We start from the raw sequence: 72,089 nt of genomic DNA, 5'->3' as shown, positions 1-72,089 counted from the left end.
AGTACAGTCCCTTCCCTAGTTGGGGTGTCAGAAAATTGGTTTAAGAAATTCTCTTGGATAGATCTTAACAAATTCTGCCGCATCAAATCCTGAGCATGAAGGGAGTCCTAGTCAATATTAGGGAAGTGAAAAACCTACATTACATCAATCTTGCTGTTTTAACATCTTTCCACAACGTGCCTATGTATATGTGCCTCTATCTGCCATCAGCTATTGAAAGGTGTATTGTATAAACTCATCATAATGACTGCACCTTTCTTGAATTCTACCCATAAGAAGTGGGAGGACAATACTGCAATAATGTAATATTTAAGGCTACATCATTGATCAACAAGGTCTTTTCTACTGATTACATTCACTTGGTAAACTGATTCTGTGCAGTTATTATGTTAACAAAGAAAGAGTCCAAATATGATACAATATCATTATCAATTGCAGCTGAAGATATGCCATTGCCAGTTTTCGCCTGACTGCAGTTCAAGGTTTCCTTATCTGTTAGAAACACAGAGAATGCTGGAGAAAGTCAACAGGTCTGGTAGCATCTGTGGTGAGAGAAACAGAGTTAATGCTTTGAGTCTGGCATGACTCTTTTTGAGAAGGCAGGTTGGAGGACATCGGCGTCTGTACCATCAAACAAAAAAACCCAGAAAAACCAACTGAGATAAGACAGCAAAGCAGTCTTCATGTTTCCTCAAGCTCAGCTGCAGGCATTGGGGTTAAGTGTTTGGAAATAAGGATTAAAAAACCTTGAAAGTCCTTTGGGTGCACAGGTGTCAATGTTAGGTCGAACCAAGTGCTCGATATAAACATAGCATTTTGTATTCCATTAACGTAGTCTTGTTCTCTGTGTTAAGGCTTCTGATTGGCTGTAAGAGAAACAGAATTAGTCTTGAAGGTTGCTGATCATGGGAGGCATCACAGGTGGAGCTGTGCCCGCAGCACTTTGGCTTTCAGGCTCTGCCACCCTTTGGGACAAACATGACTTTGGTGAAGCATGACATAGCATGAGTTGCGAGAGTTGGGCGAAACAATCAGGGTGTTGTAGACTGTCCACATCCCAACAGTAAATCAATGCCTCTAGATCACTGATATTTGAGAAATTTTTATGTAGCCCTCATGCACTTCAGCACACTGCCTATCACAATCAAATGAGGAAGAGTGAATCAACTCCCTGTTTTTAATCTCAGTTGGCTGCAATAAAGATTTTTAGCCATCACATTCAATTAAAACATTGCATTAGTCAAAATTAAGGAGCCAATTACAATATTTTATTCAGTTAAAGAAAGTGGTAATTTATTATTGCTTATCCTAAAAAAAAAGGTGGTATCAAATGCGCACACAAATCCCAGAATCAAGTTTAAAAAGGAGAAAGTGCCTGGTACAGAAAGATTGACAATTGAGAGTTGAAAAAGCTCTTAGAGTTCTTGAGGTGCTAAGTTTTAACCTGATGCCACAATAAGTTGTATACTCAGCAGTGAAAAAAAAGTAGATATTTTTGTTTTCTTGGTGAACTTGCCCAGTTCAATAAATGACGTATCAGAGTCAGGCATTATTATGAACTTGATTTCTAGTGGTCAGGGGATGATAATCTGATGTTTGCCTCCCATAAAATGTCTGTACCTTGCATTCTGTAGCTTGCTCTCATTGCACTTTACACAGCCTATTTGAGGTTTGAAACTTGGTTGTTTTCCATTGATATCTTATAGTTACTCCCTGCTGATATTATTCAAATGATCTTGCTTGGGCCCATTTCAACCCTCAGTAGTTTAGTGTTAGAATGGAGCCACTAAACCTCTTTCAGTTCTCAACCTTCTTGTTCTTGCTAGACTTGTGCTAAAGTACATCAGAATTATTGAGCTTGAGCACTGACAAACAAGTGCTTGTGATTGTAATGTACCTCGGTTGTGACCAGATCCTCAGCACTACATAACCCATGTTTCATCCTTATGTTACAGGAGCTAACATAAGTATGAATGCATAACAGTGACAGATCATCAGCCTATCATGCCATTGCATATCATGGTCTCAAATCACACCTTGGTGAGTTATCAGATTGTTATGACAGCATGGTTGTAAGTAATAGTAACTACTTATAAAAGAATCCCCACTGAAGATTTGACAACCCAAGATTGTAAAGCAGTCAGACAACCAACCACAATATATTTATGTGACTACAGATCCTCAACTTTAATAGCCAGGAGGTAGACCTATCTTCTCTCTACTTTCAAGATAGAAGCCCTCTAAGTATTTTTTACAAAGGCTTTAAAAAAGAAGTTTCAACTAACTTCCCAACATAAAAGTTATAGTGAACCAGTAAAAAAATGTTGTATTAGTTTAACAGCAAAGGCTGTAGCTAAAGGCTTCTTACAACAAATTCATTTGATTGTCAATATTCATTTTAGGCTAATTAGTCAAACTTCTGTGGTCAGGAAATTTCTAGAAACAATTATTCAGGATAGAATTAGTAGTCACAGAGAAAATAAGTGGATAGATTTAGATGAGTCAGCATGGATTTACAGCAAAACTTGTGTTTACCTAACATTTTGGAGATGTTTGATTAGATAGCAGATTAGATTAGATGTTTGATGAAGGCGACACTGTCGATGTGGTATACATGGCTTTCCAGAAGGAGTTTGATACAGTGCCACATGGCAGACATGTAAGGAAAGTCATGGTATTAAAGAGAAAGTAGAGACATTTATACACAATTGGTTGAGTAATAGGAAACAGACAGTAATGTCAATGGATATTTTTTGAGCTTGGAAAAGGTTTGTAGTGGAGTAGGCCAGGAATCGTTATTGGGATCCTTATTTCTTCTGATATATATTCATGATCTGGATATTGGTGTGCAGGGCACAATTTCAAAGTTTGCAGATGGCACTAAACATGTAAGAATTGTACACTATGAGGAGGACGGTGTGGAACTCCAAAAGGGCATTGACAAGCTGGAGGAGTGGGTAGATAGGCGCGAGATGAAATTCAATGCAGAGAAGAAGTGTGAGTAGAATGTTGATCAGAAGAACATTGAAAGACAACATAAAATAGGGGTCACTATTTCTAAAGGAAATGCAGGATTAGAGGAAGGTACATGTGCACAGATTATTGAATGTGACAAGACCATTGGAGAGAGCAGATAATAAAGCAGAGATTATCCAAAGCTTTATTAATAGGTTACACAGAGTACAAGAACAAGGAGGTGATGTAAAACTTTTATAAGACACTTGTTAGATCTTAGAAGAACTACTGCATGCAGTTGTATGCACCGCATTATAGGAAAGATGGGAATGAATTAGAGAGAAAGCAGAAGTAATTCAAAAGAATATTTCCAGGAATAAGAAACTTCAGTTATGAGAATAAATTGAAAAAGTTGGGACTGATATCCGTGGAGAGAAGAATGAGAGGAGATTTGATAAAGGTTTTCAAATGGGCTGGATGGAGTAGATAGGAACAAATTCTTCCCACATTTAAAGGAGAAACAGAAAGAAAGGGCATACATTTGCAAGCAAAGGAAGGGTGATGTGAGAAAACACGTTTTCACACAGTGAACAGTTAGGATATGGAATACATTACCTGGAAATGTGGTACAGGCAGGTTCAGTTGAAGCATTCCAGAGGATATTGGATAGAAATGGTGTGCAAGAACCTAAGACAGGAGATTAACACTAGTAATAGAACTGGTGCACACACATTGGACCAAATGATCACTTTCTGGAGATGCATATTACTGGCCGGATGAGCAGTTTATTGCATTCCCTAGTTGCCCTTGAGAAGGCGGTGGTGAGCTGCCTTCTTGAATAGCTGCAGTCCATATACAGTCGTAGACTTACAATGCTGTTAGGGAAGGAATTCCAGGACTTTTTCCATTGGAATTTAAAAGAATGAAAGGAATCGCATTGATTCTTAGGATTCTTAAGGGGTCGGCAGCGTAAATACTGAAAGGATGTTTCCTCTTATGTGAGATTTTCAGACCAGAGGGCATATTCTCAGAACCGAGCAGTGCCAATTTAAGACTGAGATAAGAGAAATTTCTTCTTTCAAAGGGTTATGAGTCTTTGGAACTCCTTGCCACAGAGAGCTATGGGGGCAAAGTCCTTGTGCATATTTAATACTGATGCAGATTCATGATCAGTAGGGGAATCAAGAGTTGCAGGACAAGAGCATGAAAATGGACATGAGGATTTCAGATCAGCTATGATCCCATTGAATGGCAGAGCAGAATCGAGGGGTCAAATGGCCTACTCCTATTAATATTTCTTATGGTCTTATGGGTTTTGACTCAACCACATTGAAGTCAGGATGGTGAGTGGCTGGGGGGGAAATGTACAGGTGTTGTTGCACCCATAGTTCTGCTGCACTCATTGAAACATAAAAGCAGAGGAAATAGGAATAGGAGTAGACTGTTTTACCTCTCTAGCCTGCTCTGCCATTCAATAGGATAATTCATGAACTAACATTCCTCACATCATATTGTTCTGATGGTAGTTATTGTGGGTTTGGAAGATACTGTTTAAAGACTTTTGATGAATTTCTGTAGTACATCTTGTAAATAGTACATACTTTCTGCTACTATGTGTCAGTGATAGACAGAATGGATGTTTATGGATGTGATGCCCTCAAATGGACCATTTTCTCCTGAATGATGTCACGGTTCTTGAATATTGTTGGAGTTGCCCAATCCAGGAAAGTGGGGAGTATTCTATTACACTTCTGAATTCTACCTTTTAGATAATGGACAGGCTTTGGGAGTCAGGAGGTGAGATCCTCACTGCAGTATTACCAGCATCTGGCCTCCTCTTGTAGCCACTGTGTTTACATGACAAATCCAGTTCAGTTTCTGGTCAAAGTTGATAGTGAGAGTAATGGCATTGAATGTCAAAGGGTGATGGTTAGATATTTTGTTGTTGGAGATCATCATTGCTTGGCATTTGCGTGGCACAAATTTTATTTGCCACTTACAGGCTCAACCCTAGATGTTGTAATTCTGAGTTAACTATACGTTCCTTCTATTCAAGTAAACAGCATTTTAAGAATTTAAAAAGTGATTTTCTACCCTATGGACACTTACCTTGACGCAGTAATCTATTGATTCCACCATTTTGTCTCCTTCAAATTAGTGCAAGAGCTGCTGTGATGTCATCACTCCTTTTTAGTGTGATTTCCCTCTAGTGGCTGAAATCAACTATTACAGATTTTTAAGTGTCTTAAAGACACATTCAGCAAAGCTTCTTAAAAGAGACTACATGTACGAAAATAAAGTAAAATATAAGCAAAAAAAGGAAAAATAAAAGGACAGAAAAGAAAAAAAGACAAGTAACAAAAAGCAACAACTAAGCCTTCCATTTTACTTCAATAAAACATAAAGCAGCAGAATTTCAACACGGCAAGCAGTTGACTGTAGGTTGGACATTGAGTGACCTCCCTCCCAACTTAGAGCTATTTAAGCCAAATTTGCTGAATTACATCACAGATCAAGTCCTAGATGATCCCAAGAGGAGATATTTTAAAATATTACTTGTTATTGGCAATGAGGGGCTTCACCAAATAAACACATTCAGTCTTTCAAAGGATGATAAAAAAGATCCAGAGAAGATTTGTTGAGTACTTGAGACAAGCTCAAGGCCTGAATCATCTTCTACATTAATAGACTCCAATTCATATTGCACAGTCAGAAACTCCAAGTGTCTATCAATGACTTTGACATCACATGATGCAGCCAAGGGTATGAGTGTGATGTCTCAGAAGAAGAACTCACGGAGAAGCTAATCAAATGAGCTACTCTTATCAAAGTTTTCCATAAATGTTTTTTAGGCAAGGTAAAGGGTCATAGCATTGACACCTTGCTGGAGATGGATGCCAACATGAAGCTATTGTGGCATGCTAACATTAATTCAGTGTTATGGATGTGCACCACAAAATTGCTACCATCACGAAGTTGTCTGGTGCTTTTTCATATCTGCAAATGTTACTCACATACCACCAAAAGGCACACACTCAATGTAACTCCAGTTCAAAAGTCAAACCAGGCCTTGCGAAGAAAAGTCTTGGTAACCAACTCTGTCAGCATAGAAAATCCTCCAGATGCATGCAAACATATGAATGAAGTGAACAGCCAACAAATCAAAAAGTAATTTTTGGAAGATTTCTTATTATTAACTTCACTCACCACACTATAACATTGACATCATATGTCCTTCAAAGAGAAGTCGATACATCGTAGATGTGAAAAATGATGTGGGGGTTTATGCCAATGCGTTATCACCATATATTCTAAAAGTTATGTACCTACCTCAACAAGTCGCACTCCTTGGTAAAACCTAAAAAAAGGACCATCTCAAGGGATAAAATTAATTGTAATTCTGTACTGTGGCACAATGACATTGCAGTACCTATATGTAAATTCAAATGTTAAAGGTACAGCTATTGTACAAAGTTCCAGTAAGATCTACATGTTCCTAAAAATCTCATAATACCTTCAAGGGACACTCTCAAGATGTCATCAGCATATCACAGAATGTGACAAAATAATATAAGGTTCGCAGTCTCCAATTTACTGAGCTCTGTTCTCTGATAGCATGACATGCTGAGGGAAGAATGCAATGTACATCCAAACTGCTTATCTTGAGTTCAGAATTATAATTGCCTGTGATACCAGATGCTGTATTACAAGTTCATTTCATTCTTCATTCAATGTAACTCCTGTCTCATCAATATGGTATAGAAGCTAACATAAGTATCACAGCATGACAGTGGCAGACGGAGCATCAGTGTACAGTTCAAAATCATATCACTGTGTCATATAATGTCATTTTGAACTCTGCCTCCAAGTTTCCCACCCCAGGATTTCTCCTAGCACATTAAACAAATATGCCCTTTTTGTTTAGTACCTGACCAGACGATACTCCTCAAAATATATTAAGGAGATTGCCTAGACCTTAACCTATTTTCTATTTTAAAGATAAGTGCAAGGCATTGTGTCCAGATGCAATTCTATTAGTCAAACTAATATATTTGAAGCAAAACACACTTTATTATTATACTACAATTAAAATTCAACAAAAGAAAGAAGAATTTCGAGTAATGTAACTCTTCTCAAAAAATTAACAGAATAATAGGTTATTTTACTTCTAAAAAGTAACCATTCCAATATAGTGACATCCCATAAACACACCCTTGACAAAAGCTAAGTTCAGAAAAACAGTGTCTCACATGCAACTCCAGCAGCAGGAAGACAACAAGAGAAAACTCTAGAGTGTGTTGCAAGGAGAGATGTACTGCAGCTTTCAAACCCTGCTGAGACCCCAGCAACAACTGCTGAAAGCTAAAACTAAAATTCCTTGTCCTGTGGGAGTTTGACCACATCCATTCAGGCTGCTTCTACTGGCAACTTTTAATACAAAACAAGGGCTCACAAGCTGTTTACTTTATGAGTTTTCACTAGACAGCTTGGTTACTCTGCCTTACAATCTCTGCTTAAAAGAAAACAAGACAAATATACCTCTTAAAGCCATAATATATCCGTCTACCTTGATCTGTAACTTTTCTGTTAAACCCATTTTGTATTGTATCCCCTTTGTATTTAAGTTCTCAGGTATGCCTTGGTTAGCTTTGCTGGTGTCAGTCAGTGTGCCTTATGTGAGCAGACTTGGTCATCTGGATCTCCTACACCTGAACCAGAAGACAACAACAACAAAAACAAAAGCCTTGCAGGACCAGTAATGAAAGTGATCTTTCAAGAATTTTCATGATCTGGGCAGTCTGCATCTTTTATACTTTAAATGCTTTAAATGATTAAGTGAAACAATACCTTGGTTTGAAGGAACCAGCCTACTGATGAAATAAGAGCTGAAAATGTGTTGCTGGAAAAACGCAGCAGGTTCCAGCAACACATTTTCAGCTCTGATCTCCAGCATCTGCAGTCCTCACTTTCTCCTACTGATGAAATAAATTCTTGCAAGGAAGATATCCATCCCAGCAATTACATTCCTCATATATTCCACAATTTTCAACAACAAGGTTTTGACTATGAATTAAATTCCAATGGGCAGGGATGTTAGTAACTATTCATGACATGTTAATGAATGGAAAATAAATCCTTTCTGATGTCAGGAAAGCCAACCTACATGAAAGCTTCTGAAAACTTGATACCAAAACTATAACTCACTGTCAAGAATCTGAATTTAGACATCTAGCTTGATTAAAATTACCCTCAGGTCTTTTTAAAACTTCAGGATGGCATGAAAAGTTCCGCTCAATTTTCCCATTAAGGCCAAATCGGAGTTTATAAACATTTGTCACAATGACTTTGCTAGTACTCTATAGTTCTACTTTTTAAACAACTTTCTCAAAACTGCTTTATTACTTTTTAATGATTGATGCAAAAATATTTTCCCAGGTGTCTATGTTCCTGCACCGGATGTGGAACTATGTCCCTTTTGTTTGTATTTCTTTTCATCAATCTTCAGAGTTAAATTTCAATCCTCGGATGTCCTCCCATTCTATTATTCTGCCTGTGTCCTCTTGGAGTCTATCACTAACCTTCCCAGAGTTCTCAATACTTCTAAGTTTTATGTCCTCTGCAAATTTTGAAACTGTGCACTGCATAACCAAATCTAAGTCATTCATATGTATAGCCAGTGGTCCCAGTGTTAACCTCCGGGAAACTACATCAAAGGCCAAATATTTACTTCTACCTTGTTTTCTGTCACTCAGAAAACTCCATAACAATGCTGCAACTCTCACTTTTACCTTATTTGTGTCAAAATTGCTGGTAAGTCAATTAAATTCTACTTCACATGTATTAATTTTCAAAGTTCGTAATGTATTATACATACAGGACTCAAAGAGATCACAGACAATATAGAAAAAAATCAATCTCTAGGTCTACCATTTAGCATGGCATCAGACAAAATTAAGAACAGATGCCTGTGTTGGACTGAAGTGTACAAAGTTAAAAAGTTAAAAATCACATAACACCAGGTTATAGTACAACAGGTTTGTTTGGAAACACTAGCATTCTGAACCACCGGATGAAGAAGCAATACTCTGAAAGCTATATATATTGAGCTATCTCATATGAATATATTAGTTGCGTCGAGTGATGTCACTCACTATGATACGATGACAGAAAATATAAAACATCAGTTACATGTAGTAAAGATTGTTGAATCTGCAAACCTTCAATGCATAGGCTACAAAAAAAATTTGAAATTTTTTAATGTTCCTCAAAAAAAATTACCTCATTCGTTTTCAGACAGTGAGGCACAGTAACAAGTTTAAAATAAAACCTCAGACGTGAACAAAATAAATTCAATTTCCATAAGTTGTTTCCAGTTGTGCATTTACTCTAATTTCCACCTTTTGAGATTGCAGAAAATCAGCTCCCATTTGATTTTTGAAGATAAAGTTCATCATTTTTTCTCATACTGCAATACCTTGTTATGGTTATGCATCATGGCCCCCATAATCCCTTGGGTATATGAATATAGAGGTTATTTGCATGGCACAATGGTACTTTCTTTATGATTGTGGAGTCTGTTTATATCAGTGTCTATGCTTGGGCTGCACCTGATTTTTTTTCATTACAGACATGGTGATGATTAAAACTGTAGTGACAGCCCCGTCTCTCCCAATGAATATATTAATTAGGAAGTGTTCCAGGGATAATTACACGCCATGTGGAATTTGCATCTCAATTTTCATAAGCAAATTGCAGACAGCATTAAGATTTATTTCAACCTATCCATAATTAGGACCAAATATTAAAGCAGGATTGCAGTGCTACAAAGCTTTTTCCTCAGCAGAATTGAGCAAATGTGAAGGTGTCTGAGACAGGTCTTAATTGTATTGTGAATCTGTATTCTTGAGCTCTGTATTCAAAATGCCTCTTGCACAAGAATAAAGCATCAGTATTACATTTTAGGGATTTCTTAGCAAAAAACTTATACAACTGTATTGGAGTTCCACTTAATAGATCACTACAAAACCAACATTTATAATTTTGATGCTGTTTTGAATTGTATCAAAGTAATTTGTGTTACTAATGTATTGAAAAGATGATGTACCAAAGAGTTAGGGCAATGAAATGCAGTGATAATAAATATCTCTACTAATACTTTTACATAAATTTTCTTCACGTAAATTTTCAGAACAGAAGTGACTCAATGTTATTTAAGTGCAGCATTATTTTAAATATCATTCAATGAAATATGGAAAAGAGGTTCAGACACCATAATGAGTTTTCAGTGTTCAACCAATATTGCTTTAGCTCAGTCTTATACATGTGATACATGGTTGACTCATTCATCCACCTTTGTTCTTAATTCTTAAAGGAGAGATTTTGCTGGCACCAGGTCTGATTGAATTGCATAGAGCTGCTTATGCAACTGTGCCCAAAGTCACTAAACAACATCACAGTGTGCAATCATGGCAGAATGTTCAATATCCAATGAGGTCAGGAGAAGAGGCAGGCAGGTCAAGAGTTGAACACCACAGGCTGTCAGGCCAGTTTGCCAGCCCATTGTCGTACCCAAGTCATTTACAAGAAGACAATGTCAGTGGCAGATATTCAGTTGAGGTAATTAAGGGACCTGTGGAGGCTACCCTCTGTTTTCACCAGAAATCTACCCATTCACTGCAGGAGGTCTTGCATTTGATTCTGACATTGAGACCTGACCCCAGATGGAGAATCCCATCTTAGCTGTCAAGATGGTAGAACATGGGAACATGAGGAGATTGTGATTGAGAATTAGAGGATCTGGCAAAATATACCCTTGGCTGAGGAATTTTTGGTTCCTCAATTTGTAAAGCATTGAGCACACGTGAACAGCTCATTGTGTGAGTATTGTCAGGGAATCCACCATTTATAATTGTGAAACCTTTTAGAATGATGTCCAGTCACAATCTGCTGCCTTGGTAGAAAGAGCCATCAGAAATAGACATTGAGAAATGTCCTATTAGAAGGGGTGATATCCAGCAACCCATATCTTCTGTGGCTAACCGGAAATTATATTTTCTAATTTAGATCAATTTGAAAGTGTAACTAGGTAGTCCATTTTATGCTTCACAACAATATTCTGTGGTTCGATGAATGCAGTGAAACAGCAGGCACCAACTCCTTGGATGATACCAGTCAGAAACATACCCATGTGCTGCTGGCTATCAATAAAGAGATTTCCTGAAGTACCCAGAGTCCCATGGGGTACTGGTAGACATGGAGAGCAGTAGCTGGAATCTAGGTCTCCCTGATACCAAAGTCTAATGAGGAATTTGCCATTGAGAGTCCAGGACAGTTTACTGAGCAGGAACAGTCAGTTCACTCTTAATTCTGAAAATAGGATACTCAAGTCACGCAGATGAGTAGGAAATAGACCACTTAAAGAAAAAGTGGAAAGTAATGTGTTGGAAATTACAAATAGTGCAGCAAAGTTTTTATTGTTGCTTTGTCTATCTGCACTAATTAATGCTATACTCCATAAACTATACAAATTTTTGATTAAGTCAGATCACAGGCTGAATTTGTGGAGTATTGGGTCATGTAAATGAAAGTCACATACAGTCAGGCATGTGTTCTGTTTTAATTTGCTAGAAGAACTTTAGTGAGCTTTTCATAGACTTTATTATAGCAATCTTGGATTACATTATTTCAAGCCATCCTGTCATCTAGAAATTGTTCTTGATTATCATTCACATCATCTGTCACTGAACTCTCACCAGTGCCATCTCTTGTTGATGTTCTTAGTTGCTTATCGCATGAAGACTGAAAGAAAATCAAAAGATGGAACCAGTCTAATATAACTTAATATCTAGAGTTGTAGCTGTTAAATGTAATACAGTAAAAAAGTGGACAAATGAAATGGTGAAGCCCAGAAAGCAGAAATTATTGAAATGTGTTTTTTTGTGTTGCATTCACAGCACAAAAGCTACTCATTCAATCCAACCAATTTATGTCAGTGTGTGTGCTCCTCAGGAACTTCCTCCTAATCACTTACTTTATCTCACCTAATCAACACATGCTTCAATTCGTTTTTTTTTCCTGAAATGCACTTATCTTGTTTTTCCTTAAATGCATATGTTACATTCAACTTAATAATTCCAGTTGTTGCAAGTTCCTCATTTTTACCAATCTACAGTAAGAACAATTATTCTGAATTTGTCAGTATGCATTTTTACTGATTACACTGCTTCTCCAACATGTGGTGCTAAATGAGTGGAGATTCCTTCTTGTTAAATATTTGGAAAGTTGAAGCTATTGTCTTTGGTATCCACCATAAACTCCATTCATTAGCCTCGGAGCTATCCTTACTCCTGGTCATTTCTGTGGTTTAACCAGACTGCTTCACAACCTGGTTGATAGCTTCAAATCTAGGACTAGCTCCAATTACATTACTACTCCATGGTAACACGTTTTCACATTTTAAAAAATAATTTCCAGGTTATAGGTGTCACTGGCAAGGCCAGCATCTATTGTTTCTTTTATTATGTAGTTTGATGCCACACTGAGAGATGGATTCAAGGCAGATTGGTGGAGGGAAAGTAAAGTCAAGGATGGTCTTCAAGATTAGACTTCAATGGAACACTATATATTGTCCATTAATACTAAGTACTGCTATGTATCTTAATCATACTGCTATGGTTCATTGCTACATTATTCAGCATTAAACTATTTTCTTTGTGTGCTCACTTCCATGTGCTCTCAAGTCTCTCACTATCCCTTGAATGGTCTAACTCCACTTGCATTGGGGTATATGTGCTCAATTGTGTACACCTTATTGATATCATCTCAAGGTTGCTTCAGGATTCTGAAACTCTTTCATAACAAACCCATCCCTGAGCTTTGCTCGGAAAATCTCAGCAGGTCTGGCAGCATCTGTAAGGAGAGAAAAGAGCATTTTCTCTTTTGGTTTCAGATTCCAGCATCCTCAGTAATTTGTTTTTACCTGAGCTTTTCTCCCCTAGTCATAACTATTGATTTAGATTTATGTACATTCTCAAATTAGTTATCTAGATTACTTCATCCTATGAAGCTTATGGTACATTTGTCCTTATCTTTCCTGCCCCTCCCTTCGTTCATCTACCTCAATAAATAGAACAGGGAAATTTATGTTCAGGTATGGCACAATGGCATAGTGGTTAGTGCTGCTGCCTTAAAGCACCAGGGACCTGGGTTTGATTCCAGCCTGAGTAACTATACCAGTGGAGGTTGCATGTTCTCCCAGTGTCTATGTGGGCTTCCTCTGGGTGCTCTGGTTTCCTCACATAGTCCAAAGGTGCAGGTTAGGCGGATAAGTCATGCTAAATTGCTCGGTAATGTCCAGGGATGTGTAGGTTAGGTGGATTAGCCATGATATATGTGGGATGTTTTTTGGAGGGTCAACGCAGACTCGATATTTTCTGCACTGTAGGGATACCTATGATAATTATGGAAACACTTGTGGTCAAGTTCATGATTTCACTTGCTCACTGCTGTCTTTTCTAAAATCAGGGATTCAATTGATCTGGTGGCCTGACAAATACCTTGATTGAGTGCTACCAAACTCAGGATCCATCAGAAGTATTGGTGTTTTACAGTACACCATGGGTGGTGTCTGACTTTTCTCCAGTTGAGAATATGGCTCCTTTTGTAAGGATGATAACTGGAAAGGCTGGTGTAATGAGATGAGATGACAACATTTGGAACAGATGGGACCTTCAGTTATGTTTAAATAGTTTAGACAGTTGGCCCATTCAGTTGCTGTCTGACAGTGCCCTTCATCTGGAGGAATCTGAACCAGATCAGCATTCCATTTCACAATGTAGGCAATGGTTCAGTGTACCAATTCATTGTGACTCTGCATCTTCATACTCTGGGATAGGCATTCTTTTTGAGAAGCAATCTGAATCACCCTACTTTTATCTCTTTTAATCAAGTTTTTTTTCGCAAATGTAGAAAGCTGTGTTTTTAATCTGTAGCCCATCAGCAATTCTGACAGCGACAGCCCTGAGGAGAGTGGAGTGGACCAGTAAATTAACGAAGCAGCAGAAAAGATTGATTTTTCTTCCATAGAGTTTCCAGTATCTGAACTGCTCATCCTGCTTCTCCATTAGACTGAACTTTGAAATGTTGAAAGTCCAATATCATTGCAAGCGCATTAGCAAATGAGGGCCACTGCAGAAAACAACAACATATGAGATACTATGAGTAGTATAGGTCTCCCATAGAGCTCTTACAACTTGAATAGTAATCGACCATGATAAGGTAAGAATGATGTTCACAATTGAATAGGTTTGTGCGCAAACAGGTCCAAGGTCTGCCATGAAACTCAATAGGAAGGACAGTCTCCCACTGTTCATTACTGTGCATGGCAGATGTGTTACAACTAATGATAAGGCTGTCTAACTATATTCCGATCTCCAAACAGCCTTGGAAACTCTTACACTGCACTTAATTTGCTGAAGTGCCCTTGGTGAAACTACTGAAGACTGTCGTTTCACAACGGATGAGAAATTAACTGTCAATTGTCACAAAACAGTCAATCCTCTGCAACTGAGAAGCATTAGTGAGTTTTGAGAAGATTTGTAGCTCAGGTTGAGGTTCTGGATGTAGATTTGCCACCCCCTGAGAAAAAGAACAGGAAATGACATTACGATAGAAAATGACTTCACCAACCTAAGAAACATAAACACATAAAGAGAAAGCGGGCCATACCACCTTTACTTCATCTGGAGGCTCACTGAAAATGTTACCTAGTATGGTGACAAATCATCTGAGAAGTGTTGCTTGCATTTAAAATAAGTCCTCATGCATGGTGTGAGGTCCAGGCCAATCTCGGGTTTAATATGTGTGCACAATAATGCACTCAGGATCCTTCTTTAGTTCTTCCATGATGAGGTTAAGTTTGTTTCTTGAGAGTGGTCAGAATAATACCCTTGCCTAAGTCTGAGGAAGTATTTTTGCCCCAAATATATTGTCATCACATCTGATTGCATCATTCCTGATTCTGGGAAGAGCATCTTCCATTATCTGATGGACTTATTGACTCTTGTATGGGAGTTCCAGAAGTCTGAAGTGAAAACATTGTTCAGGAAGAGACAATTTTGCTCATTCTTTAACATCCATCAAAGAGACTAAAGACTTATGATCAGACTCAGTCATGACTCAGTAATTGAAGAAAAAGGACTTTAATAGTTACATGGCTTTGTGAAAATGTTTGTCCTTACATTCTGGATCTCAAAGTCCTTTTTCTTCAATTACATAATATCAGGTTTCCATATGCAATAATGATCTTAAACTATATATATGTCATAGAGTCATAAAGGCATATAGCATAGAAACAGAATCTTCCAACCAGCCCATGCCGACCATATTCCCAAACTCAACTAGTCCCAGCTGCATGTGATTGACCAATATCCCCCCAAACCTATCCTATTTATGAACTTATCCAAATGTCTTTGAAACCTTGTAACTGTACTTGCATCCACCGCTTTCTCCGGCAGTTCATTCCACACATGAACTACCTACTGTGAAAAAATGTTGTCCTTCATGTCCTTTTTAAATCTTTCGCCTCTCACCTTAAAAATATGCCCCCTTGTTTTGAACTCCCCCACCCTAGGGAAATGACCTTTATCATTCACCTTCTCCATGCCCCTCATAATTTTATGAACTTCAATGAGGTCATTCCTCAATCTCCTATGCTCCAGTGAAAAATCTCCCCACCGTTCCAATCTCATTTTGGAATAGACTCAAACCCTCTATTCCTGACAACATCTTGGTAAACCTTTTCTGAATTCTCTCCAGTTTTATAATATCCTTCCTTTCACAGGGAGACCAGAACTGGACATTATATTCCAGAAGTGACTTCACCAACATCTTGTACAAATTCAATATGACATTCCATCACCTATACTCAAAGATCTGAGCAATGAACACAAACGTGCTTAATCACAGTCTACCTGTGATGCAAATATCAAAGAATTACAGACCTGAACCCCTAGATCTCTCTGTTCTACAACACCACCTAGGGCCCTACCATTAATTGTATATGTCTTGTCCTTGTTTGTATTTCCAAATTGCAATATCTCACGTTTATCTAAATTATACTCCATCTGCCACTCCTCAGTCCATTGACCCAATTTTGATCAGGGTCTCTTTATAATCTTAAATAACTTTCTTTACTGTCCACTATATTTTGTGTCATCTGTAAACTTACTAAACATGCCTCCTATATTCTCAACTAAATCATTTATATAAACGACAAACAAAAGTAGATCCAGAATGGATTGCTGTAGAATATCCCTGATAACAGGCTTCCAGTTCATTAACAATCCTCCACCCATACCCTCTGTTTCCTATCATAAAACCAATTTTGTATCCAATTGGCAAGCTCACCAGAATTTCATGTGATCTAATTAGTCTTACCAAGCAGAACATTATCAAAGGCTTTACTGAAGTCCAAGTAAACAATGTATACTGCTCTGCCCTCATTAATCAGTTTGGTTACTTCATTAAAAAATTCAATCAAGTTTGTGAGATATGCTCTTCCATGTACAAAACCATACTGACTATCCCTACTCAGTCCTTGCTTCTCCAGACACATGTAAATTTTCAGAAATACTTCCAACAAAATACCCACCACCAAAGTGAGACTCACAGATCGATAGTTTGTAGGCTTTTCCTTACAGCTTGTCTTAAACAATGGCACTCCAATCATGTTTATAGATGATACAACTAGGGGCCCTTCAATTTCCTCCCTAACTTCCCATAAAGTCTGGAGAGACACTTGATCAGGTCGTGGTAATTTATCCATCTTTATGTTCTCTAAGACCTCCAGCACTTCAAACTGTTTTCAAAATATCAATATTTATTTCCCTGAGTTCTCTAAACTCCATTTCTTTCTCAACTAGAAACTAACACAAAATATTCATTTCATATTTTTTCCATCTCTTGAAGTTCAACACAACGATAGCCTCATTGTCTTTGAGGGATCCTACTCTCTACAGTTGCTCTCTTGCTCTTAATGTACTTGTAGAATCTTTCTGGATGACCTTTAACCTAATCTGCAAAGGATATCTCATATCGCCTCTTTTCCTTCCTGAGTTTACTTCTTAAGAATGCCCCCACATTCTTTATACTCTTCAAGAGATTCAGTTGATCCCAGTTTCTATATCTAATATATGAGGTTTTTTTTGTTATTGATGAGAACTATAATATCTTTACTTATCCTTATTCCCTAATCTTACCAGCCTTGCCTTTCACTCTAACAGAGTTTTTAATATGTTTTTGATATCCTTCCAGCTGTTCTTGAGAAAGAACTTCCCCTTTGCCTATGACTGAGACACTACTGATATAAAAAGTGGGATATGATAGATTGCAATGACCTAAGACAACAATGGGGGTCAGTCAGCATACTCTTAATTTTTTGAAAAGCCACCTATTGCTGTAGATCCCAAGACCAAGTTTACAATTTCCTTTGGAGATTTCTCAAGGGTTCTGTCACAGAGGTGAGGTGAGGTAGCCAATTCACTACAGTCAGAAGCTGTTGCAGATTGCACACTGATGTTGGAGTCAGGAAGTCTGTGATCATTTTGTTTTTCAGAGGATCAGCTCGGATCTTACTTTGCTGATAATGTGATTGAAAATGCAATGAAATACTTGAACAAAATCACATTTGTCATTCAGCATAATGTCTGTTGCTTGTAAACGTTTCAAGACATGATGTAATCTCATATCAAGGATCAGGGTAACTTCAGTGTGTTATCACATGTGTCAGACATGTGACACATGATGCCATCTAATCCTGTAAAATATTGGATATATTGCCATAAAACCATAAAACTATAAGATAGAGGAGCAGAATTAGGCCATTCTGCCTATCAAATCTGCTCCACCATTCGAGTGTAGCTGATGTTTCTCAACCTCATTCTGCTATCTTCTCCCAAAACCCTTGATTCCCTTACTAATCAAGAACCTATCTATCTCTGTCTTAAATATACTCAATGAGTTGGTCTTCATAACCTTTTGCGGTGATGAGTTCCACATATTCGCTACCCTCTGGTTGAAGACATTCCTTCTCATCTCAGTTCTAAAGGGTCATCCCTTCAGTCTGAGACGAGGCCCTCAGGTCATTGTCTCTGCTGCTGCTGCAAACACATCCTCCATGTACACTATCCAGGCCTGTCAGTATTCTGTGAGTTTGAATCAGATTCCTCATCTTTATAAATTCTATTGAATGTAGACCCAGAGTCCTCAACCACTCCTCATATGACAAGCCCTTCATCTCCAGGGATCATTGCTGTAAACCTCCTTTGGGTCTGCTCCAAGGTCAACACATCTTCCTTTAGATGTGGGGCCCAGCCTGCTCATGATATTCTGAATGCAGTCTGACCAAAGTTTGGTACAACCTCAGCAGTACATTTATGCTTTTGCATTCTAGACCTCTTGAAATGAATGTTGTCATTGTATTTGCCTTTCTAACTGCCAATTGAACCTGCACATTAATCTAAAGAGAATCCTGAACTAGTACTTCTCTGTTCCTTTGTGTTTCAGATTTCCAAAATCTTTCTCCATTTAGAAAATAATTTATGATCTATTCTTCCTACCAAAGTGCGTAACCCCACACTTTTCCACCTTGTATTTCCTCTGCCATTCCTTTGCCCACTGCCTTTGCCAGTCCATGTCCATCTGCAGCCTTCCGGCATCCTTAACACTTCTTATCCTTCCATCCACCTTTGTGTGATCTGCAAACTGAGCAAGAATGGCCTCAGAAACAAAACAGAGGTTGCTGGAAAAGCTCAGCAGGTCTGGCAGCATCTGTGAAGAGGAATCAGAGTTAACATTTCAGGTTCCACGACCATTCCTCAGAAGAATGGCTTCAGTTCCTTCATTCAGATCTTCATGTATAATGTGAATTGTTGTGGTCCCAACACTAACAGTCAAACTCCACTCATCATCCTGAAAAAGATACCTTTCTTCTTACTCTCTGCCTTTTGCCAGTCAGTCAATTCTCTATCCCATGCCAGTACCTTGTCCCTAACACAATGGATTCTTATCTTATTTTGCAGCCTCCTGTGCAGCACCTTGTCAAAGTTGTCTGGAAATCCAAATAGATCAGATCCACTAGCTCTCATAGGTCTAACTTGCTTTGACCTCCTCAAACAATTTTAACAGATTTGTCAGGTACAACTTCCCCTTGGTGAAGCTGTGCTGACTTAGCCCTATTTTAGTATGCACTTCCAAGTACTTTGCAAACTCATCCTTAAATGGACTTTAAAATCTTGACAATAACTGAGGTCAGGCTAACCAGCCTATAATTTTCCATCTTCTGCTTCTATCCTTTCTTAAACAGGGATGTTGTATTAGCCATCTTCCAATACTCTGAGACCCTCCCTGACCTCATTGTTTCCTGAAAGATCACCATCAATGTCTTTACAATCTCATTAGCTCCTGAACTCTGGGGTGTAATCCATCTGGTCTGGGTGATTTATCCAGCTTCAGACTTTTCAGTTTCCACAACAAATCTTCCTTAATGATAGCCACTATACTCACCCCTGTCTCCTGACTGTCTTGGAGTTCTGATATGTTTCTGGTGTCTTCCACTGTGAAGACTGATGAAAAACACCTATTCAGTCTCTCTGCTGTTTTGTTGTTCCTCATTACTATTTCTCCAATCTCATTTTCTAGTGGTACAGTGTCCACTTTTGCCCCTCTCACTTACCTTTTACATATTTAAAAAAACTCTTACAATCTTCTTTTATATTACTAACTAACTTGCTTTCAAATTTCAACTTCTTCACCTCTTTATCTTTTTTTTTAGTTATCCTCTGTTGTTTTTTTACAGGTTTCCTGGTCCTCTGGATTCTCACTAATCTTCACCGCATGGTATGCTCTTTCTTTTGCTTTTATGCTGTCCCTGACTTTCCTTGTCAACCGCAGTTGCCTTTCTGCTGTGCCTCCCAAATTATCTCCTCTATTGCTGCTCCACAGTCTTCCCTGTTAGGCTCCCTTTCCAATCAACTCTGGCCAGCTCCTCCATCATATCTTTGTAGTTACATTTACTCAATTTTAAAACTGTTACATCTGATTCAAGCTTCTGCTTTTCAAACTGCAGGGTGAATTCTATCATATTATGGTCTCTGCTCCTGGGGATTCTTTCACCTTCAGCTCCCCAATCAAATCTGCCTTATTACACATCACCATATCCAGAATTGCTTGTTCCCTAGTGGGGTCTGCCACAAGCTGCTCTGAAAATCCATCTCATAGGCATTCCACAAATTCCTTTCCTTAAGATCCACTAACAACTTGATTCACCAATCCATCTACATTTTGAAATCCGTTATGACATTATAATAGTGCTCTCCTTACATGCCTTTTCTATCTCCTGATTTATTTTCTGCTCCAAATCCTGACTACTACTAGGATGCCTCGACATAACTCCCATCAAAGTCTTTCATGTTTTGCAGTTCCTTGACTTTACCCATACAAATTCTTTGTCTTTGACTCTAGGTCACTTCTTGCTATCAATTTAATTTAATTTCTTATTAATAAGGCAATCTCGCCCCATCTCTTGTTCGTTCAATTGCCAAGTATCTGGTGTGCAATATTGTTGATTATTGATTCTTTCCCCTCATATGTCTGGTGTTTGAATGTCAGTATGACATGCCACGTCTTTTTAAGTGAAAAAGAAGCAGCATTGTCTGCAGACAGCTTTAAATCAGGTAGAAATTTGTTCTTCCCTACTAACCATGAGAAATAAGCTTAGATAATCATGATACCAGCTATGGTATCTTGTTTAACTGTGATTGGATAACCATTTATGTAGATAACTTCTGTCAAATCTAGTTTAGAAAAATAATATGTGTTTGTCTTTGGTACCTGTTCATCACATAAAGATGCCGTAATGGAATTTAAATTCATGACACCAGAGTACTACTTCATGCCTGGTCCAAGTATTCTGTTAACCTGGGTCCTTCTAACAGCTACACTGGAGACTTGGCATATTTTGATTAACTTTTGTGATGATTCCAGGATTAGCAAGGCTTGATTTCTGATGATAGCCAAGTGAGGTGTATCAAAAACAATAATCATTTGAAGGCAAAAGACAGTACCTCCCATCCCTTTGTTTATTCAATCTTTCCTGACTGTTATTACCTTTCATTTCTGGTAACTTCTTTATAAACCTTTCTCTAAGCATTTTTTTTGTAGTAGTTTTTTAAATATGTACTGCATTTTAAAAGTCACCAAATCGTAATAAAAACATAATTCTAAAACATTATCTTCAAAGCTGGGAAATCTTTGTTCCACACTAGCACCCAGTGGTCATAGCATGATTCTGCAGGCAAACTCACAGAAAGATTTTTAACAGGGAATAGCAAAGAGTGAAATTTGTTTTTAGCTGAAAAATATCATAAATGGTTGAATGTTCCACAGAGAAGTCCCATTGGTAAATAGTGAAACCTAAATTCAATTAAAACTTCCGTTTGGCAAAGGAAATCTTATTAGGGTGCCACCTACAGATATCACAGTGAATTACAAATGTTGCAGAGATGTGAACACAAAAACATTAAACCTATTAGACTATAACCTGGTGTTGAGTGATTTTTAACTTTGTACACCCAAGTCCAACACTGGCATCTCCAAATTATTGTTGAGAGGAGTTGTGCTAATATATTTAAGGTTGAAGAATCAGGGAAAGCTGATGAAGTAAAGTCACAAATAAGCCATGGCCAAAATGAATTGGTAGAACATACTCTAATCTCTGAATGACCTGTTCCTGTTCTTGCATTCTTAGGTCATTGTAATTTAAGTAGCAAACCATTAGGAGGCAACATCATTGAAAGATGTTCTTCCAGTAATGTGGTTTCCTGCAAATGTCCTCCATGTACTTGAAAGTCAAATAATATGTAGAAGTCGACAGTCTTATTTCATACTGTGATTATAAGGGCATTAGCAATTTTACACAATATGATGCTCTTATCAGTTCCACTCTTTATACATCTTTGTGCTGCTGGACTGGATGTAATACCACTTGCAGCTTGGAATGATTCCAATGTAAAAAAATTAAATATGTCCAACCTAAATGTTAACTGAAAAGATCAGTGGGCTTCATGAGAAACATGAAGCCCCATACCAAACATTCCATATTATTCTTGGTAAATCTGAGGTTTTTTGAGGGTGTACATCTATGAAATTATTAAAACATATATGAAATGGAAATAGGAGGAGGCTACTTCACTAGTTGAGTTTAATCTGTCTTTTAATAAGATTATGACTGTTCTGGATGCTCCACATTCCCAATCACCCCCGATAAGTTTTCATCCCTCAATCATCAAGAATATATCTACCTCCACCTTAAAAATAGTCAAAAATATGCTTCTGTCTTTTGAGGAAAATAATTCAAAAGACTCATGATATTCTGGGAAAAATTCTCATTTTCATCCTAATTCAGTGACCCCTTACTTTTAAACAGTGACTCCTGGTTCTCTATTCTCCCACAAGAGGAACCAGTCCTTGTCATGTACTCTGTCACGATCCCCTAGGATCTTACACTTTTCAATCAAGTTACTGATTACTCTTTTAAACTCCAATGGATCCAAACCTAGCCTAACCAACCTTTTCTCATAACACAACTCACCCATTCCTGATTATTAGCCTAACAAACCTTTTCTGAACTGCCTTCAATATATTTACACTCTTCCTTAAATAAAGAGACCAGTACTCTCTTCTCCCCTTCAAGTTGAGTGTACAATTTAATCATGTTATTGTTGATACTAACTTGTGGCATGTTCGCTATGACATTATTAATTAAATTTACCATCTCTAGTATAGACCATTCTTAAAACAAACTGCTCTAAGAAACTATCCCCAAAATATTCAATAAACTTCTGGGTTAGTCAAATTTGGTCTATTTGATTTTTCCACTCTATTTGTAGTTGAAAATCTCCAATGATTGTCATTATACATTTATGCTGAGCTCCTATTTTTCTTCCTTTATACCTCCATTTTATCTCTGGTTGCTGCTAAGGACCTGTTCACCACCGTCACAAGTGACTGCTTCCCTTTATAATTTCTCAACTTTACCCAAACACTGTAGTATTAACATCATTAATCAAAAAGCATGATCCCAGCCGCCACCCCCTCACAAGTTTTGAGATTACTGTCTTTCCCAAATGTCATGTGGCCTTCCCATGATTTCATCCAATTCTATGTCATCTTCTAGCCAGGTCTCTAAAGTCTGTCAGACTGGACTTAGTTACTCATTTAGTTTATTTGTTTTGTTTTGAATGTTATGTGCATTCAGATTCAGAGCCTTTACTTTGTTTTTTTCTCATATTTTTTCATAGCTTCGAGCCTTCTTTATTGATTTCATCTTTGATTTATGTTTTCTTCCTCTTCCTGTTAAGGTCTGTTGATTTTTTTCTCATATTACAATCTTGCTTCTTTCCTTGTCTCTGCTCTTTGTGTTACCAAACACTTACCAAATTTGACCATTTGCTTCCACTGTTTACTTTAAAAATTGCTCTACATCCCTAGCTATGTTGTGAGAACACTCTGCCTACCACAGCTTATCTACAGACTGTTCTAACAGTACAGCCCCGACTTTCCCCTGTACTGGGGTCAGTGCCTCACATACCCATCTTTCGATCCATACATCCAGTTCTCTAATCCTACTCATGCTGGAACTATTCTGGGTCAGTTTTTCAACTGAGAAATAAACCCAGTTGAAAATATTCTTGATTTTCTAACAGACATGTATTTTCAACAAACGTTGATTTGAGTTCTGCAATGTTGAATAATAATACCATCAAGTTTAAGAATTCTGATGAAGAGTCAGCTAGACTCGAAACATTAGCTTGCTCTCTCTCCCCAGATGTTGCCTGACCCATTGTGATTTCCAGCATTTTTTGTTTTCAACTAAGAACTCTGTTTAGTTCTGCAGTCTGCTTTCACCTGGAGACATCCCAGTTCAGATTGGACCTGATCACTTCCAACTGATTGTATTACTCAGTAAATGCTTTGCGGATGCAGTTGTGAGTGTTCCCAACTGAAACATTTGTTAAAAATTTCTTCATGGGATATGGGCAGCACTGACTAGGCCAGCATCCCAAATTACCACTAGAACTGACTAGCTTGCTAGATCCATTTCAGAGGGAAGTTAAGGGTCAACCACATTGTAATGGGTCTGGAATCCCATACAGGCCAGTCCACATAAAAGTGACATATTGCCTTCCCTCAAAGGCATTAATAAAAACCAAATGGCTTTTACATCAATGGCTGTCATTAAACTAGGATTTCTTTGTAATTCCAACTTCTGTTGGATTCAAATTTCATGATTTTCCATTCGTGGGATTTGAATCCTTGCCCCCAAAGCATTAAAAACTGAAAGAACTGTTGGAAATTAGAAACAAAAACAGGAATTGCTGGAAAAGCCCAGTAGGTCTGGCAGCATCTGTGAGAGAAATCACAGTTAATGTTTCTTTGAGTTAACTCTGAGTTCTGAGGAAACGTCACTGGACCCAAAACGCTAACTCTGATTTCTCTCCATACAGGCTGCCAGACCTGCTGAGCTTTTCCAGCAACTTTTGTTTTTGACCCCAAAGCATTTGTCTGGATCTTTGGCTTATTGGTTTACTGAGATTACCAACACTCCACCACCTACCTTAAACTTGTACTTAACACTTTAATTCCTGATTCTAACATGTAACGAAAGGGATACAATCTATAACAATAATATAAAACAGCCTTTCGTTGTCTTTTAGCAGTTTAATAAACTTAGTAATACATTATTGAATTATTGATTTGATTCAGAATAGAGTCCAAATAAATAATCACAGACCCTACCAGCCTTTTGTATGTATCTTTGTAATTGAAGTATGACTTACAATTTAATTTGTAATAGGACGGCACGGTGGCTCAGTGGTTGGCATTGCTGCCTCACAGCGCCAGGGACCCGAGTTTGAATCCAGCGTCAGGTGACTGTTTGTGTGAAGTTTGTACATTCTCCCTGTGTCTGCGCAGGTTTCCTGTGGGTGCTCCAGTTTCCTCCCACAATCCAAAGATGTGCAGGTTAGGTGAATTGGCCGTGCTATATTGCCCATTGTGTTCAGCAATATGTAGGCCAGGTGCATTAGTCAGGGTAGATATAGGGTAGCGGAATGAGTTTGGGTGGGTTACTCTTCGGTACGTCATTGTGGACTTGTTAGGCTATAAGGACTATTTTCACACTAAAGGGACTCTAATTCTAATTTTTTTGTGTCATGGACAGGAAACTGCAACTGAAAACTGCTGCAAAAACCAGATAGATAGCACATTATGATTCAGTTACATCTTCGAACTGAAATTACATTTGAAAATGAAAGAGTAGATATTAGCATTAAGTTCATTATTCCTTGGCGGGGGGGAGGGGGTCACAAATTTAAACAATCACAGAAGCGATCTTATTCCATGTTGTTAAGCAATGGATAATCAATGTGTCTGTGTGCTCCTAGGTGTATTAGGAGTTGGGATATAACTAATAAACTCTACATTTTGCTTGCAATAAAATTGTATTTTCTAGTTTAAAACATATTACAAATTCAGTTTTGAAGCATTGCATAGTAAACATAATTTGACCTGCAATTAATTGAGTAATTCTTAACTAATTATTAATTGCTATAATGGGCAATGATTAATTAAATCTAATTTTAGCCTCTTCTGGTCCCATTAGTTTTAACATTGTGCCTTTACATTAGGCACTTTATACCTCTTTAAGCAGTCATCTATCTTCTCCACATGTTGTATACTTTATCAAAAATAGGACTCTATTTTAGAAATTCAATAGTGGAAGGATCTGTCCATCTGGTTGATGGGTTAAGAGTAACAGCTATAAACTAGAAATACAACAATAAACCTTTCTAAATGACCACAAAACAAATGTTAGAATGCTGTTAATTGTGTAATAAAATGAAGGACTTGCATAGTGTTCTTCACATGGCAGTGGGATTTGTCAATGCTTCATCACTGGTGAAGTACATTTAAAGTGCTCTGTTAACATGGAAAATGTGGCAGTGAATTGCATAGCCTTTCTCTACCCAAGTCCTTATGACCTTATCCGATTCGATGGATCTTAATACAGATTTCAGCACGAGCCCTCAGCACATTTACCTTATAAAACAAGAGTGAGGGCTGAGGACAAGAGATGCTCAAAAACAAGGATAAGCATGTGAAAATGTATGCTTTATTTTTAACTAGCAGCCTATGTACATCAGCAACTTTAGAAACAATGGGTGACTGGGACTTGGTGCACCAAAGACAATGACAGCAATTTTGGGTGAATTTCAAGTCTTTGGGAGGGTATGTGTGGAAGACTGGCCACAATGCATTAGAACAGTGAAGTCGAGAAGTTAACAAAGTCGTAGTTTAGGATTTCAGCATCAGATAATGTAAGGTGTGTGTGATGTTGAAATAAAGGGGAACTATTGGCTAGAAGACTAAAGACATTTGCTCTGCCATTTCCAGAATAATGAGATGGGATCTTTAATGCTTACCTATGATGGGAAGGTACTTGGCTTAACACTGCATCTGAAATAACAGAGAAACAGTCATTGAGTGAAAAAAATGCAACTCATAATCACCATCAAGGCAACTGGGGATGGCAATAATTGCTGGCCCAACATGTAATGTCCGCATCTATGAAAGAATTTTTTTTTAAAGTTTCTGATTTTTCTACTCAAGTCTCCAGAGTTGCACTTGAATCAACAATCTTCTGATTTAGAATCACAGCCACCACTTTATGTGATGTCGAAGTGAAGAGTGACTCACTTCTATATATTTTTATCTGCCATTTTGATGGATTATTTACAGTTTGATGTTTTAAAGATATTAATTATCTCTTGAAACAAAGATAGGCATCCACCAAATGTTGCAAAGAATAATATTGGACTGCATGTGTTTGAAGTTTTGTTATCTTCTCTATTTTATTTTGTAAATTCACATCACGTGTATGCAGTGTGTGAAGTAGATTTTTAAAAATATTTACAAAATAACATTTCAGGAGTTTAACTGTGTACATAAAACTCTACACTGAAAAGTTAATCTTCAACATATTGTTTATCTCTGTAAACACTTGACAGTTGTATCAAATGGTTCATTTTGAAATATTTTTCCTTTCATTTAAAGCTTTTGTGTTTTTACAAATAGTTGTAGCTCCCATCATTTAAAGGATCAATTTTTAAGACTGAGTCACTTATAATTGCCAAAAGGTGAAATAGTAACTGGATTTGTTTAACTGCAGGAGCAATGTTAATTATTTTCAAAACTAACCAGTGTCAAAGAATCATATTTTCTTTCAAATAATTAAGGTGACAAGACTGCCATGTTGGTTCTTTTGTGAAGAATCTGTTTTCCTAAAGACAGGAATAAATGCATCTTGAAAAGGCTTGTTAATGACATCCATTTTGAAGACAACAATGTAAAATTATTGAGTACTTGGAAAACTAGGCATTAGTCAAAGATAGATGGTGGGAATTTGTTAAAGACAAGTGCAACGAATTTGATAGATTTTTGAAGAACTAGTTAAAATGTTGTTGCACTTTGGAAGTCATTGTTGTCTCGATTTGTCATTTTTGTAAAAATGGATGATTTGTTTGTGGAGACAGGAACATAAACTTTGATGGAAAATGTGAGAGATGAGGGTGCAAGATTGCAGAGCAGAAATGCATCAAATCAAATCAAGCAGAGATGCAAAGAGATTTTGATGTCCGAAGAGATTAATCACATGTTAGTGTGCATGTACAGCAAGTCATCAGGAAAGCTAATAGAATGTTATGCTTTATTGTATGGGGAAGTGAATGTAAGAGTAGGGAGGTTATGCTTCAATTATACAGGGCATTGTGGAGATTTAAATCTAAAATATTGTGCACAGAGCTGACCACCATAGACATGGAAGAATGTTAATGCATTGGAAGCAGTTCAGAAACAGTTTACTAACTAATACCTAGATTGAGTGGATTGCCTGATGAGGACAGAGTAGACAAAGTAGGCCTGTATCCTCTGGAGTTTTGAAAAGTCATTAATTAAATATAGAAAAATTGAAACATACAACATCTTGAGGGAACTTGAGTGGGTGAATGTAGAAAGGATGTTGCCTCTTATGGGAAAATCTAGAACTAGAGGTCATAGTTTAAAAATAAGTGGTTACCCAATAAAGATAGAGATGAAAAAACATTTCCCATCTCTCAAAGGATTGTGACTCTTTGGAATGACCTTCCTGAAAAGTCAGTGAATGCAAATTCTTTAAATATTTTTAAAGCAAATGTGGATAGATTTTTGATTACCAAAGCAATGAAAGGTTACCAAGGAGGTATATAGGAATGTATAGTTGAGGTTAAGTTCAGAGCAGCCATGGTCTTATCGAATGACAGAGCAGGTTCAAAGTGCTAAGTGCCCTAGTTATGTTTGAAACATAGGGAATCCAGCAAACAGTCAGGAGATTTGTGACGGAATTTAGCAAAATATAAGTTAGTGGAAAGGACAAAAATACACAACAAATATAAATTATTATGAATATATGAGTAATGTGTTTGAGGAGAAAAAGAATGATTGGGAATATTTACTCCTGCTGAGTACGTTTTGTACTATTGGTGTTTTATGTGTTTGGTCATAGAAATTTTAAAGTTATATATTTGAAAATATATAATACTTTCTTCATGACAGTGCCACTGATGGGAACCTATAGATATCTGAAAAGACTTGAAAAACTGAGAGTATTTTTACTGGAGCTAAGAAAGTAACAAATATAGAATATCTCAATGATACAATTTTGAGGCTAGTGCAGGAACAGAGGGATCTCAAGTCACTGTAGAATGATACCAGGAATGAGGAATCTGAGATATAAAGAAAGATTAGAGAAATTGGGTTTATTGTTCATGGAACAGAGAAGATTAGCACTGACGTGATTGAGGTTTACAAAATTCTGAACAATTTTGACAAGGTAAAGAAGGATATTTTGCTTCCAGTTGTTGGTATGCCAGTAACTAGGGATCGCATTTTCATGATTTCAGCAAGGGAGCTAAAAGTGAGATGAGGAGAAGCTTCTTTACTGAGAGAGTTGTTAGGATTTGGAATATGCTGTCTGGGAGAGTGATAGAAGCAGATTCCATAGGAAGTTTCAAAATACACCGGAATACATATTTGAAAGCAATGAATATCGAGGGCTATGGAGATAGGACTCGGGAATGGGACTAGCTCTTTTGGGAGCCCGGTATAGACACGATGGACCTAATGGCCTCCTTGTTTACTGTACAATTCTTTGATACAGAATGCAGTAGTGAACTCAAGCTCTAGTTGTGGGATAAATGTCATTACATTTTGACAGGTATGAGTCAGTTATAATGTGTCCTTAAAAGTATATGCTGGAAGTTCAATCACTGTAGGGGAAATTAATGGTTTGCAGTGTTATTTCATGTTGTCATCCGTGATCTGAAATTCTAACTGTTGAGTCCAACTTAGGTTCATAAAACCCAATAAAAAGCAAAATATAACAAGATAAAGCAAATGATTCACTTGAGCATATTATTATTATCAATCATATTCCAATGTTTTCCATATAGGCAGTTAACATTGAATCTTCAAATCACATTTGAAAGACTTTTCTCTGCTGCAATTTTAATGCATCTTATAGCCTTTCTTTTGAAATGGATGAATAAATGTGCTAAATGTGGAGAGATGGAATTTTATCTAAACGTAATTAATAGGTTTTTATGTACCATTGTTAGAGTTTCGCCCAAATAACTGTGAAGATCATCAGAAAAAGTCGATACAATTCCTCCTTCAGGCCCTTTGGAGTACTGCAAAGAGAATGTGTGTGAATTGAGTTATTCCACTCTTGAATCAAGGAAAGCTCTCAAATTTGTGCACACTTCAGATGTTCAGATAATGCCACCCTGACAATCACTTATTTTAGCATCAAAAGTATTGTTTACTAATTCAGAGTTAAACAAGGCATTCATTTTCAATTCTAGAAGTTCCTTCAGATAACAGTAGCAGTGCATAAAAGCATCAATCCATGAAAACATTTACAAAATCAATTTTCTGTATCAATGTTTAAATAAGCATGATGAACAAGGAATGCAGAATAAATACAGAAACATTAATAAATCATTAATTAGCTTCCCATGAATCAACAAATAATATAGTACAACTCACTAACTCAATGAATGTAGCTCACAAACTAAATATATTGGAAGAAACTTCATCTCATAAAGATGATGAAAGTGTATTAACTTATACCTTATTGGGAAAATGAAAAATGAAGATTGCTTTTGTTGACACCTTGTTAAAAACAATCATTGCTGCATAAACAGATTGAAATGTTTATCTTCAGCCTGATATATAATATGCAACATTGGATCAGACAATGGAATTACAACCTGCCCAGTTTTATTCTGGTGGCAGGCCCAGTTCATTTTGATAGGAGAACTCAAATATTTTGGAGTCTGTGAGCAGATGATGGGATGCAAGTGCCTCAGAACAGCCTGACAACTCTGAGAAATTATTTTGTGAAGAGTGGCAATGGAATTGAAGGATTTGATACCAAGGACTTGTGAGGAATCTAATGTGGCAATAATGCATGTTGGTTTTGTGGAACCTGCAAAAGTGGAACCACCTAGCTCAACAATAAATAAATGAAAACTGAGCTATGCACTCCACTTCAATTGGACAGCCTGCTGTCATTGTCTGGAGTGTGTGAAGTACCTCCTTCATCCATACCGTCCTAAAATAACAACTTGAGAACAATATGTATCTTACAAACCCAAAAGGTTAGGGCTTGATGAATGTGAGCACTCTGGCCAAGTACCAGAATGTCTTTTAGATGATGGTGTCAGATAGTTTGGGATTCAGAATTTCCCTCAAAACTATATGACTTCTTCTATCCCACTTAAACCAAGCAGTAACAATAAAAATCTATCCCTGTTAGTGTGCATAAAATGAAACATAGCGATCAATGTAACTGTGAGATAGATATATTAAAAATAGAAGCATAGAAACATAGGCAATAGGAACAGGAACCTACTCCATCATTTAGTAAGACCATTGCTGATCATCCTACTGAGTATCCTGTTCCCGCTTTTGCTCTGTACAATTATGATTCCTTTAGACCCATGAACAATGTCTATCACCTTCATGAAAACATTCATGGTTTTGGCCTCAACCGCTTTTTGTGATGAAGGGCTTTTGCCTGAAACATCAATTTTCCTGCTCCTTGGAAGCTGCCTGACCTGCTGTGCTTTTCCAGCACCACTCTAATATTGACTCTAATCTCCAGCATCAGCAGTACCCACTGTCGCCCTGTCTAGATTCTACAGGCTTGCTAGCCTTATGCAAAATCTAAATTCTATACCATCAATTGCTTATTCTGATACCATTTTCCTTCTAGTATTGTAACCTTAGCAATAATCCTTTATTCAGTAAAATGTTTTACTTAGTGTAAACTGCAGGACAATCTTAAACTTTTAATGTAATAAAGCCCTACCTCTTTGTTGTCATTAAAAAAAAGACAGGTGGATACATGACTAAACAATTTGTATAAGTGTATATAAATAAGACTACAACCAAATGATCCTAAATACAGCACATCCAGATTACTGATTACCGACTGTGTTTACATCCTTGGGATAAAGCAATGTTTAAAGATCTTAGGAAAGTTGATAGTTAACACACGTATTAATGCTTAAAAAGATTTGGGTTGAAATGTTGATCTCAACCTTGGGAGCTAACTTGTGAAATGAGGGTAAGCTTCATTAAGAAAACAAATCTATTTGTTGCAAAATGTCAGTGGTTAGCTATTTTATCTAAATTAGTTCTAATGTATGTGCCTATGTAGGTTTAGCAGATTTCCATATTGTCTGAAGACTTTCACAGTAACCAATAAACACAGAACAAAACCAGTCGGGATGCAGGTGTATGGTGAAATACTTCATTTTCTGATGTAAGTGTGAGTGTATTTGTATGTTCAGCAGTGACTGACACTCCATCTCCACCAATGAGAAAGCTCAGTGGATTGAGCTTTAATCTGAATATTAAAAGCTGACCAGAGCATCTCAATGAATTGTAGGCCACAACATTGAGCACAACATGAATTGTGGGCCACAACACCCAGGCATGAGTGAGCCTCTGTGGTGTTGGTAATCAGGGACTTTATCTGCATTCGCTGGTTGGAACAGCAACAGATATGAGGGACACAATGGCCTGCATTGTCCAGCAGTTGCATCAAGGCAGTGAGTCATGTGACTGCCTGTGTGCCTCCATGGACAGGTTGACAATCCATCACGCACAAGGTCTGCAGGAGAATCGTATACAGCTACACTCCAACATCCCACCCACTGGCTTTCAGAAGTGAAGGCATGGCCACAGGGAGATAGGGCATGTGTTGGGCATGTGTTGGGCACTCCAGCTGGCTCTTCCTCACAAGGACATAGAGTGATGCCAGCAGATACCCAGCTGGTTGAGAACCACACACAGCCCCCTCAGAGTTTTTCATTCAAGACCCTCTAGAGGTGGCTGGGTCCTCCATCTCCACACTACCATCACCCCGGCTATCCAGAAACAAGATCTCCTGGGTCGCCTGAATAAACCATTGGGGCCAATAGCTGAGCAGGTTCCCTCCACTCAGCTTTAAATCCAGGGAGCAAATTTCATTGTCGTGGAAGGGAGAAGAAGAAGAAGAAAAATTATGAAGTTATTTGATGGTGCAGGTAACAAAACACATTACATTATTTGGCACAATTTTTATAATTGTCAAAAAGTGTGGCACTGGAAAAGCACAGCAGATTAGGCAACATCCGAGGAGCAGGAAAGTCGACATTTCGGGCATGAACCCTTCATCAGGAATGTAACACTTTCTAAATGGCACCACATTGACCTTTCATTGTGTAGTCCCTAATGTAATTCTTCAGCATGAGGCATAACTTTATCTCGACACAGAATGTGACATGGACTAATGTCTATGTTGGGGATTTTTTTTAAAGTTTCTGGAAGCAAGGTAAGCAAGACATATACAGGGCAATGGCTCCTGCTTACACCATTGACCCACATCCTGTAACATCCTTGTTATTTCATTGACCTCTGTGTAAAAAGAGGTAGGTGTGAATGAATTGAGTAGTGAAGTCTAGGGCAGGGACTTGCTCAGCAAAGTGGGGTAATGCATTAGGATGCCTAAGGATTAGGAAGCCCATAGAAGAGTGTCTGTACAGTACACAGTTCTGGGTGTAATGTAAGTTCTCTTTAAATGTCCTAACTTTTGAGGGTCTTCCAACTCTATCCCACACAGGACACTTACTCCATTCATTCCAAGTTGTAGCTATTTTCTTCCCCATTGCACACTTGGTTTTCAGCACTATGGGAGGCGACAATGAGTTCTTCTCAGCTAGTGCCTTCCAAGCCTTTGCTTCTATCCATTAGTAGGCCGCCAAACATCCAAATTCGCTTACCAAAAGAGAAAATGCTGGAAAATCTCAGCAGGTCTGGCAGCATCTATAAGGAGAGAAAAGAGCTGACATTTTGAGTCTAACTGACCCTTTGACAAAGCTTTGATAAAGGTTCAGTTGGACTCAAAACATCAGCTCTTTTCTCTCCTTACAGATGCTGCCAGACCTGCTGAGATTTCCCAGCATTTTCTCTTTTGGTTTCAGATTCCAGCATCCTCAGTAATTTGCTTTTATCCAAATTCGCTTCCTGGTAGTCCTTCCTGTAAATCCCATAGGCATTACACCTCCCCAGTTCCATACCCAACCTGTCTACATCAGCTTGGACCTGCCTACCTATCCAATGCAGACCCTGGAATATGAAGTGACCATGTGAAATGAGATCATACACATCCCCTCATTTGAAGTCATGGACAAACCCAGTTCTCAGATGATCCTGTTCCCATCCATGCTTTACTGTATCTCCCTTGATGGTGCAATTGTTCCTCTTGATAACTGTCTACATCTGCCCCCTTCCTCCTTGATTGAAAACTGCTCAAGGCAAGCTGTCTGGTTGTGTGATTACAGTAATTAGCATGACAAGGCAAGGCATGGATGATGCAAGTATGGAGGTAGAGACTACAAGAGCAATTGAGTCATGCTGAGATACAGCCTGGTCTAATTGTGAGTTAGTTGTCGATCTTTGTGAGCTAAGCATCTAAACTGCAATCTTCAAATTCGAGTTGCTAGTGCACCTTGCGATTGCAAATCCAGGCTTCCTCAGCAAGCAGGTAAATGTATTGGAGTTGGGCCATGATGGTTATGAAGCATTGGCAAATGCCAAATGCCAATGTCTGCAGAATGTAGGTGATGCCTGGGGCTCATGTACTTGGAGGATGTTTGGTCTGAAGCAACATGGAAGACTTTTGGAGCCCTCAGACTTCCATGTCGAGCTTTCTTTGATATCTGCTTTCTCAATACATTTGGTAAGATAGAAAGCTGAACACTAAAAAAGGAAGTTGAGCCATTAGGAAAGCATTTGACATGATACAACCCTGTTAATTGGTAACTCATTGTTGCCGTGCAAGAAAATTGTCCTATCGCTTGTGAAAAACATAAAATATGGAGCAAGATTTTCCCAATATCAAGATCGGTCTGGTGTGACTTATTAGATTTGGCCATAAATTTCACCATTCTTCTGTTGCCTCAGATCGCTATAAGAGTTGGCCTAGTATTTTGATTTAAGAGTAAAAGAAGAAATACACTACAGCATCGCCACAATTCAAAATTTAAAGTTTTGTTTAGAAGAAAATAAAACAGTTTTGCTATACTCATTTTAAAATGTTTAGCAGAGATTTTGAAACAAGATTTTTTAAAAACGGGTGGCACGGTGACTCAGTGGTTAGCACTGTTGCCTTACAGCACCAGGGACACGGGTTCAATTCCTGCATTAGGTCACTGTCTGTGTGGAGTTTGCACATTCTCCCTTTGTCTGCATGGGTTTCCTCTGGGTGCTCCGGTTTCCTTCCACAGACCAAAGATGTGCCAGTTAGGTGAATTGGCCATGCTAAATTGCCCAAAGTGTTCAGGGATGTGTAGGTTAGGTGCATTAGTCAGGGTAAATGTAGATTAAAGTAGGGGAATGGATCCGGGCGGGTTACTCATCGGAGGGTCGGTGTGGACTTGCTGGGCCGAAGGGCCTGTTTCCACACTGTAGAGATTCCATGTACTCTATGTATAAAGATTAAGATTGGAAGCCTTAGAAGCTGTAGGATTTTAAATCTTTAAGGTAAATAAAGTACTTCATACTTAAGTGCATCTATGAACTTAGGGTCTCTTCCAGAAGGTGTGTACAAAATAGGTGGACAACCACCTGATGAAGGAGTGGTACTCCGAAAGCTAGTGTGTCCAACTATACCTATTGGACTATAACCTGGTGTTGTGTGATTTTTAACTTTGTACAAATAGGGTACAGTTTCAGAGGAGTAGAAAGCCAAGTGCTTACTCACATAAAGATGCTGATAAGATAGAGTCCTCACTGGAAAAGATACCAGTGACATTCCTGGTAGAAATTCATGATTCAATCAAATCAAACAGAAATTATTTATTTCAATATATAGCTCATTAATTTTAAACTTGAAAACTTTATTTTACTGTTCTGTCAGATAAGATAGCATAGCTGCAGAAACAGAAGTTACAAATAAGTAAGATGGTTCAGGTGGCATAACTCCCAAGATTAATGCTAATATGCCAACAGAAAGAATGTAGGGCAGTTGAAAATGTGTACATATGTCACAGTTAATACTTCTCATTTTTCAGCTTGCACATCTTGACCCCAAATTCCTTGCAAATTTCAACAAATTTCATTTGAACATCTGCTTCAGAATGAAACCATCGGCAATCAACAGGTAAAGGGGTGACCAGTAACCATTTTGTTAGGTCTCCTAGATACATGGAGGAACCTAAAAAGAACAAAACAAAAATGCACTGAGGTTATTTGCATTGGCATAAGAGAATCACTCATATTGTCAACAAGAAGGACGTTTGTGTCTTAACAACAATTGTGGAAGTGTTTTTCATTCCCTTTACCATAAACAAACTTTGAAATGAAAACAATTAGTACAGTTTGCCAGAATAAGGAAATACTGGTAACATGAATGAGCAGTACAACCCACTTGAGCTCATTGACAAATTTATAGCTGCAGAGAGGTCAGAGAGCAAAACAGTCCACTGAATAAATCAATACAGAAGATTTAACTTTGTCCACCCCAGTCTAACAGCGGCATCTCTGCATCATGGTTGTTACCATGGCATACAATAATTGTTGGTGGTCTAGCCCTCTCAGCATCTAATGACAAGATGCTAAATGATTTCCTTCTCATGAGAAGAGACTTATGAGAACAGCGTGGTCAGGGTGGGTTGGATGCAAGGCCTGGGGGTATGGAGTATCTTTCAGGGATGGGTAATGCAGAGCAGTGTCAAAGACTTGGAGGACTGGTAGAGGAATCCAGGAGAGAACAAAGAGTGGGGTTAGGAGTCTAAATGAAGGGTCAGTGGCAAAGGTATTTGACAACTAGCTGGTTCTGAACAAGTGGAAGGTGAGAGGGATCATTCAATAAGCTGACAGTAAAGTTAAATCCTTAAGAATATCGGATTAACAGCTAAAAACAAAGATAATTCATGATTACTGCAATAATAATAATGTCAGAACAGAAAAATAGTTTTAATGCAAAATTTTAAATATTAAAATCTTCAAAAGTGAGCATTTCTTATGTCAATTTTGTCTGTGAGAATAGGATTAGAAAATTGATAATAAAGGAAACTTAATGCCTTGTTTACATAGAAAGGACAAGAAAGGCTGTAAGAAATTATTTAGAAAGGAAATTGTATTAAGATTTGTATTTGTGTGTCTGCAAGAGAGAGAAAAACAACAGACAAAATCAACAGAGCACATCTTGACAAAAAGAAAATGAGATCTTCTGCCATCAGTAGTTATACTCATTGGACTGTCCTGTAGGTTGCCAATTATTCGATAGTCAAGACTTTCCTGAAAATGTGGATACTTACAACCAAGGTCTTTCTAAGAGTCTGCTGGGGCAGTAGAAAAAGTGTTTTCAATTGTTAGAGATTTCCCAGCGATAGATCTCAAGGCTCCATTATATATTGGACAAAACATCGACTTTTTCTGTTTAATCTATCAATGAGAAACTTAATAGCCTCTTCTTGTATGAAGATATATGAAACATCAGTTCTTATCTAAATTTTAACTGAGATGCCTTTGATATTTTCCAGCAAATGATTTCCAGTTGAATGTTCGGTTAGATGTGAATGAAAACTGAAAGAAGTATGGATGCTGGAAATCAGAAACAAAAACAGAAATTGCTGGAACATCCTAGTAGGTCTAGCTGCACTCGTGGAGCAAAATCAGAGTTTATGTTTTGGGTCCAGTGATCCTTCCACAGGACTGATAGCAGCTAGGAAAAACTTGTTTTTTTAATGTAGAAGATAGGGTAGGGGGAGGGGTTAAGGGGTAAATGATTAGTGGAGTTAGAACTCAAAGAGAGAAAAGAACAGTTGGATAGCAAAAAAAGGAGTAAATAGCAATCGGCCTAGGGTAATGAATAGCTAGTAATGGCAACTATTAGCATCTAACAATGGGTTGTGCGTAATAGCAGACCATGTGATAACAATGCCCGGTGTTGGGGAGTTGGGGTAAGGACATGTCAGAACTGCCTTAAGCTCTAACACTGTTGAACTCGATATGGAGTCCAGAAAGCTGTGGACTTCCCAAATGGAAAATGAGGTGTCGTTCTTTCAGTTTGCACTCAGCTATGTGGAGCAATGCAGCAAGCCTGAGACAGAAATACTGGCCAGGGAATAGTGTGTATGTTGAAGTGACAGGCAATTGGAAGCTCAGGTTTTTTTTGCAGACAGAATATAGGTGATATATGAAGAGGTCACCAAGACTATGCTTCATTACCCAATATAGAGGAAAACACATTGAATAGTGAATGCTGTAGACTAGATTGAGTGAAGTGCAGAAGATGTAAAACCTGCCCATTTATTTCCTCCGTCCACAGTGTACAATGGTCCAAACACACCTTGCAGGTGAAGCAGCACTCTATCTGCACCTAAGGCACCTCCTCCCCTGTCCTTACCCCAACCCAACACTCCACTTATTACATGGTCTGCTATTGCACACAACCCATCGCTAGCTGCTAGTAATCCCCATTAGTAGCTATTCATTCTCCCAGGCTGATTGTTATCCATTAATTTGCCTGTCTAACTGTTCTTCTCTCTCTCTGGGTTCTATCTGCACCTATCATTTACTCCTTATCCTCTAACCCCAACCTACCATCTGCATAGAATCCTACTTTTCCTAGCTCACATCCGTTATAAGGAAGTGTCACTGGACCTGAAACATTAACTGCTTTTTCTCCAGAGATGCTGTCAGATCTGCTGAGCTTTTACAGCAATTTCTGTTCTTGTTTCAGCTAAATGTGGCTATGCTTTCTAAAGGTACCATTTGCTACATGTATAAAGCTAGGAGAACTAAGTAATCTACATTTGCACCTGTGCAGCCATAATGCCATAATGACAGTGACTGAAAGTGAATAACATACCAACACATACAAGGGGGCAAATATGCATTGTTACGAAAAGGCTGTTTTGAAGCACATTCTTTAGTGGGCCTGCATTCACATAGATGGTGCTGGAGCTGAAGTACCAGATTGTGGCATCAATTAAAGCCTTGGGTATGCAACATTGGAAAGTGGTCAGGTTTGTGTAGGAGAGTCCAACAGCAGATGTTCACTATCATATTCTTCATTATTCATAACATAGAACAATGGTTGCACTTTATATTTCCACTGGGATATGGGTACAGCAATGCAGATCTTAACCATGCAAGTCATATTCACCATTTGAGAGCAGCACAAACTCATTGAGCCAAATAACTAAATTGCCTCATGATGTTATAAAAAATATTTTTTTTTAAACTGATGCATGTTCCCATTGCTTTAGAGAGGCTTTAGGCTTGTCTACGGTCCTCATAAAAGCCTTTTATACTATTTTATAGAGATTAGTTTGATATTTCTTTTCTGTATCATTTGCTTATGGTTATCATAAACCTTTGCAAAGCCAGCTTACCTGTGCTCAGAAATGGAGCTAGCTCTCTTCATTAAGCATTTTGTAATTAAAATGCCATTGTTTAAATTTAAATAGTACCTGCTTTTATTCTTACATAATTCAGAAAACAGATGTCAGCTGTCTGTCAATGATACAATAATATTATGCTACAGTAATATTCCCTATTGTCTCATAAAGCAACTGTTGCATAAAGAACTGACTTATTGATAACCCTGACAGTTACTCTGGAGAAAAGTAACGAGGCCAATGAAGGACAATGAAATAATTCATGTAGCAGATGGCATCAAGTGGGACCAGGATGAGTTGACAAATGAGCATCCAATGATGGCAACTTTGAAGATTTTCAGTGGATCTAACCTTTTCACCACGAGGCCAATTTATTGTTTACCACAGTCACCTTCTTAGAAGCATAATTACAGTAATCAGGAGGCGGCACTCCTTCTAATGATGCCTGGCGATTGGGACAAATTCAGGCTGTAATAAAACAGATGGTTCTTTCATATTTATAAATCCACCATCCTATCTATGCATCCACATAATCATTTTAAAAATGATGCTCCTTGCCTTTCAAATCTTGTAAAAGTGTCAGATCATAATTAACTTTTGTAAAGATGGTGAAACTATTGTTAATGTAACACTGCTACTCAGTTCTATGTAAAACTGACAACAACTCCTGCCAATGCCACCTTTATAGTTAAGTACAGAAATCTAAATATTGCAGCTCTGGGTATCTATTTTGTAATATGATGCCCAACGGTGGCACTATGATATAATCTGATGCCTGGGCAATAGCCACTGGATGTGATAGAGTGCTGCAAAGATCCTCCTTCTTCTGCTTGTTCAAGAGGATGTTGGCAGCCTGTCATCAAGGATAGAACATGAACAAGTCTCAACAGACGTGGGATAACAAGATAACATTTATGACATAAAAATAACCACATACCAGCTAAATTTATTCATTGGCATATTAACTATTACTAACAAGAGGTATAGAGGACGTGTATCTCAATCAGAAAATAATACTAGAGTACAACTGATTCTCTATGCAGAGCATGTTTGGCATTGCAGTGTTCAGCATAGTACAAACATTAACACTTTCAGAACAGTTCCCTTAGCTAACAATACCCTGCTCTCCCATAAGCTCTGTTACAGTCATTGCAGATGAAATCAATACAGAATCTGTGATCTGACATGAACTAATATTTTACTAATTATTTTCATATCACATCCATTGAAAACATTAAGCCATGCTGAATGAGATGTAATGTTCTAATTCAATGAGCAATGAATCAGTTAATCTTCTGCCAAATTAAAATGAGTGATATTCTCAGAAAAACTCCAATGTGTCCACAGTAATTTACAATGTGATAAACATTCACTGCTTCCAAAATGATTTTCAGGTGGGAACAAAAGCACAAAAGACTCCAGGGTTAATCTTCTTTGTCAACAGGAATTATCTGAAAGCATGAAGCAATCAATTATTGCATGGCTACTTCCCATCTGTGGTCCTTCATGTCCTGGATGATCACTTCCAGTTATATTGCCTGGAAAATGGCAAAGGATGGGGCAGAAGGTATAGGCCACAAAGGATAGGATTTCATGGTCTCCAGATGGAGGGCTTGTAAAAATAATTGGGTGGCCTTCTTCGTGACCAGTCAGAAATTTTAAGTGGTGTCGATGGGACAGCCTGACTGGTCTCACTACAGTTAAGTCTTTTTAGTGAACAAGTGTATATTTAGAATTGAAATAAATAGATTTGGGGAAGGACAGGAATGTGGACATGATGAATGTCATAGCCCTATTGAATGGCAGAGCAGGCTTGAGGCACTGAGTGGCCAGCCCTCAACCTATTTCTAATGGTCTTACGGTGTTAGACACCGTAAGGGTTGCTTTCCACCTGATTGAAACTTTGAGGCTAGGAGAATGAGATTAGGAACAGTGGGAGATCCTCGCAGGTCAGGGAAAGGGAAGGGTGTGATATTTCCATTGTTAGCCTATTTGGCCCTTTCTAAATGAGGTAAACACATTCCCTACCCCCAGCCAAAACCTCACTTCCCATCTCAAAGATGATTCTGGGTTTAGTTGTGTCACTGGCTGCCCCACCAAGTGGTGATGTTGGGACTAGGCAGTTGCCAACCAATTAACAATAAGGTGTTCAATAGCTGCAGTGCCCCATATCAGTGGGCATTGATTCCCTGCTACTTTCTTGGTTATGGAACAGGAAACACCACCATCTGAAAAATCCTATGCCAAATGAGTGTGTGTGCCATCCTCCTATGAGGTTAACTTTGTTGTACTATTCTGAGAGGTCAACAGTATTTTGTTAATGGCTGCGGAAAAAGTCCATTAGAAATGAAGATCCATACATTTTAGAGGAAGGGAAGGGTATTCTCACAAAGAATAAAGCATTAAGTAATTTTTAAATATTATTCTTGTTCTCAAATCTCTAGGTAGTACTTAACGTTGGAGAACAATCAGAATACATTCACAAAATTATCAATGTTAAGAGGCTAGAAAAGCATATAAATGTGTAAATTGAACTATTATTTCATTGTAATATTTCACCAGAAAGAATAGTCATACAGTGCTGAAGCTTTCCTTTCCAGTTAAGCATTTGTTCACTCTGTGCAACCTGCAAAAAGGCAAAACTTATTAGGTTGATATGAATAATTACTATTCTAGTGAGGTGCTGGAACATGTCCAGTGTCTGTGGACTCAGTGACTGTGGAATCTGTGTGAACATTTATAGGTGTTTCCTTGATATAGTACGAATTCTCTTTTGTTTAATCCACCAAGTTTCAGCAAGATCAGAATGCTGCTGGGAGATCCATAAAATCCCTCTGGAGATACAGCGCTCTGCATATTGGGTAGATGATTAATCTAGCCTAAAACATAGAATCCCTCCAGCATGGAAGCAGGCCATTCAGCCAATCTAGGCCACACCTAGCCTCCGAAGAACATTCCACCCAAACCCACCACCCTACCCTTTCCCTGCAATCTGGCATTTAGCATGGCCAATTCACCCAACCTGCACATCTTTGGACTGTGAGAGGAAACTGGATCACTCAGTGGAAACCCACTCAGACATGTGGAGAATGTGCAAACTCTGCATAGACAATCGCCCAAGCATGGAATCAAACCGGGTTTTGTGAGGCAGCGTTACTAACCACAGAGCCACTGTGTTGTCGATGTCGTTCTAATTTCTATATGACCTTCTCTTGATCAATCGTGCTGTGCCAATCATTCCTGGAAGACTTTGAGTATACTGGTCTACATTATGTAGTCATATTCTGTGTTTATTCACTTGTGCTCCATGTACCTTAAATATTCACAAACACAGCCATAATTTCTACTCAGGATAAATAACAGACATATCTGGAAGGGGTGCAGTTAAATATTGCTATGTGCGACCACTTGCACAATCAAGGACACAACATCTAGCATCGCAGTATATACAGAATTTAAGGGATTTCTCTGATCGCAGGAGAAAACGACAGCAATAGAGCTAAAAGCCTGTAGCACTGACTCTTCAAGGACCCTGCTGAGAGTGTAATCACATTGTATTATCCTGTAGTTTCAGCATGGCTGCAAACCAGCCAAATAATGAATCAAGTAAACATTAAATGTCACTGAACTATGCAACATTTTTCAGCTAGGTCCCCAGTGTTACTAATGAGAATTCTCAAGTATAGAAACAAAAACAGAACATATTGGAAGAACTCAGTGGGGCTGGCAGCATCTGTGAAGAGAGATGCCTGCATACGGTGGGTTTCTTCACACATGTGAAGACCATGTGACATTCTGTCAGGGAGTATCAAGCAGAAAATAATACCTCAGGGAAGGATGGAAGTAGAGTGTGTGCAACAACAGTGTGTATGGATATTTTTATGTGTAACTTATAACAGCATAGGATAATTGGGGAGGAGTGATGCCGAGTGGCATTGGGATCGATAAGTAACTTCAGCAAACAGGGTGTGTTCAGATAATAGTACCTGTTATCTGAAATGAAAGATCTGAATATTGAGTGTCTTGTGCACCACCCGCTATAATGAAATCAAATGGACTGTTGGATAAAGCATTTGGGATTTCAGGAAAACAAGCATACACCTGACTTTGGTATGGGTACTGTGAGGTTTCCCAGCTCAGTGCCTTGTTTGCATCGATTTAATTCAAAAAAGAGACGATACTGAAAGAGAGCAGGCTCCAGACCTTCAATAATTGCTTGAGTTTCAATAAGATGCCAGTGTTTTACATCAGTAGAGAGAAGTAAAATATGTGTTTTATTGGAACTTGAAAGAAAAATGGAAAATGCTAAAAATACTCTAAGTCCAGTAGCATCCTTGGAGATATAAAAACAGACTTACGGGACTAAATCTTGTATGATTTTGGCTAAATCTGATAGGGTACTTTTGGCCAGTATAAGTTATTGTAACCAGCTTCTGCATTAATGAAGTAGTAATATTAGTTTGACTAGCACCAATGGCATGGTGCAATCAGACTTTGACCAACATTTGGATACATCACTCTGCTTGTTTTGCATATGTGTGAAGAAATGTTTCAAAATGAAAAGTAGCTGAAGTTTGCAAGCATTTGCTTCATGTGCTTTCCCCTTCATTGCTCCAATGTCCAGCAGATATAGAACCTGGACTTTAGCCCATCAAAATGACACTGACCATGCCCACACTGGGAGCCATTTTCCAATTGCATTTTACAGTGATGGCAAGCAGAACATCTCCTGGTGGACATTGTCAACACTGCCTCACCAGGTAGCATCCCTCTCCCCAGAGTCACCCCCACTCCCCAAGATTTCCCATGTTTGCTTTACCTTCACAGTGCCTTGACAACCTATTATCACCTATTGGTCCTGAGTGTAGACTCAGCAGATTGAACGTTGCCTCCAAGTGTCCTCCTTGCTCCCTGAACGCTAATACTACATAGAGTCACAGTGTCATACAGCATGGAAACAGACCTAAGTTTTAATGATATCCGACCTACTTCTCTACACTCCCCTGAGAAGGCCAAGGTACTGGTCACTGGAAATAACCTCTATCTCCTGGAACCCATCCATGCCCTTTGATGTTGTTCTTCCTAGTTACCATATACACCTTTGGTTTCTCCCTCCATCACCATCCTCTGCTTTCATCCCCAATGTGAAATACCCACCCCTTTTGGTAGTGACACCTAGCACGAGGAACATGTATTAAACTGACCTTTTGGTAAGTTGTATCTCATTACATCCACCCATTGACAAAATACCTGTCTGCATGTTGATGCGAAAGAGCATGTCAGTATGACAGTAAGACAGCCTTTGGCTCTGACTGAAGTATCAATGCACTAACTGGTGTAGATCAGCAAGCAAGGCTAGGCAAGGCATGAACATTGTGAGCATGCAGGTGGGCGTCAAGTGAGCTAAGGAGAGCAAGTGAGCATCCTTGAGCCACTGCTAAAGCAATCTGTTAGCAGGGTCCCTGTCCCTGAGCGCAGAGTGTCCGAGTTGCACCCTTTCCAGATTATTGTCAATCCACTCTGCCATGCAGTTCTTTGCTTCCTAAGCAATCTGCAAGTGTATCAGAGAGATGCCATGATAGCCATAAGGCATTAGCAAGTGTCAGATGCCAGTAAGATGTGTGCAGCATGGATTATGCCCTAAGATGTTATTTGAGACTGATCAACATGGAAGCTCCTTGCAACCAGCAGTGAGCTGAAGTTGCTAGGTACCCACTTTGGTTTCCACATCAGGATTTCTCAATGTCTTGCTTATTTGGTACATTTGGTAAGATAGCAAGTTAAATATCAATGAGGCAACTTGTGGCTTTCATAAAATGTTTAGTAGGTACAATCCTACTTCATTGGTAACTTGCCATTGCCTAACGAGGAACTCAGCATGCCACTCAGCAAAACCAGAAAAGGTGGAAGAAAATGCTCCTGATATCAAGATAGGCCATACCAGACATTTCATCTGAGTCTGCCACAAATCTTGCCATAGCTCATGTCGCTTAGACCCCAATACGATGCTGTCCAATGTTTCAGATCAATAATTTTTCATTGGAATAGAAACATGTTAGAGGAGTAATCAGGTTCAACCAAATACAGAGGGAATGGACAGTGGGATGGCAGTGGGGCAGAATAAGGGTGAATATCTATGAGAAAGTTGAAAAGAGGACAGACCAAACATTAAGGGAGATGATATCTCACTGCTAACAGAGGTAGCAATGGGACAGATAAATAAACAAAAGGTCGATCTAGAGAAAGTGCCAATAAGGAAAACAAAATTAGCATCAATTCTTGCTGTCCAAAAAAAGTGCCTGAATTGATTATAAAAGTGTTGAGCTCAATGCTCAGTGAAGGCTTTAAAGTGCCTACTCAAAAGACAAGAATAGAGATTACTTTTAGCTTCAATGCACTAGTCTGGGAGACAAAACACAGAAAGGACACTGTAGGAATGGGTAGAGAATTAACTGAGTGACTGTAACTTGAGGTTTTGCTTGCTGGCTCAATAGAGGCAATCACAAACAAAATCACCCAATCTGTAATTGAGCTCAACAATTTAGAAGATATCATGAATAACACAAACAGAATTCTGAATTGAAAATTTAACATGGACACCGCAGCATGGTGGCTTAGTCGTTAGCACTGCTATCTCACAACACCAGGGACTCAGGTTCAATTTCAGCCTCGAGCAACTGTCTGTGTGGAGTTTGCACATTCTCCCTGTGTCTGTGTGTGTTTCATCCAAGTGCTCTAATTTCCTCCCACGATCTAAAGATGTGCAGATTAGGCGAATTAGCCGTGCTAAATTCCCCATGGTATTTAGGGATGTGTAGGCCACGTGCATTAATCATGGGAAATGTAGAATAATAGGGGAATGAGTCTGGGTGGGATACTCTTTGGAGGGTCGGTGTGGACTTGTTGGGCCAAATGGTCTGTTTCCACATTGTAAAGATTCTATAAAGTACAATTCAATTGTTTTATCATGGAATGTTAAAGCTCAGGAGGGCAAGAAGCAATGGTATTCTCGTGTGAAAACTTGTGCTAGCAACCTGTGTATGGCACTGCTAAATGAAAACCACTGCTCTGCTCATCATGCTATGATGTGATGCCTAGGTACCAACTATTACGTGGCTTGTAGTTCCAGTAGAGTGCTGCCATTGATGCTGCTTCCTATGCTAGTCCAAGAGGCTGTTTCATAGTCTGTGATAAAAGATGAATCACAAATAAATCACAGCAGAAATGACTCTCATCTGTCATGACAAGATGTATTGCGGTAACTACGTACAGGTTACATTAACTCCTTTGCATACTAACTATTCTTAATGAGAGGTAGAGTTTGTTTTCATGAGAAGGCCTGGTCAGACTCTAACAGATTTTCTATCCAGAAGGAATATGACCATGCACTGGGCAGAGCTCAGTTTAGCTCAAACATTAACTCTTTCAGAACCATTCCTTTATATAACAGAAGCAGGAAAACGGGCATGAATTGCAACTCCTGCCTTTGCTTCGGAAAATGGCTACATGTACAGGAGGGTATAGGGAGGATTGAGGGGTAGGTTAGAATGCTGCAAGAACCCCTGCAGTACAGAAGCAGGCCATTCAGCCCATCTAATCCACACAAGATCTTTAAAGAACATCCCACTTAATCCCTGTAACACTGCATTTCCCATGGCTCGTTCACCTAGCCTGCACATCCCTGGACACTCTGGCCAACTTAGCACAGCCAATCCATCTAACTTGCATAACTTTGGACTGTGGAAGGAAACCGGAGCACCTGGACAAGACACAGATACGGGGAGAATGGGCAAACTTCACATTGACAATCGCCTGAATGTGGAATCGAACGTGGGTCCCTGGTGCTGTGAGGCAGAAGTGCTAACCACTGAGTCACCATGGCATCTCACTGAATTAAAGGAACACATGTGTTTAGTGGCCAGAAATGATGACAGATGAACGCAGGGATTAGTAGAGTGGAACGTAAGAACAAAGAGAACCAAGTCTGGTTCTGGAAGAATAGGAAAAGAGGTGAGACCAGAAGTTTGGGAAATGGGATGCTCATGGTCATGGTCTGTCAGAACAATGGGGAGATGATCCATTGTTATTGGAAACAATTGTATGGAAATATTTTGCTTTTCATTTTGAATAGGTCCAGCATTTTTATTTTATATCAGATTTCCTGTTTAGTTGGTCAATTGGGATACACCCAGATGGAATCATCTTCATCAGAGTATTCAATTCCAGCTGAAGAATCTGCAATCCAAGTTGGAGTCATAATCAAATTTTATGTTTGAATTGACATAATCACAGCTGTGGTACCTTCAAGAAGCAGAAGGAAATGACCATCCAGGGTTTATTTCTATGTTGCAGAGGTGCCTCCTTGTGTATGAATCAAGCCGCTGCATTGACTCAGGACTGTACCATCCTAACCTCTTAAGAAAGCAGGAAAGTACATTTCCAGAAAATATGTACATATTTTAAAGGGTAGGCCAAATGATTTTTCTGACTTGAGATTCCATTGCTTGTTTAATACTTTGTTATTTTCAGAATTTAAAGAGAACATGCCCTGTTTACTTTCAATGTTTATTTGGAATTGTATTACAATATTCCTTCAAAACATTTGAATATTTGTATATGCTGGATATTTTCAGATCATTCCATATTGGAATACATGGTTATACATGAATAACCATGAAACTGAAGTTCAATAATCAAGGATTTAATTACATCAAATTGTTTTGATTATTAATATCATGTACCTGACATGGTATTAAACAGGAAAAGAACCTAAACTGTTCCTTTGGGATTATGGAACAATATTAAATAAGGTACTTTGCTTTACATGGATCTGTAGACTGGAAGGAGCAAAAGTGGCCTTTTGTAGAGTGATATGCTCTTATTGTCGGATGTGGGAGTTTTGGGAGAATTTAAGGGTTACTGAGGATTATATCTGCAATAAATGTTGTTGGTTGTGAATCCTGTCTGATTGAATGGATCAGTTGGAGCAACAGTCAGAGGCAATAAGGAATTTACAAGAGCTAGGGAGTGTAATGGGTGGCAGTTATATGAAGGGAGAAAATTCACAGATATAGTCAAATAGATGGGTTAATTCCAAGAAAGGTAGGAGAGGTAGGCGGGTAGTACAAGAGGCTTCTGTGGCTATCCCGTTTCAAACAAGTATGCTGTTTTAGAAAATGTAAGGAATGATGGACTCTCAGAGGAGTGAAACATGAACAGTCAAGTTTCTGTTATCAAGACAGCCTCTAAGATAATGAGAGGTACATCAGGTTCCAAGTGATCGATTGTTAGGGTGATCGATTGTTAGGGTGATCGATTATTAGGGTGCTCTCTAGTCAATGGCACAGACAGAGGTTTCTGCAGCTAGCAGTGAAAAATCAGAATGGTGTGTTGCCTCCCTGGTGCCAGGATCAAGGATGTCTCAGAGAGGGTGCAGAATGTTCTCAAAGGAGAAAGGGACCAGCAGGAGGTCATTGTACACATTGGAACCAACGACACAGGAAGAGAAAAGGAAGAAGGGAGAATATAGAAAGTTAGGCATGAATTTAAAAACGAGGTTCTTGAGGGTAGTAACATCTGGATTGCTCCCAGTGCTGCGAGCGAGCAAGAGTGGGAATAGAAGGATAGAGCAGATGGCTGCGTGGCTGAAGAGCTGGTGAGTGGGAGAAGAATTCACATTTTTGGATCATTGGAATCTTTTCTGTGGTAGAAGTGACCTGCACAAGAAGGATAGATTGCACCTGAATTGGAAGGGGACTAATATACTGGTAGGGAGATTTGCTAGAGCTGCTCAGGAGGATTTAAATTAGTAAGGTGGAGGGGTGGGACCCAGGGAGATACTGAGGAAAGAGATCGATCTGAAACTGGTATAGTTGAGAAAATAAGCAAGTCAAACAGTCAGGGCAGGCAGGGACAAAGCAGAGATCAAGGTAGGACTGATAAATTAAACTTCATTTATTTCAATGCAAGAGGCCTAACAAGGAGGGCAGATGAACTCAGGGCATGAGACTGGGATATCATAGCAATTACAGAAACGTGGCTCAGGGATGGACATGATTGGCAGCTTAATGTTCCATGATATAAATACTATCGGAAGGATAGAAAGGGAGGCAAGGGAGGAGGGGGAGTGGCGTTTTTGATAAGATAGCTTTACATCTGTACTTAGGGGGGATATTCCCGGAGATACATCCAGGAAAGTTATTTGGGTGGAACTGAGAAAGGGATGATCACCTCATTAGGATTGTATCGTAGACCCTCTAATAGTCAGAGAAAAATTGAGAAACAAATTTGTTCGGAAATTTCAGTTATCTGTAAGAATAGGGTGGCTGTGGTAGTGGATTTTAACTTTCCAAACATAGACTGGGACTGCCACAGTGTTAAGGGTTTAGACAGAGAGGAATTTGTTATGAGTGTACAAGAAAACTTCCTGAGTCAGTATGTGGATGTACTTACTTGGGAAATAAAGCAGGGAGGGTGACTGAGATGTCAGGGAGGGAGCACTTTGGAGCCAGCGACCATTATTCTATTAGTTTTAAAATAGTGATGGAAAAGGGTAGACCAGATCTAACAGTTGAAGTTCTAAAATGGAGGAAGGCTAATTTTGACAGCATTAGGCAAGAACTTTCAAAAGCTGATTGAGGGCAGATATTCGTAGGCAAAGGGATGGCTGGAAAATGAGAAGCTTTCAGAAATCAGATAATGAGAGTCCAGAGACAGTATACTCCTGATAAGGTGAAAGGGAAGGCTGGTGGGTGTAGAGAATGCTGAATGACTGGAGAAATTGAGGGTTTGGTTAAGAAAAGGAAGGAAGCATATGTCATGTATAGACAGGATAGATCGAGTGAATCCTTAGAAGAGTATAAAGGCAATAGGAGTATTCTTAAAAGGGAAATCAGGAGAGCAAAAAAGGGACATGAGATAGCTTTAGCAAATAGGGTTAAAGAGAATGCAAAGGGTTTTTACAAATACATTAAGGACAAAAGGATAACTGGGGAGAGAATAGGGCCCCTCAAAGATCAAAAAGGCAGCCTTTGTGTGAAGCCGCAGGAGATGGGGGAGCTACTAAACAAGTATTTTGCATCAGTGTTTACTGTGGAGAAAGACATGGAAGAAGTAGAAATGTAGGGAAATAGATGGTGACATCTTGAAAAATGTCCATATTACAGGGGAGGAAGTGCTGGATGTCTTGAAATGCATAAAGGTGGATAAATCCCACAACCTGATCAGGCGTATCCTAGAACTCTATGGGAAGCTAGGGAAGTGATTGGTGGGCCCCTTGCTGAGATATTTGTCTCATCGATAGTCACAGGTGAGGTGCCAGAAGACTGTAGATTGGCTAACATGGTACCATTATTTAAAAAAGGTGGTAATGCCAAGCCTGATGTTGGTGGTGGGCAAGTTGTTGGAGGGAATCCTGAGGCACAGGACTTACATGTATTTGAAAAGGCAAGGACTGATTAGGAATAGTCAACATGGTTTTGTGCATGGGAAATTATGTCTCACAAACTTCATTGAGTTTTTTTTAAAAAGTAACAAAGAGGTTTGATGAGGGCAGAGCGGTGGACATGATCTGCATGGACTTCAGTAAGGCATTCAACAAGGTTCCCCATGGGAGGCTGGTGAGCAAGGTTAGATCTCATGGAATACAGGGAGAACTAGCCATTTGGATACAGAGCTGGTACAAAGGTAGAAGACAGAGGATGGTGTTGGAGGGTTGCTTATCAGACAGGAGGCCTGTGACCAGTGAAGTGCCACAAGGATCGATGCTGGGTCCACTTCTTTTTATCATTTATACAAACAATTTGGATATGAACATTGGAGGTATACTTTGCAAATGACACCAAAATTGGCGGTGTAGTGGACAGTGAGGGTTACCTCAGATTACAATGGGATCTTGATCAGATGGGCCAAAGGGCTGAGGAGTGGCAGATGGAGTTTAATTTAGATAAATGTGAGGTGTTGCATTTTGGGAAAACAGATCTTAGCAGGACTTATTCACTTAATGGTAAAGTCCTAGGGGCTGTTGCTGAAAAAAGAGATCTTGGAGAGCAAGTTCATTGCTCCTTGAAAGTGGAGTCGCAGGTAGATAGGCTAGTGAGAAAGGCTTTTGGTATGCTCTTCTTTGTTGGTCAGAGCATTGATGATAGGAGTTGGAAGATCATGCTGCAACTGTGCAGGATGTTGGTTAGGCCATTTTTGGAATATTGCATGCAATTCTGATCTCCTTCCTATCAGAACGATGATGTGAAACTTGAAAGAGTTCAGAAAGGATTTACAAGGATGTTGCCAGGGTTGGAGGATTTGAGCTATAGGGAGAGGCTGAATAGACTGGGGCTGTTTTCCCTGGAGCATTGAAGGCTGAGGGGTGACCTCATAGAGGTTTATAAAATCATGAGAGGCATGGATAGGATAAATAGACAAAGTCTTTTCCCTGGGGTGGGTGGGTCCAGAACTAAAGGGCATAGGTTCAGGATCAGAGGGGAAAGATATAAAAGGGAACTAACATTTTCACACAGAGGGTGGTGCATGTATAGAAGGAGCTGCCGGAGGATGTGGTGGAAGCTGGTACAATTGCAACATTTAAGAGGCATTTGGATGGGTATATGAATAGGAAGGATTTAGAGGGATATGGGCCAAGTGCTAGCAAACGGGACTAGGTTAGGTTGGGATATCTGGCCGACATGGACAAGTTTGACCGAATGGTCTGTTTCCATGCTGTACATCTCTATGGCTCGATAACTTTCGATATATTAAGTTAAATGCCCCAATTTATGCATATATTTACAAGATTTGAGGAAAATATTTCATGTGACATTCTCTACTTAATTAGATCCTTCTTTTAGTGATTCAAAGATTTAATGCTAAGAGTTAATTCAACATTTTAGCGTAACATGGCCATAAATTTATTCCAAGACTGTAAGATTAAACTGTATGACTAGACTAAAGAAGATTTGGTTGCTTTCCTTAGAGCAGAGCAATATACAAGATTGAATTTTTCTTTAACATAATGAAGGGTGTTGATTGAATAAATAAAGAAATAACTGTTTCCAAATAGGTGAAGAGATGACAATAAGTAATTAACAAAACAGAATTGGAAGTGCCTTGAGGAAAATTGTTTTTATGCATCGCGATGTTAGAATTCTGAATGTATTACCTGAGAGGGAGTGGGTGCAGATTCAATATTAGCTTTTCAACGAGTAAATGCTGGAAGGGGATGGTGGAACAGGAATATGATGAAAGTGCAGAGAATTATAACTGGGTTATGAGGGGCATGGATAGGATAAATAGGCAAAGTCTTTTCCCTGGGGTTGGGGAGTCCAGAACTAGAGGGCATAGGTTTAGGGTGAGAGGGGAAAGATATAAAAGAGACCTAAGGGGCAACTTTTTCACGCAGAGGGTGGTACGTGTATGGAATGAACTGCCAGAAGATGTGGTGGAGGCTGGTACAATTGCAGCATTTAAGAAGCATTTGGATGGGTATATGAATAGGAAGGGTTTGGAGGGATATGGGCCGGGTGCTGGCAGGTGGGACTAGATTAGGTTAGGATATCTGGTCGGCATGGACAGGTTGGACCGAAGGGTCTGTACATGTTGTACATCTCTATGGTTCTATGACTCTATCACTTGTTGGCAGTTATGGTGCAGACTTCAATAGTTAAAAAGCTGTCTTGTGTGCTGTATATTCCAATGATGTTATGAACACTTGTACTGAACAAAAATGTGGCAAAGGGTAGCACATTATTAAGTCTGTCTGATGTAACATTGTGTTATGTAATGTTGTTCCATTCAGTGTTTCAAATAATAAGCACTACTAAATTCTTGCTGAGGAGTACTAAACGTTGCTCCAAGTGAACTCATCATCACAGTACACCATTTGACCAACAGTAGATTGTATTGTTTACTCCCATCAATTTCTTGCTAAATTGGCAGAATGTAACAATGTGAAAAAAATAAACTGCAGGTGTTGACTGAGATTAGCAGAAATTCAGACAGAATGCAATTGTTCTTCTGCTCTTACTTTGTAGCAATTGCCTAGAAATTGTGCAAACACATGCACTGCCCACTTTATCAATTTTCTGCCAAAAACAACATAACATAATAACAGACAGAATAACTAAAAATGAAATACATTTTTAACTGTCAGCTCCATTTGTAATCTTTCATTTGATATTGAATTATGGAAACAACAGGAATAGTTGTAATATTCATATAATCACTGTTGGCTATCCCTCTGTTGTGAGGATCACATCCACATAGGGTCATAGGTTTCTGCTATGAATCATCATGTGATTGACATGCTGATTCTTGACCTTGAATTAGGCACATGGGTCTGTGGGTTCTGGAGTGCAAGATTTACTTGATTACTGTCCATGTGCAGTGGTTCAAGAAGGCAGCTTGCTATCACCTTCTCAAGTGCATCTAGGGACAGGCAATAAATGCTGGCCCAACCAGAGATGTCCACATCCCATGATTGAATACAAGTGTATATATAAAGTGAGCTGTACTTGAGGCCACCATTCTGGAACTGAGTGAATGAGTGAGGCTTTTCCAAAGTCATTGAGAACTGCACTTGGAATTCCATTCATTGGTCAGGCTATTTATGGAATGATGTATTAACCATCTCCCTCTTGGCATTTTGGGCCTTACAACATCTCAGTTCAAGATAAATTTTCATCACCAATCAAACAAGTTGATGATCAGTTCTGCAGACATCAGTCCCCTGTGTGGATTCAGTGGTACTGACATTATACACACCGAATCAATGATTAGATCTTCTGCTTGTTGAGGAGGTACTTTCCAATGAAGAGATGAAAAGGTGTTTTGTTGCAAACTTCAGCTCATTTCCAACATTTATGGAAAATAATAAAAGCTGTTTGCTCCTTTGCAGACCTGATTTTCGATGCAATTAATTGAATTCCAAAGAGTTTCCAATTGCTATTGTCTGTTTTGAATTGTTGACTAGTTTTGAATTTTAGTGTTGAGTTGGACTATTCTCCAACTTTTCAAAAACAATCTTTATCATTAATGTGGCATTATTTGCTGTCATTAGGAAAGCAAACAAAGGTTTCCTCAGACTCTCACACCACACCAATGTTGGCCTTCAAAAGGCCACTTCCATCTCTGTAATTGCTTTCAACCCCAAAAACCTCCAAGTTCTTCCTTCTTGTCAAATTTTGGTCCCTGAACTATCCTCAAATTCAATCGCTGGATCATTTGTGGTTACCAATACAGCTGTCTCAGCCCTAAGATCCGCTAAATCTTCCTAGGTTTCTCTATCTGCCTTTCCTCTTTTGGATAGTTTTAAATCGACGTGTTGAGCAATGTCACAACACATCTTTGAAGAATCCGGGAATTAAACTCAGGCCTTCTGGTCCATAGACAGGGATACTGACCACTGTGCAACAATATACTTTCACTTTCATCTTTAACGATGCATCTTGAAAGCTATCTTGTTATAGAGTCATGGAACAGATCCTTCTATCCAACCAGTCCATGGCAGACATTATCCCAAACTAATTATTTCCACCTGCCTGCTCCTTACCCATGTCCCTCCATGTCTTTCCTATTCATGTACTTGTCTAAGTGTCTTTTAAACATTGCCTTCATCCACCACTTACTCATGAAATTCATTCTACCCATGAACCACTCTCTGTGTGAAAACATTGCCCCAATGTCTTTGGTAAATCTCTATCCTCTCACCGTAAAAATATGTCCCCTAATATTAAAATTCTCCATTCTAGAGTAAAGACACCTCTGATTAACCTTATCGATACTCTTCATGATTTTATAAACCTCTATAAGGTCACCTTTCAACCTTCAACGTTCAGTGAAAAGGTCCCAGGCTATCCAGCTTTTTCTTATAACTCAAATCTTCGAGCAATATCCTGGTAAATCTCTTTTGAACCATCTCTAGCTTAATAATATCCTTCCTATAACAGGGTGATGTCTGGTCTAATATCATCTGAATTCCTTGGAATTTTTGTTGTTTCCTTTTTTATAAGCTAACGATTAATTACAGCTGAACTGCCCAGCTAGTCCTGTGAGAAATCTTAGCAATTAATGGAGAATATAAAGAAAATGTACAGCATTCATCACTGTGGATGAAATAGCAATCAAAAGTAGCATATAACTTCATGAATAACTTAATTGATTGTTCTCAGAATATGCACTTGATTGATGACAATGGATGCAAAGGCAATAGGTCACCTAGAGAATCTCAAGCAATACCTATTCTGAGGCAGTGACTCTTATATTTGCCTTTTGTCTTTATGGATTTCCCATCACTGTTTCTATATCTATAACATCTAATAATGGTCTTATAAAGATCAGTTTTTTTTAGACTTAATGGGATAAATAAACTAACTTACAATTTAGGTCTCTATGTGTGCATTTTAAGTGTGTGGTTTATAGACCTATTGATGGGGTTAGTTACAACTTTGATTTCCATAACTATTTTGCTAATGCAATTTACAACAACTTTCCTTCAAAATGAACTTTTGTATTCAAGTTCAGCTCTTTGAATATCAGTTTATAAAATCATAATTTCTTTTCCATAGAATTCAATAAATTCCAGTTCAGTTAAGTAATTTCTGACAAATGCCTCAATTAAAATAACACAAGAAAAAAATATTATGAACATGTTAAGTTCTCATAACCAATATTCCAAGACTTGGCTAAAGTAGTGGAACAATATCCTAAGCCACCTCTGAAATCCATCCACCAGAACTTGGATACACCAAAACAAGACTTATCAAAAAATGTGTTCCAACTCAAATAGGTGGTTGATCTGCCCCTAATCAAGAGTGAAATTTTGAGCCTGAGGTTTAAAAAAAATTGTGCCTAAAGACATTAGATTTAAAGTGCAATATTTTGCATTTTGGTTCAGGACCACAACATCAAGGTCAAGTATGAATGCTGAATGTGCACTGTATTGGGAACACTAACTTTACATTGATTTTGACTTGATTTCAGAAGGCAAAGTCTAGGCTTGCCATTCAATTAAGGATCACTGGCTCTTAAAGCTGGGATGCCAAAAGGGGGCTTTCCACCAGTGAATGAGCTACAGATTGCCATTATAAACAAGTGAAACTGATGGGATGTTTATATTGAGATACCATCCCAGCAACTTTGACAGAATTGAACAAAAATGCTTCGGCAGCAACCAAGTCACCATTGTGGAGAGAGATATTCATCCGAGACAGGTAAAAACAATGACTGCAAATGCTGGAAACTAGATTCTGGATTAGTGGTGCTGGAAAAGCACAGCAGGTCAGGCAGCATCTGAGGAGCAGGAAAATCGACGTTTCAGGCAAAAGCCATTCAACAGGAATACAGGCAGAGTGCCTGAAGCGTGGAGAGGTAAATGAGAGGAGGGTGGGGGTGGGGAGAAAGTAGCATAGAGTACAATAGGTGAGTGGGGGAGGGGATGAAGGTGATAGGTTAGGGAGGAGGGTGGAGTGGTTAGGTGGAAAAGAAGATAGGCAGGTTAGTGTGCTGAGCTGGAAGTTTGGGACTGGGGTGAGGTGGGGGAAGGGAAAATGAGGAAACTGTTGAAGTCCACACTGATGCCCTGGAGTCGAAGTGTTCTGAGGCGGAAGATGAGGCGTTCTTCCTCCAGGCGTCAGGTGGTGAGGAGGTGGCAGTGAAGGAGGCCCAGGACCTCCATGTCCTCAGCAGAGTGGGAGGAGGAGTTGAAATGTTGGGCCACAGGGTGGTGTGGTTGATTGGTGCGGGTGTCCCGGAGATGTTCCCTAAAGCGCTCTGCTAGGAGGCGTCCAGTCTCCCCAATGTAGAGGAGACCGAATTGGGAGCAACGGATACAATAAATGATATTGGTGGATGTGCAGGTAAAACTTTGATGGATGTGGAAGGCTCCTTTAGGGCCTTGGATGGAGGTGAGGGAGGAGGTGTGGGCGCAGGTTTTGCAATTCCTGCGGTGGCAGGGGAAGGTGCCAGGATAGGAGGGTGGGTTGTAGGGGGACGTGGACCTGACCAGGTAGTCATGGAGGAAATGGTCTTTGCGGAATGCAGAAAGGGGTGGGGAGGGAAATATATCCCTGGTGGTGGGGTCCGTTTGGAGGTGGCAGAAATGTCGGCGGATGATTTGGTTTATGTGAAGGTTGGTAGGGTGGAAGGTGAGCACCAGAGGCGTTCTGTCCTTGTTATGGTTGGAGGGGTGGGGTCTGTGGGGGCGGAGGTGCGGGATGTGGATGAGATGCGTTGGAGGGCATCTTTAACCATGTGGGAAGGGAAATTGCAGTCTCTAAAGAAGGAGGCCATCTGGTGTGTTCTGTGGTGGAACTGCTCCTCCTGGGAGCAGATACGGCAGAGGCGCAGGGATGGCATTTTTGCAGGAGGTAGGGTGGGACGAGATGTAATCCAGGTAGCTGTGGGAGTTGGTGGGTTTGTAAAAAATGTCGGTGTCAAGTCAGTCATCATTAATGGAAATGGAGAGGTCCAGGAAGGGGAGGGAGGTGTCAGAGATGGTCCAGGTAAATTTAAGATCAGGGTGGAATGTGTTGGTGAAGTTGATGAATTGCTCAACCTCCTTGCGGGAGCACGAGGTGGCACCAATGCAATCATCAATGTTTGGGAGAAGATTTGTAGCTCGGGTGCTCATTGTTGTGGTTCTGTTCGCCGAGCTGGGAATTTGTCTTGCAAACGTTTCGTCCCCTGTCTAGGTGACATCGTCAGTGCTTGGGAGCCTCCTGTGAAGCGCTTCTGTGCTGTTTCCTCTGGCATTTATAGTGGCCTGTCTCTGCCGCTTTCAGTTGTCAGTTCCAGCTGTCTGCTGTAGTGGCCGGTATATTGGGTCCAGGTCGATGTGTTTGTTGATGAGTGCCATTCCTCTAGGAATTCCCTGGCTGTTCTCTGTTTGGCTTGCCCTATAATGGTAGTGTTGTCCCAGTTGAATTCATGTTGCTTTTCGTCTGTGTGTGTGGCTACTAAGGATAGCTGGTCATGTCATTTCGTGGCTATCACGTCTCGGAATGGGAGTTGGTTGTCCTTTTCTTCCTCTCTAGTGATGGTACAGAGAACACCGAACGGAGAATTCACCACAAAGGTTTACAGGAAAGCCACACACACAGACCAAGTCCTAAACTATGAAAGCAACCACCCCAACACACACAAACGAAGTTGCATCAGGACACTATTCAAAAGGGCCACAACACACTGCAGCACACCAGAACTACAAAAAGAGGAATAGAAACACCTATACAAGGTATTCGCCAAAAATGGATACCCTCGCAATTTCATCAACAGATGCCTAAGGGAGCGAAAACGGAATGAGGACAGGCCGCAGCCCAAAGGACTAGCCACACTACCATACATCAGGAGCATTTCTGAACTGACAGCCAGACTACTGCGACCACTAGGACTCATAACAGCCCACAAACCAACAGCCACGCTCAGACAACAACTCACCAGAACGAAGGACCCGATACCCAGCATGAGCAAAACTAACGTAGTGTACAAAATCCCATGCAAGGACTGCACAAAACACTACATCGGACAAACAGGAAGACAGTTAACGATCCGTATACACGAACACCAACTAGCCACGAAATGACATGACCAGCTATCCTTAGTAGCCTCACACACAGACGACAAGCAACATGAATTCAACTGGGACAACACTACCATTATAGGGCAAGCCAAACAGAGAACAGCCAGGGAATTCCTAGAGGAATGGCACTCATCCACAGACTATCAACAAACACATCGGCCTGGACCCAATATACCGGCCACTACAGCGGATAGCTGGAACTGACAACCGGAAGCGGCAGAGACAGGCCACTATAAATGCCGGAGGAAACAGCACAGAAGCGCTTCACAGGAGGCTCCCAAGCACTGAGGATGTCACCTAGACAGGGGACGAAACGTTTGCAAGACACATTCCCAGCTCGGCGAACAGAACCACAACAGCAATCATCAATGGAGCGGAGGAAGAGGTGAGCAGTGGTGCTGGTGTAATTACGGAAGATGGACTGTTCTATGTAGCCAACAAAGAGACAGGCATAGCTGGGGCCCATACGGGTGCCCATGGCTACCCCTTTGGTCTGGAGGAAGTGGGAGGATTCGAAGGAGAAATTGTTAAGGGTGAGAACCAGTTCGGCCAAACGAATGGGAGTGTCGGTGGAAGGGTACTGTTGGGGACGTCAGGAAAGGAAGAAACGGAGGGCTTGGAGGCCCTGGTTGTGGTAGATGGAGGTTTAGAGGGATTGGATATCCATGGTTGAAGATGAGGCGTTGGGGGCCGAGGCAACGGAAGTCTTGGAGGAGGTGGAGGGCGTGGTTGGTGTCTCGAACGTATGTGGGGAGTTCATGGACTAGGGGAGATAGGACAGTGTCGAGGTAGGTAGAAATGAGTTCAGTGGGTCAGGAGCATGCTGAGACATTGAGTCGGCCAGGGTGGTCAGGCTTGTGGATCTTGGGAAGGAGGTAGAACTGGGCAGTGCGGGTTTCCCAGACTATGAGGTTGGAAGCTGTGGGTGGGAGATCTCCTGAGGGGATGAGATTCTGTATGGTCTGGGAGATGATGGTTTGGTGATGGGGGGGGTGGGGTCATGGTCGAGGGAGCGGTAGGAAGAGGTGTCCTCGAGTTGGTGTCAGGCTTCAGCGGTGTAGAGGTCAGTGCGCCAGACTACCACTGCGCCCCCTTTATCTGCTGGCTTGATGGTGAGGTCAGGATTGGAGCAGAGGGATTGGAGGGCTGTGCATTGTGAAGGTGAGAGGTTGGAGTGGGGGAGGGGGGTAGACAGGTTGAGGCGGTTAATGTCCCGGTGGCAGTTGGAAATGAAGAGGTTGAGGGTGGGTAATAGGCCAGCACGGGGTGTCCAGGTGGATGGAGTGTGTTGGAAGCGGGTGAAGGGGTCCTCAGAAGGTGGGAGGGAGTCCTGATTGTGAAAGTAAGCTCGGAGGCGGAGGCGGAGGCAGAGGCGGCGGAAGAAGTGTATTAAATTCATTGATGCATGGACGGAGGGGGATGAAGATGAGTCCTTTGCTGAGGACTGATCGTTCGTCCTCAGTGAGAGGGAGGTCTGGAGGCATGGTGAAAACTCAGCAGGGCTGGGAGCTGGGATCTGGTGTGGGTGCGGAGCTGGTAGTGGGGGGTGGAGCTGGTAACTGGAGTGGATGTGGTGGTGGGAATGGGCTTGGAGTCATGAGCAGGGGTGGTGTTCCCCTCAGGGTTCTGGGCGCGGGGATGGTGACAGTGGGATCTGTGGGGGGTTGTCAGCAGAATGCAGGTGAGTGGCACTGGTGGGGGTGGATGTGGTGGCAAACACGGCAGTGGAGGGAGCAGAAATCACTGAGCGTGTGACATCAGCGATGATGTGATGGGCGGAAATGATGTCACTGCGGTGCATGAGGAATTGTGAAGTGGCTGTGGAAGCGGCCATGATGGGGGCGGAAGTGACGTCATCAACCAGCATGGGGATGGTGGCTGCACCAGGTGCATGGCTAATGGCGTCCAAGCAATTCCAGAGGCTGGGGAGTCTACTAGAATGTTTGAGGAGTGCTGATTATGGAGGTGAGTAGATAAAAGTTTGTTGTACTTACAGTTTTTGATGTTTGAGATGGAGTTGAAATACTGTTTGTTGAGAGTATGAATTCTCCTGAGGATATTGTACCGAAGGGGTCTTTTGCAGTTCTAAGAGAATGTGGCCCTCAGCTGAAGCAGGGCTGACTGTAGAGAGGTTAGGTGCCGGTGCATTGCTGTGAGCGTGGAGTGGAGGATCCTGAAGGAGAATCATTGCTGGTGTTTTTGAATCTGTAGTCTGTACTGTTTGTCCTGTTCGGGTCCGAACTCTGCTGGTTTAAACGTGGTCTGGAGTCCGTGTGGGATGAGTTGGCTATGGAGGCAGGCACTGAGGAAGCAAATGTGGCTTTAGTTGCAAGTCTGTTTCAAGACATGGTTGAAGAGCTTCAGGGCAGAGGAAATGACCTGGGAGTTGCAGTGGGAGAAGGACTCCCTGAGATTCTTGTACAGAGACGAGGAAAACTTCTTCAAGGCAGAACGCCCCTGGTGCTCACCTTCCACCCTACCAACCTTTGCATAAACCAAATCATCCACCGACATTTCCGCCACCTGCAAACGGACCCTACCACCAGGGATATATTTCCCTCCCCACCCCTTTCCGCCTTCCGCGAAGACTATTCCCTCCGTGACTACCTGGTCAGGTCCACGCCCCCCTACAACCCACACTCCCATCTTGGCACCTTCCCCTGCCACCGCAGGAACTGTAAAACCTGCGCCCACACCTCCTCCCTCACCTCCATCAAAGTTTTACCTACACATCCACCAATATCATTTATTGTATCCGTTGTTCCCGATGCGGTCTCCTCTACATTGGGGAGACTGGACGCCTCCTAGCAGAGCACTTTAGGGAACATCTCCAGGACACCCGCACCAATCAACCACACCGCCCCGTGGTCCAGCATTTCAACTCCCCCTCCCACTCTGCCGAGGACATGCAGGTCTTGGGCCTCCTTCACCGCTGCTCCCTCACCACCAGACGCCTGGAGGAAGAACACCTCATCTTCCGCCTCGGAACACTTCGACCCCAGGGCATCAGTGTTGACTTCAACAGTTTCCTCATTTCCCCTTCCCCCACCTCACCCCAGTCCCAAACTTCCAGCTCAGCACAGTCCCCATGACTTGTCCTACCTGCCTATCTTCTTTTCCACCTATCCACTCCACCCTCCTCCCTGACCTATCACCTTCATCCCCACCCCAACTAACCTATTGTAATCAATGTTACTTTCTTCCCACCCCCACCCTCCTCTCATTTATCTCTCCACGCTCAGGCACTCTGCCTGTATTCCTGATGAAGGGCTTTTGCCTGAAACGTCGGTTTTCCTGCTCCTCAGATGCTGCCTGACCCACTGTGCTTTTCCAGCACCACTCTAACCCAGAATCCACTGTTCTGAGACGATTTGTTGCCAGGCATGCAAAGAATGGCTCAAAGTCTTGCTGGTAACCTAGTGAAGTCTGATTAAAATAATTTGATTTGATTTGTTACTGTCACATGGACTGAGATATAGTGAAAAGCATTGCATTGCTTGCTAACCAATCAAATCATATCTCACATAAGTACATCAGGGTACTAGAACAGAATGGAGAAAGTGAGGACTGCAGATGCTGGAGATCAGAGCTGACAAATTAGATTAGATTAGATTACTTACAGTGTGGAAACAGGCCCTTCGGCCCAACAAGTCCACACCGCCCCGCCGAAGCGTAACCCCTACCCCTACCCCTACATCTACATCTACCCCTTACCTAACACTACGGGCAATTTAGCAATGGCCAATTCACCTGACCTGCACATCTTTTGGACTGTGGGAGGAAACCGGAGCACCCGGAGGAAACCCACGCAGACACGGGGAGAACGTGCAAACTCCACACAGTCAGTCGCCTGAGGCGGGAATTGAACCCGGGTCTCTGGCGCTGTGAGGCAGCAGTGCTAACCACTGTGCCACCGTGCCGCCCACTATGTTGCTGGAAAAGCGCAGCAGGTCAGGCAGCATCCAAGGAGCATGAGAATCGACATTTCGGGTATAAGCCCTTCTTCAGGAACGAGGAAGATGTGCCAAGCAGGCTAAGATAAAAGGTAGGGAGGAGGGACTTGGGGGAGGGGCGTTGGGAATGCAATAGGTGGAAGGAGGTTAAGGTGAGGGTGATAGGCCGGAGAGGGGGTGGGGGAGGAGAGGTCGGGAAGAAGATTGCAAGTCAAGAAGGCAGTGCTGAGTCTGAGGGTTGAGACTGAGATAAGGTGGGTGGAGGTGAAATGAGAAGCTGGAGAAATCTGTATTCATCCCTTGTGGTTGGAGGGTTCCTAGGCGGAAGATGAGGCGCTCTTCCTCTAGGCATCGTATTGCCATGGTCTGGTGATGGAGGAGGCCAAGGACCTGCATGTCCTTGGCGGAGTGGGAGGGGGAGTTAAAGTGTTCAGCCACTGGGCGGTTGGGTTGGATGTGGCCTCCTCTACATTGGGGAGACAGGCCGCCTACTTGCGGAACGTTTCAGAGAACACCTCTGGGATACCTGCACCAACCAACCCAACTGTTTTGAAACTTTTAAGAGAGTATAACCATGGTGGGAGTGGTCTTTGGACTGCGTTCAGAAATCTGTGATTTCTTAAAATAAAATAATTTAAATAATTGAATATAAAGCATGATGCACATCTGAGTAAACCAATTTTACATGACACAACTTCAATTTTAAAATGTATAAAAAGCTATGATCTCATTATTAAAATGCATTGGTCATTTTTCTAGTAAATTAAAATAACAATTATATTGTAAAAGGTTATTAAATAAGCTTTAATTTATGTATCAAAAGGATCAGCTTAATTTTGAAGCCTTCCCTGAAAGTTGAAAAATAAACGAACAGAAACACTTAGTGGTGATTAATTCACACTGGGGACATGGCCTGCTTTCTCGGCAATGTTTATAAAACTATTACAAAAGGTCATGGAAACTCAACTCTTGCGAAATATAAACGGTGCTTAGAATTCTACAATCTTTGCAGTGGCTATGCTAATCTCAGGGGTTTTTCTTCCAAAATGCCACAAGCAAGCAGAAATACCACATCTTCTTTGTTTTGAAAAAATAATCAACTTTAATACATTTTGTCTAAATGTAAACAATTTTGTTTGAAAATTGAATTCTGAGACTACATCAATGGAAATTAATGGAAAAAACTTAATGAGTGTCAATAACTTCAATGTATATTTCCAGAAATACAGTCATTTACTTTGAAGACATATTTGTGCTATTTCAGTTGTCTGTTCTTGCAGACCCCTTATTTTCCATTGGGCTCCGTGATTTCTCCAGAGTAGTCTGTCCAGTAATGGCATACTGTTTATATGTTGAATGTTGATTTTTAATGTAGGAGTTGATTTTATGCAGGATGTGAGAGGCAGGTGTAAGTTTGAGCCCTCTTGATGGGCAAAGTTGTAATGAAGTTTTGCTGGGATGGGCTGGGTAAATTGATGGTGCCTGAAAAGGCATATTTCTCCCTCACCCAATAACCAGTCTGACAGGCTCCATCCAACAGTCTGGATGCTAACTTCCACCTCCTGTGCTGTGGATAAAGACCCAGCAGTGGTAGAAGGAATCCCTGAACTGGCTTAAAGCCTTCAATTGGCCCATGAATGAGCCTGATACCTACTGCTCTTATATGTCCCTGGCAGGCAGAGATGGGAAGGCTGAAGGAAATAAGTTACTGTCATGGAACCAAACCTTAGGCTTCCCTACCTGCTACTTAGTCTTTGGCAGTGTTGAAAAATTCCAGATACTAAACTAAAATTCTATTCAATCATGGAATTAAGCTGGGCCAGCATAATTGTCCATCCCTGGGTGCCTTTGCAAAGGAGATGGTAAGCTGCCTTCTTAAACTGGTACAATCTGTTCCTTAGGTAAACCCGCAATGCTGTTAAGTAGCAAGTTCCAGGATTTTGATTGAGATATATTGAAGGAAGGATGATATATTACCAAGTTAATATGGTGAGCAGCCTGTAGGGGAACTTGCAGGTAGTGGTGTTCCCAATAACCTGCTGCTAAGTTACTCATAATTCCTTAAAACAACATGATTGTTGTAAAAAATATTTCTTAGAAAGAAACTATCCTGTTTAAATTTCTCCCTGAGTGGGATTGGGGTTATATTTTTCTTTAGTAATATTTTATTTACATCTAACAAAGCATCTTCTGACATGCACCTCAAATCTTAAATATTGAAGTCAAACTCATTTCATTTTTCTGTCTCACTTGCACTAATGAATAGCTATACTATGTGAACAACGATCTAATGGTAATATGCATGAACTTAAATGAACCCATTTTTTAAATCAATCTGATATTCCATGGATGATTGAATGAGTTCATCCATGTTCTCTTTGGAATACAGACAATCTAATACTTATGGCCCGGCCACACAGCTTCATGCTGTCAGCAAATTTGTAATATGGATGATTCAAGCAAGCTACCTCCCTGATATTAGTCATGAATAGATTGAACAGTAAGTAATGTAAAAGTTAACAGTCATTTCTTGTCAACAGTATTTTGTCCATTTATCATTACCCACTAGTTTCTATTGTCAAGCCAATTTTTAATCTGGTCAAACAATCTATCACTAATAAAGCATATTTCAATATGTTTTCAGAAGATTAGAATGCCGCATCCATTTCACAAATAAACCTAATAAAAAATATTTGGTTTGATGGTTTTATTTAAAATTTAGTGTTCTGCTTAAAACAAATATTTTAGTTTAGTTCAATTGATACCTCATCCTTATGAGGATGTTTAACTGTTGTAAATCTTTTTTAAAAAATCAAGGCCCTGTTTTTGCTCTTTTGCTAGTCTAGCCGAGAATTTTTTTCTATGGTTTCTGCAGTTTTGATGGGAATCCAATTTTCGTTGGCAATTTATTCTATTCATGGTGGTTATATCTGTTTGTCAATAGTGAACTCATTGAGAATACTGCAATTTGATTGACCATTACATTTTTCTACTATTTTGCTTCTGATCATTAGCATTGCTATATTTCTATTTTCAGACTACAACTGAAATCCATGTTGTTTTACAGAATAAGATGATGAGAACACATGTGGATTTTGCTTAGACATTTCTTGATTCTTAGGACATCCCATTTATTGCCCAATTTGATTGGGTGGTATTGAAGTTGAATGAGTAATTCTTGAATAAATGTTGGTCAATTTTCAATTCAAGTACTTGTTTTCATCTTCAATTCTGGATTGTTTTGATGTTCCATGACTTGTCAGTAAATTACTAAAGTCACTGTGAACAATGGGAAAAACTTCTTTAGTGAAACTGAAAATGCACAGTTATGGGCATTAAGAAACAGCTGCTTGATGATTGTTTCTCTCAATTTCTGCCCCATCAAAATGGACCTCATGGTTCTTACAGCAGAGATGGAGGAATTCATCAGACACAGAGGAATTCATCAGACAAATGAGACTCTGGGAATTCTTTCAAGATGCCAGCAGTGATCCCAATAAGCCCAACGAGCAACCGGAACAGTAATCACAGGGATCTGTAGAGGAGCGACCAAAGAAGGAGTCAACTTGGACCCACCAGAGGGCCACTGCCCTGGGCTTGACATGTATGCTCAAATTATAAGAAATATATAAATGCCTGATTCATCAGCTGCACCCACAAGGTCGAGCAGAACATCACCCGATGCCATCCATGCTCTCAAAACCAATTACAACATTATCATCAAACAGCAGATAAAGGAGGAGCCATCGTCATTCAGAATAGAACAGCTTACTGCAAGAAAGTGTACCCACAACTGAACAACCAGGAACACTCCAGGCAACTACCGGCTGATCCAACCAAAGAGCACACCCGTGTACTAAAGACATTAATCAGGACTTTGGATCCAGTCCTTCAGAGTTCCCTAGGCACCCTCACCCCAAGTACTTCTCACATAGGTGACTTCTACTGCCACAAAGATACACAAAGCCATACACTTAGCCACACAAAGACAGGGTGTCCCATTGTACCAGGCAATGTGCCCCTGTGTGAGAACCTCTCTGACTATTTCAACGGCATCTTGAAACCCATTGTACAGGGGACCCCCCAGCTTCAGTGGCGACACTACAGAGTTCTTACAGAAACTTAGCACCCACGGACCAGTCAAACCAGGAACATTCCTCGTCACAATGAACGTTTCAGCACTCTACACCAGCATCCCCCACAATGACAGCATCGCTGCAACAGCCTCAGTACTCTACACCAACAATTGCCAATCTCCAAGCACCATCCTACAGCTCATCCGCTTTATCCTCAACTGCAACGTTTTCACCTTTGACAACCAATTCTTCATCCAGACACATGGAACAGCCATGGGGACCAAGTTTGCACCCCAATATGCCAACATTTTCATGCACATGTTCGAACAAGACTTCTTCTCTATTCAGGACCTCCAATCAACACTATACACCAGGTACATTGACTACATTTTCCTCCTCTGGCCCAATGGCAAGGAGTCACTGAAAAAGCTGGGTGGGTTGCTCTTCGGAGGGTCAGTGGGGAATTGTTGGTCTGAAGGGCCTGTTTCCACATGTGAATAACCTAATCTAATCTGAAATAGACAAATCAGAAATCTTGAAGACGATTCTGTCCTTAATTAGTTCTGGTTGTACGTTTCAAAGTCATGAGATTCAGGCAATATATAAAGGTAATTTATGAAGTTGTCAACAGATTAAACTGCATTCTTTCAGTAAGTCTTGCTCTTTGCACAGTATAGTTGATTCAACAAATACTTTACTTTAATAACCAAAGGGTGACAGTAACTTTGCCTATTAAAAATACTGTCTGATGATGGTCACATAGAATAAAATAAAATGTTAACTTGTTCTGCTTGTGATTTAAAGTGTCAGATTGAAACAATTCAGAATTTTATGAATTCTCTATCTTATGACTAGCTAGTAAAATTTTTAAAAATGCAAGCATTCTATTTTAAAACATACAAGAGAGAAGCAAGAATTGACATTGAACTACTAGAAAATGAGGCGAGAGAAGTAGTAACGAGAAACAAAGAAATGGCAGAAGGGCGCATTGTCACACAAGATTGTGGCAATCAGATTGACCAACCTTTGGCTGAAGGTGGCTGTGGAGGTCAAAGTCATTGAGTATACTTAAGACAGATAGGTTCTTGACGAGTAAGGGATAAAAAGGTTGCAGAGAGAAGGCACAAGAATGGGATTGAGAAACATATCAGCTATGATTGAATGGCAGATCAGACACAATGGGCTCAAAAGCCTAATTTTGCTCCAATATCTTATGATCTTATGCTCTTTTGTTTCTTCCAAGTTGGGCAGTTTAATTCTCTATTTGATGCATCTGTAACCTTGAACTTGTCTGGAGGTATAATAACTTAATCAATTCCTTTGTTTAACTTAAATTAATCACTTTAAATTCTGAAAGCTTTACAACATTATTTAAATCTTGTTATATCTTCAGCTTTTCTTCTTTAAGTTTGAATTGTAGTTTTAATTCAATTGCTATAAAGCTTGTCATAGAATATCAAGTTGAAAGAAATGCTTCAAAATTGTACTTAAAGCTTAATTACTGTTGCAACAAGATGAATCTTTACAGAAATTATTATGTTGCAATGCATTGTTCCATTAAGAAAATGTTAAAATTTCTGGCTTCAATTATTTTCTTTTCAATTTAAAATGCAAAAACAGTTTTGAATATATGTATTGTAAAAGTATTCTTTGACTAAATTAATTCAGGATTTATAAGTATTTGAGGCCTTTAAATCTTTCAGTAAATGAAACCGGAGAAAAATAGAATTAATGTTTCAGATCAATGGTGTTTCATTAGAAGTAAAAACATAATAAGTTTTGAATAAGTGTAAGTGGATGTAGGGAGGGATAACAAAATATAAGGTTGATGGGAAATAAACAAAATCAGAAAGTGCTGAAGACACTCACCCGTTCTGGCAGCATCTATGGAGAGTAAGTAGAATAAGTAGAGTTAACGTGTTGAGTCCAGTGATCCTGAGTTCACAGATACTGCCAGACCTGCTGAGTTTCCAAAGCAATTTTTGTTCTGTTTATTTCAGATTTCCAGCATCCACAGTTCTTTGCTTTATTTTAAAGTTTATGGGAGAATGGAGCACAGAGAATATGGCTATTGAGGGAGTGCAGCGTAGGTTCACAAGGTCAATTCCTGGAATGGCAGGATTGCCTTACACGGAAAGACTGAAGCGACTGGGCTTGTATACCCTTGAGTTTAGAAGACTGAGAGGGGATCTGATTGAAACGTATAGGATTATGAAAGGACTGGACACTCTGGCAGGAGGGAACATATTTCCGTTGATGGGGGAGTGCCGAACCAGAGGACACAACTTAAAATTACGGGGTAGACCATTTAGGACAGAGATGAGGAGAAACTACTTCACCCAGAGAGTGGTGGCTGTGTGGAATGCTCTGCCCCAGAGGGCAGTGGAGGCCCAGTCTCTGGATTCTTTTAAGAAAGAATTGGATAGAGCTCTTAAAGATAGTGGAGTCAAGGGGTATGGAGATAAGGCTGGAACAGGATACTGATTAGGAATGATCAGCCATGATCATATTGAATGGCGGTGCAGGCTCGAAGGGCAGAATGGCCTACTCCTGCATCTATTGTCTATTGTCTATTGTCATAATATTAAGTGAGAATGGATTTCCTGGTACAAATCTATGTGGTTCACAGTAGCAGTTGTTGAAGGAGAGAAACAAAAATCAAGTATTGAGGTGAGATGTGAATGTTTGGAATGCAGGGTAAAGGAATAAAGAAAGAAATGAGAAAAGAAAACTTCCAGCAAGATTTTTGGTGGAATATCTGAACCTTTTATACTTCACGGTCTCACACGCTCAGCCATTACCCAAAGTATCAGAGCAGTTTGCAAATAAATTGCACCAGTTATTGCAGCCACAATCCACTTCCCTTTGAAGAGGTGGAAGCTGCCTTTAAGTAATATTAACTACTTCCATTACCAAGCCTCCTGCAGTGTAGCCAGTGCTGGCAAAATGCAGCAATCTCATGTACGAAGCAATGTGAATTTACTGTTAGAAATGCAACAAACAGGCATGGAGCTGATTATGCCCCATATTCCCAGTATCTGTTTTCATATCTTATCCAACTTAACTCCAATTTACAGTGTAGAAACAAGTCCATCAGCGCAAATGATCTATGTCAACGTTTGTTTCACATGAGCTTCCACTCATCCCTTTTTATACAGCCATATCAGCATATTGCTTTGGTCCTTTCTCCCTTATGTTCTTATCTATCGTGCCCTTAGTATTTACGTTGCTTGAATTAATCTATGTAGCAGCAAATTCTGCGTTCCAATCACTCTCTGGGTAATGAAAGTTCTCTTGAATTCCCCTTTGGACTCATTTATATTTATTATGCGCTCTCTCACAATTGTGAGTACATTCATTAAGTAACCCATTAGACGTCTCTTTTCTGGAACAGGAAACCTGACTGTTCAGCCTTTCCTGATAAGTTGTAATCTTTCAATTCTGGACCTTGAGAAGTTTGTTTTTATCATCTCCCATAGCGCTATACATTTTATAATGTGGAAACCAGTTACATGCACCATGTTCTAAATGTGATGTAACTAAGGGTCTATATATGAGACTACCATATCTTTCTGCTTTATTCAATTCCTTTAAAGGTGAACTACAGGCTTTGTTTGCAATTTCTGATTAACCTGGATTTTAATCATGGGAACTAAAAATGAGCTATAAGCAGAATGAGATGTAGTACATAAATATAAACAGAGACATAAGACTGAATGAATTATTCTCAATATGTCACACAGTAGATTAAAACAGACACTCTGTCAGAATACATGATTAAAACTATCTCAGTGGAAAGGCTGCAGAAATCTCATGAGATAAGGTTTGCTTTTCATTAGGAAATTTTAATTATCATTAAGCTAAGGAAAGTGTGACATCAACGAAAACATTATTTTGATCCATTGATGAAAATTGTAACCAGACAAGCACAGCAGAGTAATTGCTAGACAAGTAGTACAAGGCTTGGATTAATGTTTCAAATGACAGGGATATCACTTCCAACATGTTAGCAAAGAGATTTAAAATCACTGGAATAAATCAGGAATTTAAATCCATTATCAGTGATAGTGACCATGAAAGTATTGGATTGTTGTAAAAACTCATACAATTCACAAATACTCTGAACGGAAATTTCCTCCCCTTAGTAATCTAGTATATATATGATTCACAGAAGTACGATTGATCCCGAATTGCCCTCTGAAATGATCTAGTAAGACATTTAGTCGTAACTCCCCACTACCCTCTCAAGGGCAATTGGGGATATGCAATAATTAATCACACCAGCCAAGCCCATACCAATTGAATGAATTAAAGAACAAATACATTCATATGCCCCTTCACATATAGAAAACATTGAAAACAGGAACTGGAACATCCTTCTCATAAGTTTTTAAATTCCACACATCATTTTCAGAGGTGGAGAATGTTAAAATTTATCTTGGTAAGGATGTTACTATTTTACAATTCAAAACGATTTTTGCAATTCTAGAAATTGTTACTTAAATTTTTTGATTAGGATATGTTTTGCCTGGATGCAGTGCAGAGTCAATTTTTCGAGGGGCTCATCAAAAGCAAACAAAATCAAGTTATGTTTTTAAAAATCTGCTTTTATATATAGTTTTTGCTACAGAAAGTTATTGGTCCAGATTTTGCAGTAATAACGATCGTGAAATAGTCAACATCACTGTAATTACTTCACTGAAATTGATAATAATTCTGAGGGTCTGCACACATGCAGAATAACACAAAATTCAAGAAATTACCACCATTGGCTCTATGCTTCTCCAGCAGATGCATTATTGAAATATTTTCAGAAGACCTCTGCTCTAAAACAATCATAAATTGATAAAATCTTCCATATGTAATGGTTGTTCCCTGTAAAAATCTTCAACAAGTTATAGCTTAGTCATTACTGATGAACTCTCTCACTGGCTCTGAAAGACTAATTGCATGTTTGTGAATGTCAAATGTCTCCAGTGTGACAAAGAAATTCACATAGTTTTAAAATGTCGTTTATAATATTTAACTTCTCCCTCAGTTCATTCATAGTAATTTATTTTACTGTCAGAAAATGTAAACTATAAGAGAAGGATAATTAATGCTTTAAATGTCCTGGTTTGGTGTCTATGCGAGCTCTTCAGTTTGATGTATTGTTTATCTTAGCTGCTGCCATTACTGTTGCCACACACTTTGTGTGATATTACTACTGGACATGTCAGATCGCAGATTAAAATCTGGTTTCATAGATAGTCATAGATTCATAGCTCTTTGAAATGGAGCATGGAAACAGACCCTTCGGTCCAACCCATCCATGCTGACCAGATATCCCAACCCAATCTAGTACCACCTGCCAGCACCTGGGCCCATATCCCTCCAAACCCTTCCTATTCATGTACCCATCCAAATGCCTCTTAAATGTTGCAATTGT

This window comes from Chiloscyllium punctatum, chromosome 45 (assembly GCF_047496795.1).
Source record: "Chiloscyllium punctatum isolate Juve2018m chromosome 45, sChiPun1.3, whole genome shotgun sequence".
Taxonomy (NCBI): Eukaryota; Metazoa; Chordata; class Chondrichthyes; order Orectolobiformes; family Hemiscylliidae; genus Chiloscyllium; species Chiloscyllium punctatum.
This window is presented reverse-complemented; position numbering follows the sequence as displayed.